Consider the following 63,656-nt stretch of genomic DNA (forward strand, 5'->3'; position numbering starts at 1 on the left):
CCTGTACTGTGAGATAAAGAAACTTCCTGGGGAAAGAACAGAAAACGTAAGGAAGAAAGCAATAAGATGCACAAAGCAAATGTCTGTTACTTCACTGTACAGCACGCAGTCTGGGTCATCTCAGACTGAAACTTGGCCTCAGGACCCAAAAGTAGTTACAGTTATTGCCCGGACTCAGATCTGTTAGGTAAGATCCTGCCGTGCACTTGTAAGGCTTTTTGCGGAGAGAAGCACCAGGAAAAGGCAGGAGGAACTCTGGTTCTCTGGGAAAGTATTTGGGTTTTGCAGCACCAGGAGCTTCCGATACCTTTAGCACTTCTGAAAATTTCTACCTGCTTTTTTTCCCGTTGCGTTGTCTCGGGAAGCCAGGCATGGAGGTTACTCACTGCTGCACAGGCTGGGGATATTTCAGCTGTGCAACATAAGGGTGATTTGCTGCTGTGCTGGCTGGCGGTATTTTAACTGCTTTGCTCCTCATTTGCAGAAATGCAGACAACTCCACTGGCAGAAGGTCAAGGGAGAAACCAGGCTCGGGAAGGTCTCCTGCAAGCTCTGTGTGTGGATACAACTATGTTGAGCTCTGGAGCCACTGCAGAAGCAGTGCTCAGATCTGGTCATCTCTCAGCTTTGGGACATCTGAGATTTCATCCAAGACCTGCAATATTGACCAAAGTGTTAATCAGGACCAGATCTGCTACCTAAAAATTACTGCCAGCAATTCCACCTTCCCAATGCCATCCCCTCGTACCCTGCGAAGATTCCTGCTGTCTCTTCCTTGCACCAGAATGCTGTCTTGCTCATCATCAGCTGCTGGGCTGAGGAAGCTGGGAGTACCAAGGATCTCATTTCTGCCACTGAGTGCAGTACATTCAGCACAGAACGAGTGCACAGAAGGGTGGTAGCAGGGAGGTAATTACCCTCTCATCAAAGCCTTTCCTGCATGAGATTATCAAGCTGCAGAGGGCTGTAGTGGGAGCTAGAGCTAGAAAAGCATTGTTGGGGTTCAGTCAGATGGAGGATGCTCAACGTGAGCATCCAGGAGTGGATGCTACATGCTGATAAGGGTTCAGTCAGATGGAGGATGCTCAACGTGAGCATCCAGGAGTGGATGCTACATGTTGATAAACTGCACACGGAGTTTCCTTAATCCAGGAAATGTTGCTTTGGATGTCACTACTCCACCCACGCTGATGGAGAAGAAGATACTGTAAAGGCTTAGGTAGAGCTGTAACGTTGCCCACATCCCAGCAGTGCAAAGGAGAGATCTCCTGGTGTTAGAAAGGGACATGGCTCTGTGTTTGGGTTGCCTCATAGGAGTCCTTCAAAAGGCTTTCAGGAGACAAAGGCAAGCTTAGAGAACACCAAAAAAGGGGCCAAGCACAGTCTTGGATAAGTAACAACTTCCATGCTCAGCAAGCTTAAATCTGCAAGGACACATAACTGTGGGAGAGATACAAATGAGGGTTATACAACAGGAGCACAAAGTCATGCACGTTACAGGGAAGGTAACTAGGGAATGAGTCACCGTGCCGCACACGGGACTTGTGCTTTCTCCTGACCCAGGCCCCCAGCTCCTGCGGTGGAGATGCCTTGGGGTGTGGGCGCACAAGTGCTGTGGGGGCTATGGGCTGCAGGTGCCATGCATGTGGTGAAGCTCTTCTGCATATGCCTTGCTTTTATGGGGCAGGGCTTTCTGGAATGGGCTGCCACCAGTCCTCCAGCAGTGTGCCATGTGGGACCATGGCACTCCTAAGGTGTCTGTGGGGCTTGGGATGCCACAGCAGTGCCTCTGCTTGGGGTGAGCTCACCCAGCGTGTGGGAAACTGAGATAGAGGAACTTTGCTGAGTGAGTATGTCCCAGCAGGAGATGTTGGTACTGTGGGGTCGTTGATGCTGTTGCGGTATGTGGCTTGGGCTTGGCGTTTCCTAGAGATGCCCTGCTCAGTGCAATGTGGTCTCTGTGCCGTGAAACTGGGAACTGATCTTGGCTGGGAAGTGATGATCCTCTGGGGTGTGGCCTGGGGAAGTCAGGTATTTCTGGGGATGCCTGGGATCTGTGGGGAAGGTATCCCATGGAGCTGAAAATGGGGAGTGGGGTCTGCTCTGAAAGCAAAAGGGACTCAAAAGTTGCACTGTGGGATGGGAGAGGGGGTTATACTGGGGGCTGCTTTGCTGGTGGGATAAGGCTTTTCTGGTGGAGTCCCATGCATTATTTGAGAGCTGTTAGGACCTGTTTCCTAATGGATTTCCAATGACTTACTGCTTGCTCTGGTTTGGAGGAGTGCACCCTACAGCACCCATTTTTCTTCCCTTGAATCCTGCTGCAATACCGATGCATTTGAGCTAAATCAGTGCATCCATGACTATCTGCTCTCACAGAAGTCTCCGATCTCTGACCCAGCCTCTAGAGGTGATGCATTTTTCATCACATCTAAATCACACAAGGAGCACCTCAGTTGTCTTTTCCTTGCAAGCTGCCCTGTGGTCTTTGTGTGTGTCTACAGACTGCCTTGTCCAAAAATGGACTTTTCTTATGTGTTCCTACATAGGATATGGATCTCAAAATAAAAAGACCTACCGGTTTCTTGGTATTCATTTTACATCCTGCAAATGGATCCAAGCATGTAGTCATGTATTGGCCCTATTGCTGAGCAACCCTTAGTTTCCAAATTGGAGGCATGTGCTGAGAGCTACCGTGACACATCCCGTCCTTCTTCAGTGTCCAGAGAGCCTGCTCAAGAATATAGAGGTAGGACTCATCTGCATTAATTTTAGATACTCTGCATCTATGCTAAACTCAGTAAAACACAATTTCCTCTTCTAACCTATAATTTATACGACTTTTCTTAGATGTGCCTTCAGATGTGATTTGTGCCTTCAGAAGCTGCAGAATGGGCATCACCAGAATGTATGTGATATCAATATTTAATCCTCCCAAGACATTCTGGATACACTGCTCCTTAATGGACTTTTATAAGACAATTACTTAGGTACTGCATTCAAAACCAGTTGCAAATATGCCTGCTGCACTGTGACCTAGAAGCAGCTGAAGTAAGGACTGATCACGGTTGCCAAAGCAATTTAGGTTTTGAAGTGCTGCTGTATAAGTTCTACCCAAAACTGCTTAAGACGTTTGGGTTTGGGTGCTTTGTCTTTGTGCTTAATCCTTTAGTGCTTGCCCACCTTTCAAAAATCTCAACAGAGCAGCAGAGGACGCTCCTGGAAAGGAGCTCTGAGAAATATGACATGGAGCGACGCCTGTCCCTTTCCCATGTACAGATTCACAGGCTGTGCCAAGCCTGTCTGATAGGCTGTGAATCCTCTTTCCATAAGATACCTGTAGAGGTAAGGATTATTTCTCAGCCTTGCCTTGTGTAAACACCGCGTAGCTGAGATCACATTGCCCTTTGCCAGGTTTCTTCTTTGAAGAGCCTTCTTCTGAAGGAGATCAAGAAGATGCTGTTTCCTTATTTCTTTTGTAAGTCTGCCACCAGTGTTTGTACTCTGCAGTGTTCCCCAGTACTGGAAGTACAAAGTCTTTTGTACATCCTGCACTTCAGCTATCCTTGTGTAGGCTGGGCTTAAGTTACTGCAGGGTGTGATGCAGAGACCAAATTCTTAGATGCTGTCAACAATTTCATGGAGCAGGCTGGGAAGTCCCCAAAGCAGATGCAGCCTTAAATTTGATCCTGATTAGCATGAAAAGTTTGGCCTCAAATCTTATATTTATAGAGCTTCTCCGTACCATCAACATCTGCATCAACAAGAAAGATACTTTGGGAAGAACATCTTCAGTCATAGACTTGACAAGCTGGTGAAGAGGCCTTTAAACTAAAGTTGCCAGGGGAGAGGAGCCTCAATCCATCCCACTCCTACCATCTTGATGTTAGTGCCAGCAATAGATGCCCACAGTCTGGAGGGGGATCACAGGTCAGCAGAAGAGCAACTGAAGAGCAGCACAAAGGTGTTCCAGCCACTTCAGCCATTAAGTCACCTTCAGCAGTGGTCCAGCTTAAATGTCTCTATGCAAACGCACATAGCATGGGGCATAAACAAGAGGAGTTAGAGGCTTGCACACACCTGCAGGGCTACAATCTTATTGGCATGGAGACGTGGTGGGATGGCTCCTATGACTGGAGTGTTGCAATGGAAGGATACAGGCTCTTTAGGGATGACATGCAGGGGACATGAGGAGTGGTGGGGTCACCCCCTATGTCAATGAGCAGCTAGAGTGTATGGAGCTCTACCTCGGGATGGGTGAGGAGCCGACCGAGAGCTTATGGGTCAGGATTAAAAGGAGGGCAGGGACAGGAGATGTTACAGTGGGGGTCTGCTATAGGCCATCTGACCAGGAAGACTGAGCAGATGAGGCCATCTATAGACAGATAGGAGCAGCCTCACGTTCACAAGCTCTGGTCCTCATGGGGAACTTCAACCACCCTGATATCTGTTGGAGGGACAACGCAGCAGGGAACAAGCAATCCAGGAGGTTCCTGGAATGTCTTGCTGATAATTTCCTTCTCCAAGTGATAGAGGAGCCAACAAGGAGGGGACCTTGTTCTCACCAACAAGGAGGGGTTGATGGGGAGTGTGAAGCTCAAGGGCAGCCTTGGCTGCAGTGACCATGAAATGGTGGAGTTCAAGATCCTTAGTGCAGCAAGGAGGGTGTGCAGCAATCTCGCCACCCTGGACCTCAGGAGAACAGACTTTGGGATCTTCAGGGATCTGCCTGGCAGAGTAACATGGGATAAAGCCCTGGAGGGAAGAGGGGCCCAAGAAAGCTGGTTAATATTCAAGGGTCACCTCCTCCAAGCTCAGGAGTGATGCAACCTGACAAAGAAACAACCAGGCAAAAACACCAGGAGATTTGCATCGATGGACAAGAGCTTCTGGAAAAATTCAAACATAAAAAGGAAGCATACAGAGGGTGGAAGCAAGGACAGGTAGTCGGGAGGAATACATAGAAACTGTCCGAGCAGTCAGGGATCAGGTTCAGAAAGCTAAAGACCTGATAAAATTAAATCTGGTAAGGGACATCAAGGGCAAAAAAAAGCTTCTATAGATATGTCGGTAATAAAAAGAAGACTATGGAAAATGTGGGCCCTCTCTAGAAGGAAACAGGAGACCTGGTCACCTGGGATATGGAAAAGGATGGGTATTCAATAACTTATTTGCCTCAGTCTTCACCAGCAAGTTCTCCAGCCACACCACACAAGTTGCAGAAGACGAAGGCAGGGACTGGGAGAATGAAGAACCCCCCACTGTAGGAGAAGGTCAGGTTCAAGAACATCTAAGGAACCTGAAAGTGTGCAAGTCCATGGGACCTGATGAGATGCATCTGCAGGTCCTGAGGGAACTGACAGATGAAGTGGTTAAGCCACTATCCATCATATTGGAGAAGTTGTGGCAGTCCAGTTCCTACTGACTGGAAAAGGGGAAACAAAACCCCCACTTCTAAAAAGGAAAAAAAAAGAAGAGTCAGGGAACTACAGGCCAATCAGTCTCACCTCTGTGTCTGGCAAGATCATGGAGTGGATCCTCCTAAAAAATCTGCTAGGACACATGGAAAATAAGGAGGGGATTGGTGACAGCCAACATGGCTTCATTAAGGGCAAATCATCCCTGACAAATTTGGTGGCCTTCTACGATTGGGTTACAGTGTTTGTGGATAAGGGAAGAGCAACTGATGTCATTTACCTGGACTTATGCAAAGCATTTGACACTGTCCCGCACAACATCCTTGTCTCTAAATTGGAGAGACGTGGATTTGACAGATGGACCATTCGGTGGATGAGGAATTGGCTGGATGGTCACACTCAGAGTTGCAGTCAATGGTTTGATGTCCGAGTGGAGAGCGGTGATGAGTGGCATCCTCAGGGGTTGGTGTTGGAAGCGGTGCTGTTCAACATCTTTGTTGGTGATGCAGACAGTGGGATTGAGGCACCCTCAGCAAGTTTTCCAACAGCACCGAGCTGTGTGGTGCGGTTGACACGCTGGAGGGAAGGGATGTCATCCAGAGGGACCTGGACAGGCTGGAGAGGTGGGGCTGTGTGAACCTCATGAAGTTGAACAAAGCCAAGTGCAAGGTCCTGCCCATGGGTTGGGACAATCCCAAGCACAAATACAGGCTGGGCGATGAGTGGATGGAGAGCAGTCCAGTGGAGAAAGACTTAGGGGTAGATGAAAAACTGACTGTGAGCCAGCAATATGCGCTCACAGCCCAGAAAGCCAACTGTATGCTGGGCTGCATAAGAAATGTGGCCAGCAGGTCAAGGGAGGGGATTCTCCCCCTCTGCTCCGCTCTTGTGAGACCCTCCTGGAGTGCTGTGTCCAGCTCTGGGCCCCCCAACATCAGAATGACATGGATCTGCTCAAGCAGGGCCAGAGGAAGCCACGAAGATGATCAGGGGGCTGGAGCACCCCCCTGTGAGGACAGGCTGAGAGAGTCTGGGGGGTTCAGCTGGAGAAGAGAAGACTCCAGGGAGACCTTAGAGCGGCCTCCCAGGACTTAAAGGGGCTACAGGAAAGTTGGGGAGGGACTTTTTACAAGGGCAAGTAGTAGGAGGATGAGGGTTGATGGCTTTAAACTGACAGAGGGCAGATTTAGATTAGATCTAAGGAAGAAATTCTTCCCTGTGAGGGTGGTGAGGCCCTGGCACAGGTTGCCCAGAGAAGCTGTGTCTGCCCCCTCCCTGGAAGGGTTCAAGGCCAAGTTGGACGGGGCTTTGGGCAACCTGGGCTAGTGGAAGGTGTCCCTGCCCGTGGCAGGGGGGTTGGAACCAGATGGTCTATAAAGTCCCAAACCAGTGGTTTGGTTTTCTAATCCAAACCATTCTATGATTCTATGATTCTAATGAAAGCCTAAATATCCTCCACCATGTACTTATCTTCCGACAGGGGAACTTAAAGGATGATGCCTGTTAAGGGAAAATGAAAGGGAGAATTAAACTTTCCAGGCAATGTGGGCTGTTCTTATCATATTGAAGCAGAATCCCAGCACATCCCACCAGTTAAGAAATCCTTGAGGAAGGGCAGAAGGGAGCTGGCCTGGTTAGGAAGCAGAAGAGGGAGGTTATCAGATGGTGTCTTTTAAATAGCTGAAGACCAAAATAGTAAAGACTTCATAACCTCTGCCAGGTTCAACATAAACCATACTAAATTTGCCAAAAAGGAGATGAAGGAACAACTAGCTGAAGTCAGGAGAATAAGCCATAAATAGCAAGAGCATCTTCAAATATATGAGTGCCTGCCATGGAGTCTGGAGGGCCGATAAGTATCAGGGGTGAAAGGAGTACTCAGAAAGGAGAGCAACAGGAAAGATCACGTATTTACTTTTTCTGTGATGCCTGTGAGAAATGTGAGAAGATTTCTACAACATTCTATACCTGATACAGGGAAACCCACATCGTTGCATACCTGAGGACTGAAGGTTATGTCTGTATATGAAATTTTGGGGGACTATAAACCAGTAAGGAAAAGGTGATAAATGACAGACAAACATTAGCATAGAGAAATGTTAAGTGATACACACGGGGTGAAATAATCTTATCTTCACATATAAATGATGGTCTTGGAGATGACCATGACCACTTGAAGGGAACTCTATGATGGACAGCCCATCTCAGTGACAGCTCAACACACAACAGAGCTGCAGAAACCAAGGGGAACGTCAGGAATCGTTAGGGAAGGAGAAGAGAACAGAAAGGTGGCTGTGCTATCCCTACATGAACCCATGGTTTACTCACCCTTTGCATACAGTATGTTGTTCCGGTCTCCTTGTCTCAGAAAGGAAACAGTTTAATTGGAAAAGGTTCAGAGGTTAATGCATGTGACAAGCTGATGGGTCTGTCTGAGGAACTGGTCTGTGAGCTGGGACTTTCCAGCCTGGACCAAAGAAACTGGGAGGATCAACTTGTTACACGTTTTAAATATAAGACCTAAGGAGCTTCAAACACAGCTCATATGAGCCGGGTTCAGAAGAAACTAAGGTGTGGGGTTTTTTCCTACAACAGGCTTTGGATCCATACAGCAGTGACACAAACGATGATATTGATAATTAAATTTTTCATGGACTGCAGTGGTGCCTGTAGAAGCTCATGGGAGAGAAACCCACTGAGGCTTGCCAAGGATGTAATGGTGGAGGAAATGGGATTTACAACTTCATTACTCATATTGGCATAAGGCAGAGCAGTCCAGACTAGTCACTGCTGCAGGGTAACAGGCTTCTACAAACCTTTCAAACAGATGCTCTATTCTTTCCTAACACTGGCTAGTCAGCCAAAATAAAACCATCCAGAATGGGAAGCTTGAAGAAATTCCAGCAATTTTTATTGATTTCAGCTTTTCCAATGAAGCAAATACATACAGTACAGCCAAAACAAAACTCTGATACATTATTCTCACATACCTATATCTTACAGAATACACTGTATAGCTATGGACTGGTAGGCTAAGTTGGTCTCAAACTGGTGTGTGGTCAGAAAGGAATAAAACTGCCTACTGCCTTCTACTCGTCCATGAGGCTTCTGAAATGCTGGGGTGGGTTGGATTGTACATACACAAAACAAACAAAGCATTTATGAGAAAATAGACCAAAAAGCTCTGCTAAGCCCAGGACAAACAAATATGGTATTTATTTACATGGTTGTGTGTCCTGCGCACAAATCAGGCCCCAACTGCTCTTATTTCTGCTCCAGCAGAGCTAAAGGTGCTGCTAACTATGGTCCTTCCCTTCTCAGTAGTTCTCCATCACTACGACTCAGGGCACGTGTTACGTGCTGTAGACCTGCCCTTGTCCCTGTCATTGGGGGTACACCCTACCTTGGCTCTTAAAGAAGACAGAAACAGGAAAACAGCTCATCAAACAGGATATCACAGTTAAACCCATGTCTTTAAGAAACAATACCTCCCTAGAATTAAAAAAAAAAAAAAGTGTTGGAGGTGAAAACAGCATCCATGATGGAGAGAACCTCACTGAGCTCCTGAAACTGGTGGTTATGAGCAACACCGGTTACTCTGATAAGTCTGATTTTCCTTTCTCTTCTCACAACTGAGCATCAGTGTCACTTCACTGACTTGGATTGAGTCTGTAGTCCAGATTTTAAAAAAAGAGACTGAGAGGAAAATAGAGTTGAGTGTCAGAGAATTTCCTGGGGAAGAAATAGCTGCAAAATAGCCCTGGGGTGGCAGAGTGGTTACAATTCACACAGCCCACTGCTCTCTTGAGTTAGCTATTTTTGAGGTATGAAAGCAGTAACATATAGCATCATAAAAAGAATTATATTGGAAGGAACCTCTCTGGTCTGCCCAGCTGAAAGCAGGGATAGTGTCAAAGCCAGATGAGATTGCTCAGGGCTGTGCCCAGTCATGTTTTGAAGATTTCTGAGGATGGAGATAGATTTTATTTTTATCATTTTATTAGCTTTGGAAAAACAACTTTTGTACTCAACAAAATTTATGTGAATGTTGTATCTGTCTCTTTGAGTCTAATACTTACTAATGAAAACTCCAGTACTTGTAAATTTAATTGTGAGATAATGATTATATAGCTACAGCTCTTTGTGCCATATACAATGATTCAGTAAACTGCATTACCAGTGAAAGCAGCAGAGTGTTTTAAAATAAAGCCTAAATAACAGCCAATTAGAATGAATTTCCTCAATATTCCATCATTACATTTTGTAGTTAGGTTTCCCCAATTAATTTTACAGAGAAAAACATTAGCTCCCAGGACTTCTGTCTAACGTGTAATTACAGGAACAAATCTGAATGCAAAATTGCAGGCAACATACTTTCACACCAAAACTGTAACAATCCTGCCTGTGGATGCTGCAACCATTTTGGACAATCATGGTCTTGGGTCCTGCCAAAAACACTTTGAACCATGCATCTGAGAATATAGATCCAGCTAGGGAACAGCTGGCAGGTATGACAAGGGCATGCCCATGGGCTGGGGCTCCTTTGCTGCTGTTCAAATACTCCTGAAACTGTCCTACTGGATTCTCCTGGTTCTAGCTCTCCACTTCAAAGGTGCTTTTTTTCTCCCTCATTTGGCTGGGAGCTCAGTGCAGAAAGCTCTCGACTGAACGTGGGTGAAGGCAAGCAAATAGTTGCTGCTCATTAAAGTGCACAAGATTAAGTCACCCTTTGTAGTCCAAGAGAAAAAACAGCTGGAAAATGATCTCCCTCTGTGGACACACGCTCCCTATAGTCTAAACGGGGGATGAACAAGTGCCGCCGTGTTTCTTAGCTGTAGAGATATGTTAGAGAGAATCTGAACTTCATGGACGGTTCTTTAGTGGGCATGAATCACCCCATTTCTGTGAAGTGAATGGGGACACGCTGATTTCCACCAATTTAGGAGTCGTGACACTTGCAAAAAATGAGACTGTTTTTCCCTTTCCTGACTCATCATTTGTCCTTCCCAAGCACCTCCTGCACCCCTGGTATTTGCAAAATGGGGTCCTGTGCCCCTGCACTGTTTGAAGAAGCAATAACCATGTGTGTGGGATAGCCAGCAAATGCATCCTCAGCTGGTCCTTTCCCTGTGGATCTGAGCCGCATCCCCTTGGGGGACAGGTAGAAGATATTTTTCTTCTGGAGAGAGGAGATCAGCCTCTTTCATTACACAGTTACTGTTGTAAAAAGTGGGTTGCCCTAAAATGATCTCAGCAGCCTTAGCATCACGGGGTGATTCATATAATTAAAGATCCCGAGAAATAAAGTATTTCCAAACCTGACTTCACACAAGTGCTTACATTCCTTTGCATGTTAATACTATTTCTTTACATTGATCAATAAAAACAAAATGTGATTAAAAAAGGCCACATCCCTCACTTTTTCAGTCCTGTGTGGCAGTCAGTGATCCCAGGGGAAAAACACTTTGCCTGTCTCCAGCTCAGCTTCTCAAATGCCACATTTGTCCAGGTACAGTCACGAGATTGAGTTGTTCTGGCGCTCAGAATGGTTTGGGATCCGGTAATATTCTTGCTCTGCAGATGTGTTGCAATTGTCCCCTCACATATAGCTTCAGAGAAGGGTTACTGAGACCCGGGAGACAGTTTGCAGACGTCAATTTGCTTCTTGAGATAAAGAGTTCACGTGACAGGAAAGAAAATACTAATAACTATAAGAACTCATTGGAGAAAAATTCCTAAGCAGAAAAGAAGCCCGTGTTTATAAACATTAGGAATAACCAGCCTTTGTAAAGAAGAGTATTGTGGTGTGTATCTGTTTATAATGGCCATGTGCAATGGGGGGACTCAACCTAAAATTGGCAATTTTTATACTTGTGGGTAAAAATACGTTGTGACAAGTTTTTAGTGTGGCAGTATTTGGTGCATGGATCAGGTGGAATTGGACAAAACTCTGCAAGGGGGTTAAACTGCACAACTCACACCGACTTTTGGTGGAAGGCAGGGGACTAAGCCTGTAGGAAGATCCTACTCACCACGTGTGCGTGCGCACGTATGTTGCCCGCATGCACACATACACAGTGACACATACATAGTTACACAGACACACTCTTTGCAAAAAAAAATAATTATTGACATCAAGAAAGTATAACCTCAATAAAAGTCCCTTCTCCCCCTAAAAAGAAGAAAATGCTTAAAAATATCAATATCATCCACATGAAATCCATATGTTAAGTTTGCTTTACAGTTGAGTTAAACTCAGAAACACTCTACATCTTTAACATCTTAAGTAATTGTGAAAGGGTTGTCTTCCTGGACATGAACCAGTTCCAAATTCTGAAATGGAGAAAAACAAAGGAAAACCAAATCCCCAGGTAATTAAAGCATTCAAGAAATCTTTTCATTACATTCAAAACCAACTTTTAATCTTTTTTCTTGGCCTGTTCCAGGTTTCTGTACTGCCCATAGCTTTCTCACCTAGAATTCCATGCTCCTCTAAGTCTCGGTGGAAACATCCCAACAGACCAAAAAGTAAAATCTGCAACTGGGCAGAGGAAAGAAATGGGCTTTGGTACCATTTTCTCTTACATCAGGGCTGTGCTTAGTTTGATGTTGGGGAAGCGAGCAAATTATTAATTCTGGATAATCTCAATCCCCATCAGACATCTGATATTTGAAAAGTGCTTAAAGCTTTTCCCTTCAGTGGGAATTATAAATCAAAAGTACCTCACAGAGTCAATCCTCATTTCACACTGAATAAAAAGCCATAACAATGCCCTGAAAATTCTGCCAATGATTTCTCTAACCTGGTTTCTCTATTGGGATTTTTCAGAGGAGAGCATGTAGTTCCAAATTATGACATGAGGCTTACAGGTGGATTGTTAAGTGCTCAGAAAATCCCTAGGGGTGATGGTTAATGCCATAGCACGTGCTGGAATTAATTGCATGTTACTGACACTGATCTGGATAACATTATTCAAAATTCAGGAATGAAAGTATTGTCAGAGAGATGCCTGTGAAAAGCCCGACCTGAGAGAATTTGGCAAAATGCAATTAATCAGTTGTTGTTCGGCAAAGTAAGTAAGAAAGACACATGAGGCATAGTCAAGTCCAGCAGCTTTGCCTGTCCAGCTGTGCTGAGCATGTCTAAAATGCACAGCTGTGTATGTGGGCAACATCTGCACCCAGGAACCGCAAAGCTTCTGACCTTTCATCAAAACAAATGCTTTGCCGTTTGGTCTAAGTTCTGTGATGAAAATCTCACAAACCAAGTTTAGGGGAGATTAAAAATAGCAAAAGCTCGTGGGGCTCACACACCACTCCTTTGTCCCCAAAACCACCCCTTCCCCACACACGAGGGCCCCGTTCTCACCTGCAGCCTGAATGTGCATGGAGAGGCTCCTAAAATCTGGAGGAGAGGGTCCTGAAGGTCGTTCCAGCTAAAGATCCCATCATGTTCTTATCAAATCCTTGCTGAAAAAGCATATCAATTTCAAAACTGATAGCAATCTATTACCATGAGAGAGCCTCCTGCTCCACTTAAGAAGTGTGCTTCATTTTCAGACAACCTCCTCTGTCCTCCCTTTGTGTGCCTTCGATACCTCACCCTTACTGATGGACTTCATCCTCTTTGCATTGCTTTCCATTTGCCAAGAGCTGGACTTCTCCAGCTTTACTGGAGGAAACCTTTACTTAATCCTTCAATGAATATTATTTCATCTTATTCCTCATCCTGGAAAAATCCTTCAATGAATATTATTTCATCTTATATCTCATCCTGGACTTCTCCAGCTTTACTGGAGGAAACCTTTACTTAATCCTTCAATGAATATTATTTCATCGTATTCCTCATCCTGGAAAAAACAGCAAAGATATGTGCATGATGCATATATCCTTGCAGACTCCCAACCTTCTGGTCTGCTGTATACCTATGCAATGAACATCTGTGTGAACACAGCAGTGACTCAGTCACATCAAAATGAGTTGGCACAGGCTCCTGAGCAGAACCTGGCGCAAAGCTACACAAGCTCCTATGGAGAAAGTCCCTAACCGTTAATATGAGAACAATATTTAGGTACTCTCTACCTTCCTGCCCCCAGGGTAATCCCCTTTGTGGATGTTACTCCTTCTCTTTAATTTGGCCCTTTACTCTCTGCAGGTGCTGCTGCTGTTGAGTTGGAAAAACCCAGCTTGTTCAAAGAAAGCCACTGGGAGCTGGAAGCTGGCTCAGCGCCCTGTCTGGCTTTGCACTTTCGCAGTTTCTGTTGCAGGGAGCAAAACAAATCCTAGATACTCCTCTTCTTGGTTTAAAAGATTACCCCAACTGTAGGGGTGATGTAACCGCAGGGTAGGTTTATGGACACAGAAGAAAATGGGGGGAAAGAGAAGAGGAACCTTGCCAGGGATCTGTTGGGACATGCTGATCCTACACGATGGACTGGAATCTCCCAAGCTAGTGTGAAATGTCCAGGTCTGTTCCCAGCACAGAGCAGTGCTGGGCACACACAACAGCGTCAACCCCAGGAGTGAGGTGGCTGTGTCATGGAAGAGCCCACCTGAGTTAGCATCATCCTCAGGGTGCAAGCTGCCCAACGCAGACATGCCGCCATCCGCTTAGTCCCTAAAGTCAGTCCCAGCAGTTGTGGTTCCGACTTGCTGCCTCCTGCTCGGATCTTAGGCGGGTGCCCGTGTGCTGGGGAGCACTGTGGTCCTCCCAGCGCCCCAGGCTTCTCCCAACCGCTGCCCGTACTCACTGCTGAGTCATGGCCTTTGCAAACTCACCAACTGCAGCGAGTGAGTCAAGACCAGGGTTGTTTTTGTCAGCCATAAAGCAGAAGCATTTTCCTTACCTGCTTGAGCACACTCTGGAGCTCCCTGTTCGACCAAAGATCTGTCAGGAGGAGGCGAGCAGCTTCAGCTGCTTTTGGACAGGAGCTGGGAAGATGAAAGCAACCCTGGTGAATTATGGCAGGTCACAGAGCAGCAACTCACATGCGTTACCGACAGCCTTTAAATAAGCCCATCTCCAGCTGGGAGGCTGGCTAGACTTGATGGAGGACTGTGAATAAAACCTTCTTTACTCTCTCAGCAATGTTATGTTACAACCTCTGGGACCAGAACACGACAAATGAAAAAGAGGGGAGGATTTGAGTGGAAAAAAAGGATTTGAGTGGAAAAAAGAGCACTAAACTGAGCTGAAGGAGTGTTTCTGGAGTGTGAAATTTGGGAGAGTGAAAGAGAAAGGAAATGGTGGAGTCTGTAGGGACAGTGTGGGCAAACCTCTCAGGAGGGCAGCAGAGGAACAGGCTCCGTGCTGCCCGGTGAGGATGGAGATGGGAGCATTTGTAATAACAACATCTGCAACCATAAGTCCTTACTCAGCACAAGTTAATAGATACTTGCTCACGTAACAGCTCCGAAACCATGAGTCATAGCAGTACCTTTTATAATTTTGGAACATTTCATACAACAACCTAGATATAAGCCTCCTTGCTGGTTCTTATCACTGCCTCTGATCTTCTGGACCTCGTCCTGTCTGTGGGCGACTCCTGACCTGGGCTCAGTGCAACAGCCCCAGCCTGTCTCAGCCAGGGTGATGGAGAGGTATGAGACCAGACTCAGGACCCTCCCTGTATGACACGGTTTCACAAAACATTGTGTCCTCAAAATAGTCCTCATCAGACTATGAGAAATGGGTCTGACAGTGAGGGGTCATCAGGAATCTGAGACCTGCAAGCACTGTACTCTGAGTGTGAAAGGACAGGAATGTAACTGCATTCAGTAAATTTTGGGGCATTTCTCTAGCATATACAGCAGTGGTTACCAAAGAAGCTAGCAAGTTTAAATTGGTCATAAACTCCAAAAGGCTTGTGCAGCTCATACACGTTGGTATTGTGTGGAGGACTGGGGGACCTGCAGACAATCAGATATTCTGGAGCAATGTTTTGGGACAGAAGAACGAGGTGTTATTGCAAAATCACTTCTCTGATTATAACCATCCTATGTCCTGTCACCAGAACGCCTATGTTTAAAATCATTTTGTAGCTGAAATCTTGTTTGTAGCTGAAAAGCCATTAAAAAAAAGTAAATCCAAAAGTATCTATGATTAGATGGTCAGTGCATGTCCTGGACACTCTCTTTCATGGATATGTTGTTTCATGCTGTTTTTCTCTTTCTAAGCTACAGTAATTGTCTTTTTTTTTTTTTTTTTTTTTTTATAATTTGCTTCTAATGATGACAAATACAGACTTTTTGCCATTATGTCTTCAGAGCACACCTCAAAAGATTTTTTTCTTTTCAAACAAAAATTACCAGCATCTGGTCTCTGAGCCATTTGCAAATAAGGAAAAAAGAATTTCTTCACTCTTAATTTGAAGGATTGATACTGACTCTGTTTCATACAGCATCTACTGCTACTATTTAGGTATAAAAAGGTCAAGCATGAACTGATGGAGCTGTGATGACAACTTCAATATGTAAAGTATCGTATCCTATACAAAAATGCTGGGAATAGTGTGACTATAGAAGTGTATAACATGGAGTAGAATATCAAGGACAGTTGATTTGGGGAAAAATTTTCTTTAAAATAAATCAAAGTTGATTTTAAGGACAGTCTGTTTTTCACAAATAGAAGTATTTGTAAAAAGTTGTGGAAAGACAACGAAGAAAATGTCCACTGGTGGTTGTGGCAGCAGTCATTCAAAAAACTATTTACTCAACAAAACACAAACAAGAACCTCATCAGAAGGAGATGGTGGGGCAGGGGGAGAAGCACAAGGGCATCAAAAAAGACAAGGATTTTGTACATGCATATCAAATATTGGGGAAAAACAGTGTTTCCTCAAAGGACAAAAATATCAAGAACCTGACGTATGTCACAGGACTGGTCAAGGAATTCCTGGAAGAAGGATTTCTTCAGGATGTCATAAGGTGCAATCTTTGGAAGAAATCAGAAATTGGGAGTGTGTGGATGAGAAGAACTCTCTTCCACAGAAAAGAATCATGGAAAGACCTGAGTTTTTTAAAGATTAATTTTGGTAAAATGTTATGATAGAATTAAACTGCAAAATTAAATTGTACAATAGAAAAGATGTGAAAAGTGAATGAACAAAGAGAATCTGAAATAAATCAGTAATAAAGGAATTTTGAGTTGAACTGCAAATCTGATGCTCTAAAGTACAGAAAGAGATCTTGGACAAAAGCTTTTAGTGCAGCCAGTAGAATTATTGAGAAAAATGATAATTTTATTAGTGAAATAATGTAATTTGAAATTGAGCAGAAGAATATTTTTCAGATAGTTGAAGAAGAAAGATGAAAAGGACATCAGACATCACAATAAATCAGTAACAGTAGCTTGACTTTCAGAATCACCAACAAAAAAAGAAGGTAATACTCAATATTTTGATAACTTGGAATAAAAACAACAAAGAGTGAATGAACACCATCATCACTATAAAGCCTGTGTCATAGATGAGGATATATGCAGGAGATGGGGACAATTATTTAACTGGGATGCTCCAGGAAGGAGAAGAAACCACAGCTATCAGATAAACTGCTAAACCATTTATGCCTTTCACTCAGAATACAGCTACAAGAAACATCAAGAAAAAGAAACCACAGATTTGAGGAGTGTTGGTTGGCATGTGAGAAGAACATGGGTAAGGAAAAGATCCATAACTTACTTGTCTGTAACCTGCAAGCCCATTCTGAAATACGAATACAAAATGGTTTGAGCATGTTAAACTAATGATTTGCAATGAGAGACCAGTTCAGAAAAATGGGTGAAGATTTGTTGGGTGGCAGAAGAAACATGTGCCAGGGAGGCACTATGCAGACACAGCAACCAAACCAGCACCAATGCTGGAGGTGAGGGAAGTGTGTCCACAGGGAAACTGAGGCAGATTAACAGAGAAAACTCTGCAAAATACTAACAAGGTGCAGCACGGCATGGTGTTCTCCATAGAATCACAGAATCGTCTAGGTTGGAAAAGACCTTGAAGATCATCCAGTCCAACCATTATCCCAACATTGACAGTTCTCAACTCCACCAGATCCCTCAGTGCTATGTCAACCCGACTCTTAAATACCTCCAGGGATGGGGACTCCACCACCTCCCTGGGCAGCCCATTCCAACGCCTGACTACCCGTTCTGGAAAGAAATACTTCCTAATATCCAGTCTAAACCCTCCCTGGCGCAACTTGAGGCCATTCCCTCTTGTCCTATCACTCATTACTTGGTTGAAGAGACTCATCCCCCCTCTCTGCACCCTTCTTTCAGGGAGTTGGAGAGGGCCAGGAGGTCTCCCCTCAGCCTCCTCTTCTCCACACTAAACCCCCCCAGTTCCCTCAGCCGCTCCCCATCAGACCTGTGCTCCAGACCCTGCACCAGCTCCGTTGCCCTTCTCTGGACACGCTCGAGTCATTCAATGGCCTTTTTGGAGTGAGGGGCCCAAAACTGAACACAGTAATTGAGGTGCAGCCTCACCAGTGCCGAGTCCAGGGGTCAGATCCCTTCCCTGTCCCTGCTGGCCACGCTAGTGCTGATACAAGCCAGGATGCCATTGGCCTTCTTGGTCACCTGGGCACACTGCTGGCTCATGTTTAGCCGGCTGTCAATCAACACCCCCAGGTCCCTCTCTGACTGGCAGCTCTCCATGGTGATTTGGTCACCACTGAGACCTCCTCTGTTCTCTGTTTCTGCTGGCTGTGGTGCTGGGAAGGAGGAGGTTGATAGTGTGGGCCTCACCACAGTCAGCATCAGTGTGGGGAGCATGGGATCTGCATCCAACCTAGGCAACAGCCCCCAGTACAGGGGATGGATCTGTTACCACCAGGGAGTGGTGTAGGATGCACCAATTTCTGATGTAGGACCGGACAAATCCCACCCTAAAATTTCTTGTTGATTTTCACAGGCTACACGGGAATGTGGAAAAAGTTAGCTAATTTGTGGCTTAGCAAGTGTCCTATTCACTAGAGGGGAGATTTAACATCTGCTCTATGGGAACAGTCTGAAATGATATGGCTTGAATAAGTAAGATTAGTGCTGAGAGTAAATTGTCATGTTTTCATAAGAATTGAACAGCACAAAAATCTTTGGGGACAGAAATACATAATGGAGGAAAAGGAACATTCAAGTTTTGGACATTGTAAGAACTGGGGAGTTTCTCAGAAGGAATCTGTGATACAGACAGGAGGAACACACTGCAGACATCTCCAGAGTTTCTCCTCACAGTTTAGTGAGTCATTGCAAACAAAGCTCATCACAAAAAGCAGTCAAGACAATTAAGGTACGCACTACCCCAGTTGTGCAACACTTTGCTGAAGTAGTAAATTAGCTGACGACCAGTCTGAGTGATCCAAAGCGGGATTTTAGGCAGAAGTAAATACCATTCAATACAATGAAGAGGGCTGGGTTTCATGTTAATTGGGCTTGTTGTAGAGTGAAAGCATATAAAAGCAGCAGACTGACCGATGTTCATTGGCTGAGGCCCAAACTAAACAAGGAGGCTCCTTCTGATGACTGAGAGTCTCTGCTGCCATGAAACAAGTGGTAGATTGTAAGTGGCTTATCAAAGGATGATGAAGGAAGCATGGGAATGTCTTTTCACAACAGAAAGCAACAGGTTACTTGTATAAGGTATTTTAAAACAAGGACAGGTGGTAGGAGAGATGAAAGTCTAGGAAGGAGAATACATGATCAAAGATCATGTAAGTTTAATGCCAGTTTGGTCAGAAATGAACATAAATGAACATGGCAAGGGTTGACAAGCTTTTGCACAGGGCTGTAGGGAGTGTGGATAACAAACAGAACAGAATTACTACCACCAAACCTCAGACCAAAATATGGTGAAATTGCTCAGTTGTTGTAAAATATATGTGAGTAGACCAGGGGAGGTGCTTATAATACATATATATATGTGTCATCAGAGCTGCATCTTTGCCACTTGAGGTGAATGTTTCAACAGAAAGATGAACAAATCTGAACATTAAAGCGAAGCACAATCCCAGTATATCAGGAGTCTTGAATCTCAGACCTGACCTTCATGTTTGCAGGAAGCTGTGAGTGGGAAGCCCAAGTGCTAAGCAGTCAGGACGTGTACTGACATCCCCTGTTTTGAGGGCTGAAATTTTTGAAAGGATTTAAGGTGTTGGCACTTCAGTTCTTTTCAGAATCTCTTAAAATTCCTGAGGCCCCTTTACATATCTCACCCTGCATGGCTCACGGCTGTTTCCAAGAAACCAGAACTGAGGATTTCTGTCTACCAACATGTTTGAACTTTTTTGGCTCTCAAATTACAAGCACAGGGAAAGAATAATGCTTTACTATAGCTCTGAAGGGTGTTGGGAAGTCTCTGGGTTTAATCTGGCTTTGCACAGAGTGTATGGACTCAAAAATGTCTGCACATGACCCTCTCCATGCCTTCTGCCCCAAACTCACCCATTTCGGCACAGGCTTACTACATTATTTAGCATGTTGCTTGTCAAGTAAGACTTTCCCAGGTGTGGGTTGGACATGATGAGGTTCCTCAGAGTGTAACAAGCTGATGTCATGATCTCGCCATAGCTGTTGGTATTTCCAGACTGGAATGACAGGAGACGTGATACATCTGGGAGCACCTGGTGAGCTAAAGAGGTGGAATGTTCCAATCAACATTTAAATAAAACCTAACACAAGTGAATGATACTATATGTGTTAGCACTGTTCAATGCAAGAATGTGGTGTTATCTTTGGAAAGAGGCACTAATAATGTTGGGCAGTAATGGCATAATAGTCATCGCTTGATTTTCAGAGACAAAATGAGTGCTGCAGGCCTCTGGAAGGGCAACGATATTGGTCATGGGTAGTCAGGTCTAACTCAGTTCCCAAACACTATCATCCTCATGATCCTGCAGATTTGTCATTGTCTATAAATCATACCACATGCTTGTAGAGACTTTGAGATAGCACACATTTTGTTAATTAAGCCTGCAGATACCACCTGCCATTGTCCTTTTGGCCAGAAGAAATTACATTGTTTTGCCCAATTTCAGAGCTTCTCTAAGTGCTGTTATGGGGTTTACAAAGCACAACGGGCAGATATTAGAGTTAGAAACTAGACATTGTTCTGAAATCCACTGTGGTGGAAATCACTTACCCATGGTTTTGTGGAGAACAGGATGCCGGGACATGTTGCTCAGCAAAGAAGCCCCAGACCGGACAACTTCAGAGCTGTTGGACTGGAGGAGCCTTGCTATGCGCGGCAAACCTTTTTCCTTCAAACCAATCAATTGGCTCATTGCGTTGGACATCTAGGAGACAGAACAGAGATGTCTCATGACTTCTAATGCCAGGAGGACACAAGTGGAATGACGTACAGGGCCAGACAAACATGACTACACTATAAAATAAGCATCCGTATAATAACTTCTTCTGCTACCATAATCCCACTTGTCATTTACCCCTCTTCTCCACAGACATTTGTAAAGTCAGCCTCTCATCTTCTGTGATATGACTGATACTTCTGTCCTCTTTCTGGAGCCTGAGTGGGGACAGTTGCTCACCCAACTGATATTCCCAAAATCTGGAGAAGTTTTACCTTCATGTCCACATTGCTCTTGCCCTTCACAATGCCCTTGCATGTCCCTGCCATGCCACAAGTAATAGACTGTGGTGGAATAGGAACAGCTAATGGATATCTTTAAACAACGATCTGAAGACCAAAAATACTCATTGTAAATGATCTTGTGTTTGTTTATGCGAATCTAGAAGATCTGAGGATGTAGCCAATGCAGAAGAGTGTTCATGGACACTGAAGCACAAACCCTTGATAAATGACCTCCTACTGTTAGAGTTTAAACTGAACTTCTCAGCTAATGCCCCACCAGAAAGGCTGCTGGAGATTGTCGTACCATCAGTGACTCATGCCCATCAACAGTGACACGGGAATGGAGGGAACAGGCTGGAAGGCAACCCTCTTCCAGTGAGCTGAGACCCAATTTCCCTCCCATGCTCCAGGAGGCACACATGTCACATTACAGATTCAACCAGCAGGACTGGGATGTGTAAAGTGTAGTCTGAGAAGAGATTTGGAGCCATCCTCTGTGAACTAAAGGATCATAGAAAGCTTTGTAAACTTGTCCCCAGTTTCCCTTTCCTCCAGGTGACAACAAACTCAGCAACCCACCCCAAATCCAGCTCTGAGCTGGAATAAGACCCTTGAAAGTAGAAGTCAATTGTACACATCCAGTCAAATTCCAACCATTCCGTTCCAGAAGGCTGAAATAAATTGCTTCAGCACTGTCAGAGCTGGTTCTTGTTTGTTTGTTTGCTTTCTTCCCCCCTGCCCAAAAGACATTCTTGTGTAATGATGTTGATTGCTGAAAGGCTCTTCATTTCCATGGAACACATGGCTCCAGCCGCATTTCTCTGATCAGTTCTACCCATACTCTACCCATACTGTCTATATGACAGCCTCTCTCCACCTTATTAGTGGCACTGCTTAGTTAAACTGAAAAAAAAAGAAGTTCCCAAAGCATTTCACATTGAAAGACTTGTAACAAAAGCTCCCAGGAGATGAGAGCTGGCAGGGTAATGCTGTCCTAGCAGAGAAGACTCCTTTAGTGAGTCACTTCGTGTTTCTGGGTGGAACGCTTCACACACGTGACACGCCTTTCCTACGTATGAAATAATTATCTCTTTATCTCCCTAGCCATCTTATTTAAATTGGAATTGATGAAGTTCGACACAAACAGACAAGTCGAGGTTTGTTCACGTGAATGCAGCCTGCGAGGACATGCCCATGGCAGCAATACTGGACACAGCAGAGCTGCTGTCGTGACATGTCCTTCGCCGTGCCCTAGCTGCTGTAATACCCACGGTGTCCCACAGCTGTGTCACCTCCACACTGCCATACCTATGGGTTAGGACATCTGTCAGAGCTATTTTACAAGCAGCTCTGATGTGAGGACGAGCCACAATCCACAGCAGAACCCACCCTGTTATTAGAGCCACCTCCCACTTAACACACACAGGCGGTGGCACACACACATCCTTTCTCTCTCCTTTAATGACATCTGTCCACATGTGCACATCTGGGCACATCCTTACTGGTGTCCTGGGGGAAGGGTGACAATACCAGCAGATGCTGGTAGTATGACCAAGTGACTGGGGAAACCTGGAAACCCAGTCTATGGATCTGGGATAGACCATTGGGATACTGATTATAGCCCCCCATGAGGCCTTATTTTTGTCATTAATAAATACCTCTGCTGGAGCATCCACCATGGAAAGACTTGCAATAGTGCCCTGAGGTTTAAGGAGGACATTTTCCTTTCTGATTACTGTAAAGTACTGACACGTTTGGCTGCGTGCATGCGGAGAGAGGAGCACTTACCAGTCCTCGGCTCGCAGTGAGGTTCTGCAGAGCTCCAGCACAAGCTTCCAGGGTGGCATCCTTCTTGCTCTGATCCATCAGGGACAGGTAGGTGCGGATGGCATCAGAGTGGTAGAGCCAGCTGGGTCCTTTGGGTTTAAAATCCTCCTCAGGAAGAGGGACGCCATACTCATCATTCTACAAAGAGATGAGAAACTGGCAGCTCAGATCCTGCTCTCCGCTTGTCGCGCCTGCCTGGGGCTGAATATAACATTTCCAAGCCCTCTGTGGCACATCTTACCTCCATTTTACCACTCCTGCTGTTGAAACAGCCTGTGAGAGTTTTGTCCATATAAACGCTCCGGGCCATGTGGTTGAGCTGGGTGTATCTGTTGGGAACTTCAGCATCCAGGCGGTAGGAGAGGTTGTGCAGGATGCAGATACAATTCTCCACAGACTGAAATCACCCCCAGAATAAAAATGCAAGAATCACATTAGGCAGAAAAATATGGAGCAGCATCTGCTATAGCTACAGAGAGGACATATACCATGCCATAATTAGCTTTTTTAGTAGTTACACCACATAAGCTCCTGACCCTGCTTAAGGTAGCAATGGATGGGAAGGAAGATAAGGAGGTAGAGCAGACTGAAGGCCACATAGCCCAAATGCTCTATTGTAGATGTCAGTGAGCTAACGGACTCAGTGAACCTTGTTAGGTGCCACTGCCAGAGAAAACTTAACAAACAAGAAAAGAGAGTGAAGAGGGTGGTTATATCAAACTGACCACTATGAAATGCCAAATCTTGAAATTCTTCCTCCTGCCATAGTCAACTTTCAATGACTTTATCCAAATCACAGATACAGATTAGGGGACACTTTTTACCAAGAACAGGTTTTTAAGCCTCTTTTACCTGGATGTCAGTGTCCAATGTAAAGAGCAAGGAAGAATTTTCACTAAATAGATACCTGTAACCAACCCCAAAACACGTGATTATATTTCCAAACAGTTGTGTTCAGCATGTGCTGCTGAAACTGGTCTTCTTGCAAAAGCTGTCCCCAAAAGAGGATTTTCTCAGTCCTGAGCTCATTCGAAATAATTTTGGTACTTTGATGAGCACTGAGGATTTCAGGGTGTCTGGCTAGTATCACAGGTGTTGAACTCCTGAAAATGTGGCTATAAACACTATTTTGTCCAAGGTAAGTGCCGTTTACACATAGCAATCAGAGTCATGGTTAGGGGACAGGCAGAAAGATGCCAGCCCCTTGGCTTCTTGTTGAATGTCATGACTTATGTGCTTGAGTCTTGCTGGATGAAGAGATGTGGTGGTGGGAAGAGCAAGAGATGGAGGTTAAGATGCTAGAAGATTCCCAAGGTGGGAGGGGGAGGGAGGAAAGCATATTGGAGGCTCAGGAGCCAAAATATTTTGCTCTGTCTCTGTATTTGGTAAAGGGAAATTGTAAAACCCACCTCTAATTCAGGCCCAGAGCACAGAGGACTTGCAATCCTACAACAGATCGCACTGGGATTTGGGAGCCACAAAGAGTCCAATCTCCTCTTGTGCTTGTTTGAAAGGGATTTAGAGATATTCCCAAAGTTGAAATTATTAACTACAGGGCTGAACTCTAGCAAACAGCTTGTGGTGAGCATCTGGTACCTTATCATCAGGTCGGTTAGAAGCCACGCAGTTCTGGGCGTAAGTCATGACTGAATCAATCAAGCCAGGGTAATTCCTCATGGTCTGGCGCCCCATGTCTGCAGAACTCAAGTTTCTGAAGAAAGATGTAGCAGAGCATGTCAGGAGAGAAATAAGAAGGAGGATTAGTTGGGTTCACTTACTAGTCTCTAAGGGCTTTGTTCTGGCTACAGCTGTAATTGAATTTAAGGATATTTTTGTAGGTTCAGCAAGGCTGGTGTACTGCTCTCATTTTGGAGGCCTTCTGTAGGGCTGCACTGGTGCGTAGCTCTCTTGTTGATCTTTAGGACTGATTTCATCTAGGAAAATGCCCTGTTAAGGAGCTCTGCGTAGAAGACATCCTCGTAGTGGGACTAACTATGAGCAATATTTTGCCTTAGAGGCTATGCATGTGACACTACACACACTCATCGCCTCCTTGGAGGCTTTTCCAAAGAGAAGACTGAAAAAAGACCACCTGGGTTTATTGTGAAGATCAGGAAGATGCATATGGTTGTAAGCATGGAGCTACACAGGCTCGACAACAATATTTGTGTGTGAAATGGGCAGAGATGCTGAAGAGCAGCAATCGCTCTGACCAGAGGGATTGACCAGTTTGTAATGTTGTAACTTATTCCTGAGCACTGGTTGCTGCCAGGACAGAGAAGTTTTTCCAGTAACAGGAAATGTTTTTTGTTGTTTTGTTGGGTTTTTTTTCTTCCCTGTTTTATTGCCTTGTAGCTTGCAAATGAAAAACAAAGAGAGGTTGGCAGTCGTTGTGAGATATTCACTCCAGGCGTTCCAGAACTGGATTTGATGTTCACTGTGATTTGCAGCCTCCTCATTAACATGAATTCATCTGCAATCCAGAAATGCTTGAGCAGCAATGGCTCGAGCCCAGGGCAAACCCAAGGCTGTTCTCATCTCTGCGTTATGGTGTGGCAGGGCAGTGAGTCAGAGCAATCCTGGCTCACCCCTCAGAGCAGGGGCTCTGGACCCAACCACCCTGCTTTCCTTACTCGGCTTGCTCCCCAGTACTGATCCCCCCCAGCCTTTGGAGCTCCTCACTGACCTGCATCTGGCAGTCTTCACCGGTGTTTAATATTACTGACACAGACTGTGGTAAGTCTCAGGAGGCAGAGCCTGCCTTGAGTTAAACTCCATGGAGAGCTCCTTCCACATGCTTATACAAATCATCATACTCTTTCCTTCATTTTAATTGGATATTTTGTGGCATCGGTGGGTTGAGATGGTCTTAAAAGTGAAGCACCCCACATGCAATGTACACCACACATCTTGACGTGCAACAGTACAGGGAAGGTGCCTTCCAAGACAGGGAAGGGAGCAGCACTCACTATCTTTCAGACACGGTTCCCAGCCACAGAAGATGATAGCATCACGTCTCAAAAGGCCCCTACCGTATTCACCCATTTCGTTTCATAAGCAGATACAGCTCCTACTAGCTGCATGTCTGGTAAGGGTGTGGTCAGTGCTGCACTCCCTCGGGGAGAGCTTCAGTTGATGAAAGTACCTAATTATACAGGGTATTTTTTTTTTTCCCCACTTGTTCCCAGTAAGACAAGGAGCTTGCATCCAAGTGGAGGAGGGTGGTAGGAGAAACAGCAAGTCAGGGCGAAGATCCTCTACAAAAGGGCTCTGGCATTCCCGTGAAAAAAATAAACTACTCTGGGCTCAATCTGCACCTCCTGTTTTGTAGCTGACCCGCCTGATGAAATGAGCCAGGAAAAGTCCAGGGCAATGGGACTGCTCTGTATTAAAACAGTTATTAAAATCAGTGGGAAAATGCTTGTTTTCCCTATATAGAGAATTCTTTTTGTCACCTAAAACCCAAACCAGTTTGTTTTCTAGACACTCTGGAAGCCTCAAAAATCTAAGGGCAAAAAGTGTCAAGTTTCCTGGTCTGAGCTGAATACTGTCAGGTTTCAGTATTGCAGCTCTCCTGTGACAACACAACTTACATTTTTTAGGCAGAGACTTAGCAAGAACAGACTTATTTAAAAAAAAGAAAAAAAGCTACTGGGAAAAAAATTTTAGATGTAATTTTTTCTGCACCTTCTCTTAGTCAGGAAAACTTTCTCAAGGAGGTTTTTTTTAATACAGTTGCAATGAGCTTGTCTTTAGCTTATTGTAGGAGGATTTAGACAGCTTCAGCTTTTGAAAACAGACACAAGCTACGGTAAGTTCCTGTTTGATGACTCACCTCAAACACCCTGTAGCATTGAAGAATACTTCTGGGTCAATAATTGTCCTATTGCAGCTGCCATCAGACCAGCCAGAGAAAGGGATGATAACACAATCTGTCAAGACGGGGAGGGCCTCCTGTATCAACTCTTCTTTTAATTCATCAGTGGAGGAGAGGTTCCAAAGCAGTCCTAGGAAGGAGGTGGGAGACAAGCTCAAGCAGAGGGTCACCACACATTAGAAACTTTCTTTAGGTCTGACTGAACTCCAGCAACAAAGTCCTTTTTCACTCCATCCCTCTTTGACCTAAGGGTGCAGAGTCTGCTCTAAACCCCAGACTCTGTCTATCCATATGGGATACAGGCAGGATGGGCACCAGGAGCATGGTATCATGTGGAGGTGGGCATATAAGCATCCTTCCTCCTCCCAGAATTGGTGTTTATTGCCATTAGGCTGCAGGGGGAAGGCATCTCTCCAGGGATCTTGTAAAGGCTTGCACACAAGACCTCAGTCACAGCTGGGGGTGACCTGCACCAACAAACTCGTGTCAATCCTTCAAGAAATGGTGAGATACCAATGAGATAACCCGCCCAACCATATTGGGGTTGCCAGCATCCTTGGCCTTCCCTGGGAACAGCACGGGGGCCAGGGGTGCAGGAAGGCATGGGAATGGCAGGGTGACCTCAACTGTGAGGGGAAACCTGGGGCAGGTGCTTCCCCAGTGGGCACTCTGATATGAGGAATCCTTATGGGAGGAACATCAAAGTGCCAGGACCTCCTCTACCTTCTGTTTTAGGTTGCCATTTGGTGCAACAGGAGCATAAAACATCCTCTTTGTGGTATAGCAGCACCATGGCTGCTGGACCTTTGCGTGCTGGAGCAACATGGACAACAGACAGGGAGGAGCATGGTCCTTGTTGAGGCCTGAGCAGTCTGCAGTGTACCTGTCAGTTGTTTCTGAATTTCAGTGTTCCCTGTCCTCCGTAGGAGGCTCACGCACTCCCTTATCCCATTCTGCCGCCGCGTTTCTATCTTGTTGGTTGGATTCTTGAAGACCAAATTTCGGAGGGCTCCAGCTGCCGCCCGCTGTACGTTCTGGTTTGTGCTGCGGAGCAGCTCGACGAGCTTGGCGATTCCCCCCAGCCGATAGACCTGTACCAGGAAAGACGTGCCACCATCAGCATGGTGTGCTGAGCATCGCTGGGACAGGGACAACTAGAACTCATGGCCATGCAAGAAGTCAACACGGTACATACTCAGGGGAGCTGGAAAAGCAGACCTGGCAGTAAAGGATGGCTAGAGCTTGCAAATGGTACATCTAGTTCAGGCCGTAGATAATGAGCACAAAGGTGCTGGCCTTGAGCTTGGAGCTTATACTCTTGAAGTGGATGTCTATGAGTAATGGCCATGGACCGAATCCTTTGCTGATGTAAATGTGCTTGCTCCCACAAACTTTCACCTGCCTCCATCAGTTTGCATCAGGTGAAAATGTTGCTCTGCCTATCTGTAGAGGCCATTTATAGCAATACAAATGACATGATGTGGTAATTTATCTGTATCCTGAAATCACAGGCTGAGCTTAGAGGGATAGTCATGGTACAGTGTAAACACCCTCGAGGTCAGCCAGCAGCAGTACTGGGCCATACTCCAGCACTCAACAGGGGCAGCATCAGAAAGGGGTGTGAACCCCAACCTGCAGGACACCACACACATGCCGGGAAGGTTTGAAGGCAAATTCCTCCAGCTGAGCTCTCCAAAATGATGAGGGCTCCTGCTGTAGGATGTCCTCTGTACCAGGTCTCCCAGGGATATGATCCCGCGTGGAACCCCTCCTGGCACAAACCAACCCATCAGCTGCAGATTTGCTGACAATAGAAAATGAATGAACACCTTTTAGAGAGGAAAGAAAACAAGGGTGCGCTCGAATGACTCACATACCTGCTCTGACACATCTTTCTGGGAAGCGATGGGACAGTGCTCACAGAGTGTTTTCAACGGTAACGAAGGGTGTGGCCACCCCACAATTAGTGACTGTAAATTGGGCTGGGGTACCTGCACTCAGTTCAGCCCCAGCAAGGACACAGAGGTGGAGCCCCACACTGTGCCCGTATGTCCAGCTCCACTATTGTGCCAGGAAATGGAAAGCCACCTCTATAGGGATGGAATCTTGATAAACCCATGTTGGCATGACTGCAAACACGCCAGGGCGAGGATAAACTGTGACAGTCTTGCTACATCCTTGAGACTGCCTCCTTTGCTGCATGTTGGCATAAATTTAGTAATCGGAAAACAAGAGCATAAGAAAAAGAAGCTGGCTTCTGTTTGATCAAATATCTTTGTGCATGATCACTAATTATCCCATTGGCTTAGATGGCTGAAAATGGCTGAAAACGGCTAAAATGTCACTGAACAATGCACAGTGAAGATCACAGTGGGATTTAGGGCAATTTTGTGTGGCTCTGACACTTCAGCTCTGAGATAGTAAAGGATTCATGTGTAATGGGATGCAACTGCATCCAGGAGAGGACCCTGCATCTGGCTGGTTGCTCCCAAAACTCATCAATCTGTGTCACAGCAGCTTATGGTGATAATGTGGAGTCTCCTCTGCTGCCTGGTAACTATTCCCCTGTGTTAAAATCCTGACTGACTCTTATTAAGAGAAAGTGGCCACTAATAGTTGAAAAATCTACTTAATTAATTTCTGAGTGTGACTAATGAGGTATAAGGCTCCACCATGAAAATCAAGGGAACCTATGGATCCTTGGTACTGAGGAAAATCAGTTTCATGCCCCTCAGTTGCCATCACATCCAGCATGACAGCAGATCTGTGAAGGAGTTTGCTCACCTCTTGCTTGGCAGACTCATCCTGGAAGCAGGTGTGCTGGAGGTAGTAAGCACCCATGGCCTGGTATTTGTCATCAGAGGAACACAGAAGTTGTATGGCTTTCTGGATGGTCATTGTACCGCCGTCTATCTCATCACCACATATTCTGTGTTAAAGAGAAATACAGCACTGGTTGAGTACTCAGCCAAAAGTCATTACCGGAATTATTAGGAAGGAATCAATTAAAAACCATAAAATATTATCACATTGCTGCATAATCCACAGGGTGCACCCCTAGTGCATTTCTCTGTCTCAATAAAAGAGATGATAAATGTGGAAAATATACAATGGAAGACACTAAGATTAATAAATTATGGATCCAGTTTATCCAGAAACAAATGAGACGACAGAAGATAAAAGCTCAGTTGAGGTGCTAGACGGCTACTCGTGTCTAAAGTGAAAGGTTTAATGAACAGAGAACCATATTCACTGTTGATCAAATAAAAGAATTAGTGGACAAGAGTGAAACCATCCATCAGGTTATTAGGGCAATCTAAAGTAGACAGATGCTTTTCCCACAGCATGTAATCCTTTGATGTGAGATGTGGTGGAAGCAAAAACATGAGAGCAGTTGATGGTCTCAGAAGGCTAGAGCAGATCCCTTAGGAAAAGGCAACAGGCATGTCTGGAGTGATGAGATGGAGAAATATTGAGTTTATTAAATACTAATAATAGCACTGAGACAACCTGCTCCCAGGGTATGTTTACATTGGTTGTATTCAAGCTGTTCATAAAAGTTGGTCACTGTCATCATCCCCTGTTATAGGTAAAGAATGTGCCTACAGACTCCAGAGGAAGGATATGAATACCTCTGGAGCAGGACTGAAATCTTGGGAAAAATACAAACACCTGAAGATTTGTCCACTAGTTTAGAAATATGAAGGTCCTGCTCTCTTTAGCTTGTACTTATTTAGCATCATGTGTGATGTTTTACCCACATAAAATTAGAAAAGGGTACAAACTTTCAGACTGATGAAGGGGCTCTGAACTGCAAAGCTTGTCTGTGTTTCCAATTATATCAGTTAGTCTAATGAAAGTTACTACCTCATCTTAGCATCCTTGCACCTTAGGCCTGCAGCTGGTTGCAGCAGGATCTCTGCTCACGGCAGCAATGTCTCTGTTAATTTGCATCAGAGTAAATGACCACGCAAGTTCAGGACTGAGAAGAGTCAAAACCCAAACTCTTGTTTGGTTATTACTATTTCAGCAGTGACGGGATACAAATGGGAAATGCTTTGTTAACAGTGGATGAAATCAAAAAGTGTGGGGGATTTGCTAGGACAGCTAGGTCGCTGTTGTGCCTGACTGGTGTTATTCCCTGTTCAGGATCCAGCTGTGACTGATGGGGAGTTTTACCTGGAGATCGGGGAGATCAATTCCCATTTGAACCACATTAATTTGTAGACAAGCTCTTGCTCCATGTCATACTAGTGACTGACTATGTAGAGGGGCTGACCATCTTCAGACAATCCAATACACTAACCAATCAGAGTGGTTTTTAATAAGTTCTTTAAATGAACCTGTTACATTTGAAGTATTAAATATTACTACAAGGGAGTGGCTTCTTCTAGGCACAGGATACGCAGACTCATTTTGATTGTGCCAAGAAAGGACACCCGAATGTGGTCACCACCACCAGCAGCTTACAATAAGATAACATATTTTGTCCTTAAGCATCCAGAGGCTCACCTCCACACAGCACAGGCCAGTGAATAATATCCACAATTCTATGGCAAATTTCATACAAAATGTCAAAAGCCAACAATTATGCTGTGACACTGGAAGATAGAATGAAAGACTGTTTTATCTCCCCTTACCCTCATTGCCATAAAGTTGCAGTCAGTTTAAATTACTCATTTCAACACCCATGTAGTCAATGGAGAGGAATAGGTGCTTCCAAATGTCTTAGACATTCTTCCTAAGACAGGAAGACCTGCCCTCTGGAGATACCTCTGCCTCTGTTGGTATACAGGAATGATAAACAGTCTTGGACTGGATCTTAAGCATTCAATGTCTTAGGTTAGATGAACCTCATTCCACTAACAACAAAACATAGGATTTTTCACCAGTTTGAACCTCTCAAAACTCGGCTCCAAGAAACTTCCATTACACTTGCAGCAAAGAAACACTGAACTGAGAAGACAAAGTTTAAACTAGAAACTATGGAGCCTCAGTAATCGTTGGTTTGAATCCAGGACTTTTTCTTAGTCTTTTTCATGTTCCTGAGACACACAATAGAGCTGAGGCACCAATGGATCCGACATGAGTAGCATCAGAGGAACTTCTCCTTTGGGAATTCAGACCTGGGCTGGTAGTGTGGGGAGGGAGGCATAGTAATAAAAACACTAGGTCAGTGGCCATGAAGCATATGTAATCATGGTGAATTTTACTTTTTTCTTTTTAATTTACCAAATTGAGAAAACCCCTAGATCAGGTGCACTTTTTATGAGAAAGAAGGATGTCTGCTTGGTCCAGCTACTCAAGGAAGGCAATTTTCCACACATCTACTCCATAAGAGGACCAAACGCTCCTTCAGCAGGGGAAAACTAGGCATCCAGGTCCACTTCTGTGTAGGAAAAGATGGGAAAGGTTCCATTTCCCCTGCTGGCTCACCAACAGAAGTTCACAGGATGAACAGCTGGGCTCAGTCATGCCGCCCAAGAAGAAGCAACGACTTCTCCTAGCTGAGAATATAATCACCCTGGCAAAGCCCATGCTAATGGGAGATTGTTCATCAGCCAGTCATGGATATTCCTAACCAGATCTACACTATGAGAACAACAACCTGCTCCAAGACAAATTCTTGGACTGTGGCCATCCCTAACCTGGGCCAATGTGCCTGGTAGGAAGAGCTCCAAAGGTTGTTCTTCTTCCACAAGAAAGAAGCAATCAGAATAGGGAGAGACCTCAATTAGAAATGATTCAACAGAGACAAATTAGATGATCAGATTCAGGTGTGGAAGGGAAACAAATACTTAAGAGGATCAGTATCATAGAAAGGCAAATTCCCTCATTTGATACTAATGCCTTTCGTTCACTTTGTATTAGCAGATTGTTTTGCATTGATCAGATCTAAGTCTCCATCCTGGCTGCCAGGGCTACAAGTTCCAGGACAGAAGGAAGCCAGAAAACTCTAACAAATTCCACTGTTCCTTAAAAACAGAGTGTCTAGCACATCCAAGCCTTCCAGAGTCAGGCCGCAGTGAAGCAAACCCAATAGCAATGCTCCATGCCAAGCAGCCACTTCTACTACCTCTGGGACATGGCACCAAGGTTTTGATGCCACTGAAAGCTCAGCTGGAGCTTCCCCTCAGGCTTTGCTTGGTGGGTTGATACCACGGAATATGGGCACAGACTGGCACTGATTGACACTGAGCTAGGGAAGAGGGGATCCTCATCATGTGCAACCTCACCATGTGAACTCTGCCAGGACAGCATCAACAGCAACCCTGCCAAGAGTGCTCCACAACAATTGATTTGGATGCAAATGCACAGTGCAGGCAAGTTCAAATCACAAGGAGCCAGCACTGTGAAATAGTCATTTTAGAGGCAGTTTATCCCAAATAAGAACAAACCAAAATGAAGGTGGCTGTCATTGTACTGGTTTCATTGTGTGACATAACCCTGGAGAATTTATGTTTCGATACTGATCACCTTTATTTATACAAAAAAGAGAGAGAAAACACCCTCAGTACCTTTTCTGACTCTTTCAATAACTTTTGGATGTTTTGACTGTTTATAGTATTTCCAGAGAGACTGAGCTTCTGCCTAGGAATGAATGGTCACAGGACACAAACTTACTGTCCCTGAACTTTAGCCACAGCTCAGAGGGGCTGACTGCAGCTCAGCTGGGCCCAAGCCAGCATCAGACAAATATGACTGTATGGAAAATTCAGAGGGTTGCCCCAGCTTCTACTGCCTCCTCCATAGCTGCCAGCCAGGGTATTCAAGGCCTTTAACAGAGTAGCACCATATTTCCAGATGCCTTGAGAGACACTTGCTTTCACATGATCTCTAATGAAGTGTTTTCGTCTCTTTCTCCCATATTCAGAGAACACCAAAGGGAAATTCATCCATACCTTAAAATGAGGCCAAAGGTGCATGTGGTATTATGGAAGACAACGCATATTGTAAATGGCTCCTGATCTATATCAGTAACCCTTAAGCTGGGGAATGTCTGCAGACACCCCAGCTCACCTCTTCATCTTCACAAATCAGAATACCCTGAATCCTTCACAGGGGGTGAGATTAGGCTGGTCTCTCAGTAATGTCTCCAGCTAAGACACCTGGGTTTCCCCTGAAGTCAACCAATGGGCACTGACTTTGTTAGAGGGTAACTCACTGACCTGCCTTAGATTTCACCTCCATTGGCCACTGACTGCATCTCTGCAAGGGCAACAGCGGCACCCAGCACAGATGCAGGTGCCTCCTGAAGAAGTGACATGCACGAAACCAGCTGACGATTGCACAGACTATTGCAGAGCCACAACCACCACATATCATGATCTAGCCTGGCCCTGGGCTGTCAGTCCCATGTGTGTGTGGTATCTGAAGCACTACGAGCAACACATCTACAAGCAGAACTAATACAGTGCCAGCTGGCGGTAACCACAGCTTTCTGTACCTCAAGTTCCAGCTGGGGAAGACACAAAGACTCAAAGTTTTCTAGTCTGCATTAACATCACATTCTTTATCACTACCTGATGAGCAAGGAGGATGTAGAAACTTTTTTCCTGACTGGGCTGAATTGCAACATGTTATTTAACTAAAAGCTGGCTAGCTCAACATGACACACTGTCATTTGGAGCCTGTTGCAAGTACCACCCATGAGAGGAAATGGTTAAAAGCAGGCAAATATGCATAGTCTTTACCAATTGCTGAAACCCCTGTTGCTGACAGATTCCAGGATGAAAGGCTGCAGATCTGTGGGATGTCACAAGAGCCAAAAAACGAGAAGAGTTCTGGGGAGAAGAGGAAACCCTTGGACACCAAGAAGGCTCTCTCCAGCTCTATCAGATAGAAGAACTCACTCCAGAGAACTGTATTGTGGCAAAATATGAGTACTGCTCTTTGAGAACTGCCTTTGGGCAGGAGCCAGCAGAGTAGCCCATGAACTTCTGAACCCAGGACAGATATACTGAGCTTGGAAATGTTGTTCCAGATATGACATAATGCTTATAAAGGCTTAAGCCCCTGAGTGGTAATAGAGAAGCATGTCTGGAAGGGACATCAGAAGGTCCCATTCTGCTCACTGAGGCAGGATCATAACAACTGAGGTGGTGGAAGTGAATATACTTTAGGAGGAGGGTTCTCAAAGCCAGTCAGTACCATTTAACCTCCTGATCTGAACAAACAGTGCAAAACTCAGATTTCATCACCAGAACCGATACTATGGGCTGAGTAAAACCCTACATCATAGTTTACTTTGTCATAGAATGACACTGTCCACAGTCACTGCATTACAGAGCAGTTTTGTATCACAAACAGACCCAGTGGATCACAGGTCCCACTGTCATCATTCTCACAGCAATGGAAATCACCCCACTGGATCACCTCTGAAAGTGTGGAAAATATCTAGCCCTTCCCTTCCTCATAGAGACGGTTTGCTAATCTGCAGACAAGATACCCACCTACACAGGAGATTTGCAGCATGAAAACTGAACACAAAATTATCCTTGTTATAAAGGCAAAAACTCTACCTGAAAAACTACTAGAATAGGAAGAACAGAGCCCCAAACAGGGAACTACCAGCAGCTATTACCCAGCTAAGCCCTCTTCCTGCATGTGGAGGTTAATAATGGGATGCCTACAAGCAAACCTCTCCCTTCTCAAAGATCAGGCTACCCAAATGAAGATCGACCTCTCCAAGTGCAGAATCCTCCAATCAGAAACAGTCCTACACAGCAAAGAGAGCCCATATACGGTCCTAACCCATCTCTGAAGGCCCCTTCCCAACAAAAGCACACTACAGACCAAGGCTAAGAGTGGGGCCTTATACAGTCAGATACTTTATAAGGGCTAATGGCCTTCCAAATAAGTAATGTTTTCAAAGAGGACAACTCCTTGGTACGTTTCCAAAACTTCAAGGACAACTGCTGCCAACCTCATCTCCTTTGAGTCAAGAGCAGAAGCGTTTGTACAAACTGCTCTCCGAACTAATCCAGCTCTGCAGTGAGTTTCATGCCAAGCAGGGGGGCGTGCACCAGCCAAATCAGATTTACTCAGGGGACACAGCCCCAGCTGAGCCTACGACTTGCAGCCCAACGTTTCCACATCAGAACCAGTTCTGCCAGATGAGCCATGCCCCAAGCCAGGAGAAATGTATAAATGCAGCCACTCCCTAACCAAAGGGCATCCAGGGCTGGAGAGTATTCCTCTCACAACAGCAGTTCTTCTCTTCAGAAAATGCCATTATTCTTCAAGTGATCTTTCCAAAGCAATGACCAAACCTACAACCATGAGCTCTGTGCAGTGCAGAGCAGAGCTTGCTTTGGAGAGAGCCTGCCTGCCTGCAACTAGCTTCTCAAAAGCAGTATTTTCCCTGGGCAGAAGCCAGCTGCAGTCCCATGCCATCCCTCCCACTACACTTTTATGCTCTTTAGTCAGAAATTCCCTAGAACAAGTTACTTCCAGTTTATGTAATATCTCTGGTTCCTATTTCAGAGTAATTACAAAGCTTCTGAAAGTAGCAAGCCAATGCCACCAGTGCTCCAGGTTGGCCAGGTTAATTTTACGTGCGTTAAACATGAAGTAACTGGGCACATGGGAAGCTGAGGTTTCATGACAACATGCTAACGGGCGAGTGGCATTTCTTGGCATGCACACTCTGGGACATACTTCTCCTACTCAATACAAAACTGAGGAAGCTGAGACAGAGAAGAATTAGCCAGAGAAATCTGGAAATCAACATTCAGATGTAAAAAAAAGCATGATTTGGCTCACACTGCTGACTGTGAGAGGGGATTTTCTCAATGTCTACATCACGCCTTGGGTCAACAGCTCAACAATCTCAGGCCTTCGGTGTGAGTTACAACAAAGGTTATGAGCCCTGTTAATTAGTCTCACACTTAAGCTGCAGTGTGCAAATTCTCTTTTGGACCAGGGACCACTAGGAATGAGCTTGGGATCTTCTACGGCCTGTCTGACAAGCTGCCATGTCTCTCTGGGAGTTGTGATAACTTCTGGGTTGGTGCAGAGCAGGCCCTGTATGACAGTGATTCAACAACGGTAGTGCAGTAGCCCCTGGGAACACTTGTGGAAGACACAGACCCTCCTTCTCCAGCCCAATAAAACATTGCAACCCTGAACTGCAACACATCACAGCTCAAAACATGACTATGGTTTGTGCAGACTAAATCTCTTCCAAGACTATGGCAGAATATGGTCGGTGCTCCAGAGCTGGAGGCAGTGTAGCCATCAGCATCAGGGCAGCTTTGAATCAACATCACCGTAATGTCATCAAAACCCCACAAGGTTTTATTTTAGTGAGAGTTCTGCTGCATTGCACGGATATATCAGCTTGGGAGTGTCTGAGCTCACTGGTGTGTTTTACATGCCCTATTGTTGTAGGCAACATTTACAAGAAGGGACCTGATGCTAACTGAGACATGAAGGGGACATCCTCCACCCTTGCATAATTGGGACTGCATGCTCTGGACAGGAAGGAATTGAACAGCTTCCGTCCCCTCCTCTTTCCTGGCTAGGTAAATCATTCCAATGAAGCTATTTATTTCAATTTCTACCTCAATTTTTTCTGGAACCCAAATCAAACCTTTTGGGCAAATGAAGCAAGGGCTGGGTGGAAAGACAGGGGTAAATATGACCACTCAACAGGTTCTCAGCTCTGCTCTGAGTCAGACCCTCAGGAATCAACTCCTTCAAAGTTAGTTGATTTTTTAGGTTTGTTTTCTGCCAAATCAAAGCAGTGTGACAGCCAGGAGAGGCACCCAAACTGTACACCAGGCTTTCAGTTCTTCACCTCCCCACCTTCATCTTGCAAAGGAGCTGTCGGCTAATAGCACCACAGAGACTGGGGGATCATCTTGCCCAACATCACACAGCTGCAGCAGAGATATATACACTGAGCCAGATATGGGTTTCTCTCCATAGCCCATGGAAAGAAGTAAGCCCTTTAAGAGCGTGACTCATCTGACCCACTTTAGACTTTACTGCAGGATGTGATTAAGCGCGGTGTGCACTGGTGAGCAGATCTCCAGTGGCTACAAAGCAGCTCAGGTGTCTAGCTCTGATGGACAGACCTCCACAGCAGATGTCTACATTTACTCAGATTCAGCCCACTGCAGCAGACTTACTTGGAGCTGGACTGAGCCTGTCCATAAACCACGTCCTGCTTGCAGCTCATCATGGGCTGGGCATAGACCACATCAGGCTTGTTGCTTGAGGGGCAGGAGAGGGCCCGTGCTGGCATTTTTTTACTTGTCCTGGTAGTTCCTTGCTGGGTGCTACAGCTGCTGTAGATGCTCTGGCGGTTCAAGGTTGCCTTGTGCTCTGCCCGGCCCCCCACCTGACTCTTCCTCAGCGTGCCCCGGGGTGGTTCGCAGTAGAGGTCAGGCTCACTCCTGCTGCTCTTGATGTTCTGCACAAAGCAGTAGTCGCTGCCAGCCCTGGCAGGGCTGCAGACAGCCTTGCTGTAGTGCTTGCTGCCCCAGCCCTCCATCTGGCTGTACGAGCTGTAGCGCCTGTTCTCCATGTCCCGCTTCAGGGTTCCGTTGTACAGCTGGTCAAAGAGAAAAGACAAGACAAAATATTAGGAAAGGGTTGAGCTACAGATCGACATTTCCAAGCCTACTCCTGCGTGGGTGTCATGGCTACCAAATTCCTACGTCTCAGGTATTTTTGTGGCCCCAAATTTACAGGAGGTTAACCCACCTGCAGCCCTTACAAAGGTGCCAAACCCTCCCTTGAAATCTGAGGACACTTAGCGATCACGATATAGCATCCAGGAGCTTGAAAGCAGAATTGAAAGCTCAAACATGACCCTGGCATTAGAGAAAATGCCTTATTTCCAACACATGGGATCTAACACAACCTGTAATTAGAGAAGTTCACATCGCATCTCTTGCCATCACAGAGAATGATGTCCCATTCTGACCTTCCAGCAATGCTTGCATTTATTTTTAATTTCCTATGCTATTTTGTTCCCCTTCCATTTGTAAGTTGCTTAGGGAGGGAGTAAAGGGAGTGAAAAATAAGTAAGAAGGGATTCTTGAATCTCATTGTGCCAGGAAACAAGTGGAGACAATGAATATCTGCTTATGAGTTACAAGGTGTGTAGTATCAGCTCATATAATGGGATGTTCTCAGAACAATGAGGGATGTGCAATAAGACTTGAGATGACTAAGCCAGGAAGGAAAAAAGAAGAATAAAAGACAGTAAAAGAACTACCTACAATTAATCAAACAAAAAAATGGCTTTATCTGGCCTGCTGTCAGTTCAAAATGTCTTCACCACTTCACCAAAAGTCCTCCAGATTTGCCCCAAGTACACCAGAATTGAATCCAAAATTCTTTTGTAATATTAAACCTTTTGGATGTCAACGATGGCACTTGGAAGCCTGCAGCGTTGTATCCAAGTGAGAGACGAGTCACTAAGGCGTGTACTCCAGAAAGGAAAATAAATAAAAGCATTTTAGTGTTGTTTGCCCCATGATACTGATTTTTTTTCCCCACTGCATCCCCCTCGGCACACTGGCAAGCAGATCTCCAAGACATAGAGCAAACAGGCACGAAAAGAAGTAAAGAATAAAACTACCTGCCCCATCCCGCTTTGGTTTATCCTAGGAAAGCTCATCTGTGGTCTCTTGGTCTCTTTCTGGGCCAAGGTTTTTTTTCTCACCTAATTTTAAGCAGCGGTACTTTGGATGCCTCTTTCTGCAAAAGCCACCCTTGGGCTGGGAGAGAAAAGTCAGCACTGGCACCTTATTATTTCCATGAAGGTTCAAGGCACAAGGTGTGAAAAGCCTGTGCCTGGTGCAATAGTTCAAGTCACTGAAAAAAATCCGTATTTCCTAACCTAGAAACACCATGTGAATGAGAAATCAGCATCCTCTGCAGGCTCACCCTGAATCCCACTGCTCTGCCCCAACTTCATCCCAGCCCTGAGCACACTCAGCATCATTCCTGTCTCCAACACTCTGCAGAATTGTCATTATGTTAATTAATTAAGCCAAATATTTTCATTAACAAACTGATCTTCAGGAATGCAGTGAATCCTCTCTGCTGAGAGCTGCACAGGTAACGGCTGAAAACTTTTAAAAGGGGTTACCTAGCAGGCATGCCATCTGGGTAAGAAGAAACCCTTTAGTCCCGCTGCTCTGATACCCAGACTGCTCTGTCATTTTCAGCACCAGTCTGAAGTAGTTTTCATACTTTCATTCTGCAGGTTTGCATCTAAACAGGTGAATAGCTGGAAGGGGAGAAAAGGGGAGCAAATTTTCATTGCATTTACTCCAGAGGACACAGAAAAAACCTGTTAGTACTGCAGCACAGCAGGTAACAGGTTTGGTGCATACTGCAGAGCTCCCAGGGATTTGGAAGAAGAATTTGCATGTGATAAGAAGAGCAAGGACAAGGTATGTGGGTAAGTGCAATGAGTCTCGGGGGCTCTCCTGGCAGTGGGACAAGCCCGGTGAAATTTCCAGGATGGCCGTGCACAGAGGTTCTCTCCACCCTAGTTTTGCTTTGGATGCAGCACACACACAGCAACAGCCAAGTGACCTTTCATGAAGTCATGCTCTACCCCACTGTGGATGAGTATGTCCTTCTAAGGCTGATATCATCGTCAGTTTTTCTCCATTTTCCTGGGTTCAGAAACCCTTGGGACAGTGAGGGACAGGACAGGGCTGTGGCAGGAAGGTGCAGGGAGGACTTTGCTGCTCAGTGGAGTGGGGAACCCACTCCCAGGGCTCACTGCTGGCAGCAGTGAGCTGGAGGACAGAGCAACAGCTTGTTAGCTGTGAACCCTGTCGTTTTTCTTTATGAGTCAGTATAAACTGGTATTATTTTGTAGGGCTGTCAGAAGCTTGGCAGAGCCGTGGAGCCCCTGGGCATTTGCTGAAACCAATTCAGCTAACCATGGAAGAGCTAGCTTGTTATTTATCTAAAGCTATTGTTTGCTCTACAGTGTACTCACATGGGCTCCCTGCCAGCAGAACAGGCGAGGGAAGGTGTGAGTGTGTCTGTGTTTATAGATATAGAATTATCAATTCTGTATTTCCTGCTGTGTCTTATAGTGGCATATAGCACTGTCCTCTTTCCTGCCAGCCCTGAGATGAGTGAAGCAAAGCGACTGCCTGTTTGGAAAGACACCTTTCTGCAACACAGGGAGCCCTGAACGGCAAGTCAGTGCAGGTCCTGGCAGGGCGGGGAAGCCTTTTGCAAACTCATGGGAAAATAGTTCCCGTGTGATGTGAAGCTCATTACCAAAGTCAGTGCATGACTTTTATTGCTGATTCTACCAGATGCTTGGCTGAGCCCATTTTAATCTCTTTCAAGTGGCACGGACCTAATTGGTATCTTAGAATTCCTCTTTGCAGCAGGAGCCTGATCCAAAGCCTCCAAATCGATGAGGAGTCTCCTGACAGCTTCCGCGGATTTCAGACCTGCTTACCAAATAGCCTTTGTGAATCCTTGCACAGACATAGTTGACCTGATCACTTCTTGGACTCAACAAAGTGCTGTGTCTGTGCCTTAAGAGCATCTTTCTCAGACTAAAACCTATGTCCCCAACTCAGATGTTCACCAAGACCTTCACTTCTAACACTGGAGCAAACATGGCCAAGGGAATGGAGTTCCCCATGTTTTTAGCTCTTTGCTGGATGCAGCGATCAGTGAGATAGGAGGCACAGCAAGGTAGAAGCGAGGCACTCTGCTGTCTGGAGAAGAGATGCCACCTCTGAAGGTGAAGGTGATGCTATTACATAGTCTGTGGTTTAAAGAGCCACCTGACAACAATCTTGTAACTTTTGCTGATGCCATTATGTGTGTAGAGTGAGCTCTCCCTGTGCAGAATAGCATTAGTGAAAGGAAATAATCAATCTCTCACCTTCAAACCTCATAAACCACCCAGATTTCCTAACACTCTGAATTGCATCTGTCCACTGCTTGTGGGTGTTTGCATGGGGGAGGTGGGCCAGGTCCACACCTTTAGGAGTGTGAAGAAATGCTGGAAAAGACAGGGAAGTCCCTCAAAGAGGGATTGGAGACAAGAAGTAGTGATTCCCTCTGCACTGCAAGATCTGGAAACCATTTTAGAAGAGCACAGGCTGTCACCAAGACTTCTCCCCATGGGACCTGAGACGTTCAGGCAGCTTGGTACCTCTCTCCTTTCAGCCAGACACCATCGTGCACTGGCAGTCCCTGGCACTCATAGGATGCAGGAGGATGATCACGTGCAGCTGGGCAACTCTGACATCCTGAATTTTAGGTTGAACTTCTCCTCCCTACTGTGAAATGAGCATGTATGTTTGAGGCCAAGACTTGGGAGCCATTCATTCATATTAAAACAAGGAGGGGAGGCATGGGGAGGAAAGGCAGCGAAGATGAGCACTGATAGCGTGCAGGTTCTCTTATCAAGCTCAAGGAGTAAGTGCTTTCCTTCACTGAAAGCAGCAAAGACCTGCCTTTAAATTAATAAGCATTTGTGGATCACCAGTTCTCAGCCTGTGACATGGGACCATTTTAGGAACATCACCTGGAATATCCAACAGTCGCACAGGACAGGTAAATACATATCTTTAACCTCTTACTTTAACTGGTATAAAACTGCTGCTAGAGAGAAAGTCAAAATGGCATTATCCCAGTCATTGATGATGAGTCCTTTACAGTCTTTTTCTTCCATAAACCCTTTTGCTTAACGGGAAAAGTCCCTCTCCTCCTCCCACTTTCCAGAGAAGAAGAAGCATAGAGCAAGGTGCACCAGCCCCAGGAATCACACTTGGATCTCAGCACTGCCTTTCCACGTCGGAGGCCCTCCCAGATAACTGGGTGTTTCTGACTTCTGCATCTAAGGACGCGATCAGTTCATTACCTAGCTCTAATTTTTTCCCTTGCAATTTGTTTGTTTCTAGAGCAGCAGACAGAGAGAAGTAAAGGACTCCGTATAAACACGTCAGGAGCAGGTTTCTCCCAGGCTGGAGGGCAAAGCACAGGCAATGCAACATGACAGAGTCCCACCCTGAGTGATGGGTGGGGAAAACTCTTGATGCTACTTGCGAAATGCTTTAGCTGCTACCTGCTACACACTCCATTGCAGGGAGAAAAATTGCAAAACCAGCAAATAAATTGTTTATCTATTTCTGAAACGTTCTTTCCCACCTCTCCTGGGTGCTGCCTTTCCATACACTTTTTCATCTGTTTTTTTATGCAGCTGAGATTTAGGTCTTGATGGCTCAGGCTGTTCTGGCCAGGGAAGGTAATGTCCAACTTGCTACTCCAAAGCATAAAGCCTCTTGCAAAACCTCACAGGGAGACCAGGGACGAGCAATGATGTGCAACAATTATAAATCTTTGTTTTCTTTGATAAGGTTGTCCAAACCACTCTACTTTTGGTGTTCTTTTAAACTTCAAAGTGTCATCACAGCAAATGACAAATCTTGTCCTGAAATCCTTGTGGGACAAAGCTCCCGTTGATGATGAGAGATTTTTGTCCACAGAGGCAAAGCCAGCCAGGGATAGCAGGGAGTGTTCTTGTCTCGTGGCGAGCATCTCTCATGCAGATAATGCATTTGGGAGAGAAAGCTCTGCAACTTTCTCCCACAGAGAACATTTGTTTAAAAATCTACATACGGTCTCTAGTGCAGAAGGATCACCAAAGTGCATGTTTCTCATTAGTGCCATAACGGACATAATTGCTACAGAAACCAAGCTGGGTGGGCCAGTGCAGCACAGAGCCTGAGGCCCCAGCAGTGGCACCTGAGGAAAGCAGTGGTGGGCACTGGTGGCCCAGTAGCCACTGGTCCCAATTGTTATGTGCCAGGATCCAACTCAGTTAAGTGTTTTAATCAGAGCAGCCTCAGACATGCCAAATATTCCTTGGTCTGGGAGCAGGGCTGTTTTCAGAAGCGTTATTCACTACAAGCCCCAGGCTGAGGTCAGCTCTGTGGGGATGATGATCTGGTCCCCTTGTTGGAGGCAGAGCACCCTAACATCCTTCCCTACCCAGCACACCAGGGGCTTGTTTGCCCCTCATTCTGGGCAGTGCCGGGGGGAGCATCCTGCAGCTTACACCCACATCATGGTGGTGTAGTTCCTTCTTGTGGAAGCAGCAGCATGGGGAGGTTGGGTGTGTTTCTGCACCTTGTCTTGATACTGCCTCATCTTGACAGTGCCAAAAGAGACATGGGACCTGGAACCCCCCCGAATCTCTAGGAGGATGGACCTGCCAACCTAGCAGAGCCAGACACGAGCAGTATTGCTGCAGGTGGGAATTAAGCCTCAGAGAGTCTTTGCTGATGGCATGCACCCCGGCTCCACATGCTGCTGACCCCTTGGTGATTAGGATCTGAGAGTGCATCTCCAAAGCTGTGCCTGCAGTTGGGGTGAACAGCACACTCGCTGCAATCCACGGGCCACCAGACAGCAACAGTGGTTTTGAGCCCAGTGCTGAACGGATCCCATTTTTGGGGTGGTCTGAGGTGTCAGAGTCAAGAGTACAGCTCATGCTGAGACTTCTCCCACCATGACTGCACTGCTTTAGGTGTCCAGTTTGGCTTAAAGCTCCCTCAGGTTTGTCTGTGTAAACTGTGGTCAGCACTGTACTTCTGTGGGACCTCAGGCAATGCTCAGGCCTTACATCAGGGCATGGCATAGCCAGCTCCTACAGTCAGAAGGCTTTGGGAACTGGTGGCCACTCATAACTCACATTGTCAGTAGGGTGACAAATGTCTCTAATGGTCTTCCGAGCTCAACAGCACCTGGATTGAAAGATCACCTAACACAGAGAGGTTTGCAGTCACTAACGCCCCCATTACTGCATTCCACCATGGTCACTGTGAAAATGGAACCAGGGACTTCATCCCTGAAGGCTGAGCCAACTCTGACATGTGAGCCAAGGAACCACTGCAGCCAAGTGCAAACCTGCTGCCCTCAGAGTCCTGTTTCTGGAGTGGTCCCACTGATTTCAGTGTTACCTACAACAATAATGAATAGAAACTCATTGCATTGCTAGTTACAGTGATGGTACAAACAAGGCACCCCACAAGAGGAATGTTGAGAAAATGGTCTTTAATAATGGGTAAATCAAAGGTTTTAGTCAGAAGTGTTGACTGATCCAGAGAGAGCTATTCCTCCAGATCTATCATTTCTTTTGCTCTAATATTTGAACATCAATAACATAAGGTTGAGAAGAGAAGTCAGAAGCAAAAACCTTGAAATTTCCAAACACAAAACAAGACAAAAGGAGGAAGTCAGGAACAGTAGTTTTAAGAGCTGTGGGTGAGACAGAATACCTCCTGCCATTTAGAGTCACCATCTAAGGCAATGCCTAAGAGTAAGGCAATCTAAGAGCAGTGTCTAAGTTGCAGGTGCTGTGGAGCAACAACATGGACATGGATTGCCTGTTACACCTTTTTTTAACTCCAGAGGTATTAAGAGTAAGTAATTTTCCTGAATACTATACCTGCTCATTTCCCTGCAATATCTGAATTTGACTGTGCAGCTCAAAGGACTTTGCAACTTCTCAGAAACATTCACAGCACCAGCTCCAGCTGGAAAGAAGTCCAGCAATTCTGTCTTCAAAACCAGGTTTGCTTTATCTTTCTTTTCATGTCTTACAACCCAGGAATTACAAACAGGAAACATTTTTTAGAATGCCTAGAACCTGCGCAGACATCAAACAGGTCCGTAGACAAAAGTTAAAGTTAACCCAAGCTGGAGGCTGGTTGTGGATGTGCGTAAACATTTAATACTTTTCTGGATGAAGCAAAATGGAGGAGGTTCCTCGGTGTGGTTGGGAGTATGGTGTCTGTTAAGCTTGTTAAGCAAAATTAGGCTTGAGGTTATATGTTCCAATGTGCCAATGGCACTTGGGACTCATCGCCCCTAACTGCAGTCATCTACCTGTTAGGTGACTGCTCCGATCCAGCTGCCAGTGGAAGGAGATAGGCATCCAGAGGGGCTGATTCATCCTGACCTGACAGATCTCCAAGATAGAGGAGATGAATCACCTCCTCGTACCTCTCTCTTTGTTGGCTATGGGAGGAGTCTAGACGACTTGTTAAGACTAAATGACTGATTTTCAGATAGACACAGTTAGGTAAGACAAATTTTACTGTGAATCCTTCACAAGTCCCAGTCCTTTTTTCTAAAGTAGCCCAGGTCCTGAAGATCTTTACCAAAAATTTCTAGAATGAAAGGCTTGTAAGATACTTAGGTTTGGAGAGAAGCTTTCCCTCATCAGTAAATGCAGAAGAGCCCTTCAGAGAAAAGCCATGAGCTGCATAAGTCCATGGTGAACCAGAAGTGACTGAACTACTGTGTCCACAGTACTCTGTGGTGTCTAATGGAGGCCTTGATCTTTGTAATCTTCTTGCAAGCTGTTCACCAGAACACCAGCATTGCTGGACTGAAACCCCCAGCAGCCAGTGGCATTTCTAACTGCCTAACATTTGTCCAGCTGTCATAATGACTGGGAAGAAGATCAGGAATTAACAAAATTAGACAATAATCCTCACACCAGCAACACTAGCTACAGTATCACCTTGCCAGCATGAGCATGAGATGGAGGGGCAGCTGCAGAGCCGGGGCTTTGCTTCCTTTCTTTTTAACAAAAACCACCTCAAACAACAAGAAACTACTGGAATGGCTGGAGCAGAGCAGTTTTTCTTAGACAAAGCATAAGAAACTCCATTCAGGAATCACGCTAGACAAACAGCAATATATCATTGAAAAAAACCATCACCATTATTTGACTTACAAAGCCACCTGTGGCTCAGGAGGTCCCTCAGCTGCAAATTTCTGGTGGCCACAAAACCACTCCGGGATGCATCACTGCCTACTTACCATGCTTAGACCCTCTGCAGAGGCCCATCACTGCCTCAGTGATGGAGACAGGATGCTTGGCTGGGTGGACCTCTGCTCTGACCCATCACAGTCACCCTTCTGGTCTTAGACCAGGCAGAAACATCACTGTCTGGGATTTAACCAGCTCAGCAAAGGACAATGAAACAAGTGTTCCCAGTCCTTCCTACTGAACCCGTAGTAGGCAGCAAACACAATGATGCAAACTTAGCAAGTGACATTGCTGCCTTGAAGCAAGCATGCTACACCAAGGCCATTAAAAAAGACAACAGATAAATCCTTCTGAAGCTGAGGAATGCTGATGCTATGAACAGGCAGAGGATCTCGCGACTACCAGGAAAAGCTTCAACCCTCTGTCTGTGTGCTTGAAGCCAACATAAGTACCTTTCCTGGTTCAACCCTTTGATGGTTGACAGGGACTGGTTTACAGTCCCAGAGTTGTTGAAAGGAGCCCTTTCTTTTTCTCATATTCAAATCCCAGATCTGTGAATTGCTGCCTTCTACTTTATAGCTGATGAAAACCCAAGGAAGAACAGACTACAGGTCTGAGCTGGAGGGGCAACACGAGCACAAGTTGTCCCAGTAGATGATGGAGTGGTTCAGAGTGATTCCCAAGAGTCTGTCACCAAGGACAAGACCAGGACCTCTGTGGAATGTATAAATTCAGGTTGCACAAAGATAAGTACTATCTCACCTGTGTTTTTTCTGGAAACCTGTAATATTTTCTTTGGAAATCACTATGGGAGAAGTGGACCACCTCTTTTCCAAGCTCAGAGAATATCTGAAAAAAGTCTGCACTAGCACTGAGATTGGGAATAGCAACACAGTTATAATGCACATACCCTGATAATCACCCGTCAACCACATTAATGTTGTTCAAGAGAAGTTTTGGTACATGGAAACAAAAATGGAAACTGTTCCAGGTGAACAGTGGATGTGCTCCAAACTTGAACTGAGTTGTAAGAGTCTGAACCCATGACTGATCCTTCAGACCTCTTGTGCCGTGTGGATATTAATCCACAAAACCAAACTAAATCTTGTCCACACTAAAATCCCCAACCACATACAACATAGATATAGCGTCCTCGACCACCCTCTTCCATTGCACTGAATTACTTTCTAAGATAGCCGTAGCCATGCATAATCTCTCTCAGGCAAGTTTCTGAAGTGCTACGACCTTGCTACATGACTGCTCCTGCTAGAGGGTGCTTTCTTTACAGGTTACCTCAGGAGTACGCCACAGTTCCCAGATAAAAGAGTATCTTACCGGATATCCCCAGCTGCTGTTTCCTGTTTGGGTTTTGGCGTAATAGCTGCCCCGGGATGTCCCGTAGCCATAACCATCAGCTAAACCATCGTACATGGAACCTGTAAATGGAAAAGCATGGTCAGCAGGAGAAAGTGAGAAACTGGTCCCAGCAGGCACCCCTTCAGGGTATAGCACTCTTTTTTCCAATGATCTTAGTTACTGAAGAATAACAGAGTTAGAAACCTTAGCATAGGAAAGACAGGCAGCAAATTGAGCCCTTGCCATTGCAGGTAACTCACAGAAGGTATTTGTTTCAGAAGAGCTCTTGGAAACTCCAGACCTCAGACCACAAGCAACAGCCTAAGGTTTTCAGCACAAAATACCAAGTGCCATAAAATATACAGTGGACAAGAGCAGACAGGGTCAGAGGCCAGGCCAATATCTTAGGTCTTTGCTGTGTGAGAGGAACTGGATGCTATTTTGTGCTATGTATCCTGGAAGGTCTGAACCTGGAACATGCTTCCCTTATTCTGACTTAGAGGTAAATTAAATTTACCTCTTCTCTGAAGGCAAAACCCACTCCCGATCCTTTTGCCAGTCTGGCTTTCCTGGTCTGAACACTAACAATCACATCAACACAGGCAGCCTGAGCAAGGCTTGATAAATTCAATAAATAGCAAATAACAAACATGATGGGGATCTGAAATAGTCAACCACTAAAAAATTTCGACCTCCAGTCTCTGAAGATCACTCTGTGTATTTGTACTTTCTTTTCCTGAAAATTATTTCTGCAGTGCTGTGGGGATATGTGAGACTAGATCTTGGATATGTTTTGTAAAGATGCAAATATCTCAGATCAGGAGGAACCCATCAGCCATTTCTACTATTTCTCAGTGCTTTTTTTTCAAAGTGTTTGGATTTACTTATCCTAGCCCTACTGAAAGCTCTTCCAGCTGTCTCTCACCAGTAGTCCTTGGCAGTGCAATCTTTGGATCCCTCCTAAAAGTATTTTACTCAATGTTACATTCATCACTACAAGAAAAAATTAAGTGAGTCATTCTCTTTCCACAATGGAATTCCCTTAATCCCCTTCAGATGGTCCAGAAGAGTTTAAGGTAATTTGTTTCATTTTCAAAAGTGCTCAATAATTGTGGCATTCCAAGTCCCGTTATCAGGAAGCGCAAACCCTATACTCCAATTAACTTCCAGGGGAAGCTCTGAATGTCTAATGAAGTACAAAATCAGGACTTACCTGTCTTAAATTATGCACCTAAACTGGTGGGTAATGTCAGAAATATCCTAATCTCTCTGATTGTTTGATAAGACTCATCTCTTAGATAAACTGGATAAGCTTGACCACAAAGGCCCTGAAGCCACTCAGGTCTTCTACAGCCACTGATCCTTGGAATAAATCTAGTTTATTGCTTTGCCTGAGGCATCCAGAACCTGTTATGGTGATCTGGTTCATGGCTAAAAAATTCTTGCATTTTCTCAGGAAGATGATTTCCGTAGATGTGGTATAAATAATAAGATTTGCTTTCTATTGTCAATAAGAGAGGAGAAAGACTGCATGGATGGCAACATCTGAAGAACATCACTGAATGCAGAATAAGTAACAGCAGAGCAGTGTCACAGACATACACTTGTGCAGAAAACCACAGGATCTCGTTTTCCATAGACTTGGTGGGCATTGTTCCCTATTAATTGTTCCCTATTAACAGATCTCTCCAGCTCTGATGGTTTGGATACAGTAAGTTGCACAGAACTTGCTGATAAGGCAAGGAAATGGCTATCGACATGCAACAGGAGATACAATTCAGCTGTGCCCTTCACCTTGTGCTTCCCTCCCCACCCTGGGATCTCCCGGAAACTCCAGATCAGGACATTAGTGCTGGGCTTCAGCAGAAGGAAAACAAGGCTTGAAATGGTAAATCTGGGCCAGGTGACAGAGTTAGCTAGTAACAATAGTTCTGAGCACAAAGATAAGATAATCCCATGATAACAGTTTCCTGGAAATTTCTTCTTACAATCAATCTCTTGTTCTGTGCAAACATCATGCAGCTGTAGGCAGGAACACCTGGGAGCATTTTCCTGACATTGTGAGTGAGCAGTTGAAAGAAAGGATTTCTGAGCATGACTCACAGGTTAATTTGACCAATCCTCCCTGGAGACCATGCTTTTCCTTTCAGGATCCATTCTTGCCATGCACTGCACTAAAGACTCTGGGGTTGAGCAAGGAGACACCAAAAATAAGCCAATTTAAGCACATCTCTAATTTTCTTTTATAAATTCACCACTACATGGCCAAATTCAAGAGATCAGGCAGTTCCTGCAAGTTTATGTTCTTCAGTTGTTGAAGAGTTGCCTTCACCTCCAAGAACTGGTATATAAGAGCTTATAAAGATATAATTACATATAACCTCAAATGTTCAAGGCATTTTGAAGCTGCCTTGCTGGTTGGAGAAGGTGATTCTCCTGCCACCACACAACTGTGATTTATTGCTTGGAGAGCTCAGACTGAAGGCCAGGAAGAACCTGGGGATTTTCTGATGAAGGTGGCTAAAGAAAATGTAATCTTTGTTTAGTCCTGCAAGTTTAGACACTTCTCTGCCTGGTTCATCTTGAGAACCAGCTTGGAGGTGTATCACCAGCCCTCAGGGAGAGGAAGGATATTCCTCTTTTCAGCCACCACAAGGGTAATGACCATAAAAGCTGGTCACAGATCCTGAGAATCTATCTCCTGAAAAAACATTTTGGCAGGGAGTGGAAATGCTCTTTGGGGAAGCTGCCTCCCTGGGGCTTTTTTCTAGCTATGTCCATATGTCCGTGTCCCATTTGTTGTCATCCAAGCAGCTCTTTAGGTCTCTGAAGTGCCCACTTGCACTTGGACAGGACAGAGCCAGTTAAACCCACTGTATTAGTAGTAGATAACAGATGGGACAGAGGCAGAAAAGGCATGGATGAGAATCACTCAGATGAAGCACAGTCTCCCAGGGACCGTGGTTGTGGGCAGAAAATACCCCTGAGGGCTGCTCAGGTGCTGGCTGGGCTGCCATAGAGACCCCTCTCTCACAGCCTCAAATTGTCATTCCCCAAAGGCATTTCCCTCAAAACTTGGTCCATCTAAAATCTCATTTAACTGCAATGGGACAGCTCATGAGAGTAAAAACTAACTACAACAGGTAAGGATTGCAAGATCTTGCACTTAATCACTGTGAGTCCCGCTACATACTCACCTTGCCCTCATCCTCCTCTCTATAGCTGTTATCGATCATTGCAGAGAAAACTGAGTCTTCCATCTAACCAAATATGCCTGTGCTTGATGAGTTACTTTCTTCAAAGGCAACATTACACCCCTTGAAGCTAAGAGACTGATGGCAGGGAGAAGAATTGTGTGAAAAGGGTGATTTTTCAAACACAACAGTGAAAGTCTTCGGCCAGGCACATAAATCTAACATTGTGGAAATGGATGAATGTTAATAAATATTAATCTGTGGCAGGGAAAGGCAAGACAAGGACCAGTCACTGGTAGTGCAGGCTAGACAAGTTAAATAAACTATGCATGGCTTTAAAACAATAAGGATGATTAAACATAGGAAAAACGTAGTAAGAGAAGAGGGCCTGTGGGAGGCACAAAGCAAAGCCTGAATGCCTCCTAGGAGAGAAGTGTTAGTGAAATCCCAGAAGTTGAGATTCTTGCAGGAATGGCCAAACTTCATTTCTGCCCTCTGGCCTATGAGCTAAAGGGTTTTGGTATTTTTTTCTATACCAGTAAGCTAAGGTTTGTGGAGGAGTGGATGGCTTTCACAGAATCATCTCATGCTGGGGAAAGGTCACAGAAGTCTTCAAAACACATGCTATCCCCAAAATTTCCTCTTCCCTTCACATCAGAGCAATGATGCCCATTAGAGCTAGGTGGAACCCCATTAGAGCTAGGTGGGATTTCTCCCCTGTCAGCCACAGTCAGCATAGCAAACCTCTAAATCACAGCTCAGCTGCGAGTCAGTTGGCTACAGCACTCCTCAGTCGGGTTTCCTCAGATCTTTGCTCCCTGCTATACCCTGTCAGCCAGTGACAAGTCACTGGCAAAACTTTTCTTTAGCCAGAGGACTTTGAAGACTGGTGCTGTTGGCTACGAGGAGCTGGTTCGGCTTGGCCTGGCCTTTTCTCGTGCCATGCCACTGAAATTCATTTTCCCTGGAAATTCGCATGACTTGTAAATTCAGAGGTAGACACCCAGTTAGTTATTCCCATGATGAGAAGGGCAGGTATGCCCTAGGGCAGACCCCACAGACCCTAAACCCAAGGAGGACAGACTCCACAGACCCCAAATTCTGCAGCCATCCTTGGCAACACCCATAGCTACCGTGCTGAGAAAAGGCCCCGCTGTGGGTGCAGGATTATGTTGCTTGCAACTGGTTTCTGCTCACTGCCCTACCCCAGTGCACTCCAGTTTGAGACCAGATGGATTATCTTGCCCTGCTGTGACTTGTGCACACACTGGGTGACACCAGATCTTCAGAGAGAGGCCACCATGCCTTGACTTGCTGACTCCCAATAACCAACTAATTTTATGTATCCATCAATTATCAAGACCCTCTAAAGAAACTCCAGTTATGGGTTACAACAACGTCTATCCCTGGTACATGCAAAAGGGGTCCATGTACATGCTCCCTATCCTACATACAGAGGCACAAGCATTCCTGAAGCTGGGAGAAGCTCTGTATTGTGCTTCAGCTCCTGCTTAAATCACAGATCAAAATGTAGCAACAGATGTCTGGACCTGGACCAATACCTGACCAGACACGCGCAGAAAACTGTCTGGGTGCAGAGGGAACAAAGCACTCAAACTTTATCAAGGGGCTTTGTGAATTCCCGAGCTTGTGCTGCTTTTGAGGAGCATCTCTGAGAAATCATGGGGGCATGCGGGTAGCTGATGTTGGAGGAGCGTTTGAACAGGCAGACATCCACACCTGACAGACCCACGTAGCCTGTTTGTAGGAAACATTAATGCATCTCATGAAGTTTGCTCAGCTAACCTTGGGACAAACAGCAGTAAAAATCAATAGTTGAAAGTTTAGCCTGACCCTCTCAGGCTTCAGGGCAGCAGAAAACCCCAAGAATAAATGGCAATTTCTTGCCCTTCTGGAATTCTGTCCAGAAATGCCCCGAGAGAAGCTGCTGGTGTGAATCAGCCATCAGGACCTTCCTGCTGGCCAACCTCCCTGTGGTGGGAACAGGACAGCCTCAGCCCCGTGTTTGGAGGCAGCTCCTGGGAGCTGGATGTGACTCAGCTTCCCTGGGATACAGAAACCAGAGCTGCACATTTCCACGCAATTCCCATTCCCAGACTTTTCCAAAAGTGTCTGGAGGAGGGGTTTAGCTTCAGCCTGTTGAGCAGAGATGGGCAGCTTGGGAAATTTTTTTTCTTTTTCTTTTTTTTCCCCCAGAGGTTTCACCTGGGCTCCTCTCCAAGTGGAATAATTCCCTTCTGCCTCCCTTCCTTCCTGTCTATGGGCAGTAGTGGGAGACATCTCTGCCCCATTCCCCTTGAAATACCCCTGCACTGGAAAGGGAGGCTGGCAGTGCTCCAGTCCTCATCCAGACCCTCTTGTCTCATCTGGGTTTGTATTTTATTTTGTCAGGTCTGACACCAGAACACCTTAAGCAATAAACCCTCTTGAGGTAGGAGGAGATTTGCATCTTCCATTTTGGTGCCAGAAGGAAGGTCTCCTTGCCCTGTCCTCCACCCACCCATTGGAGTTTATGTCCACAAACACACAAAAAAAGAGAAAGCATAGATTTGTTTCTGGAGGTGCCCATCATGGATCACTACACACATGCCATCCACCATGTAGCTGCTCTATTTCCTCCATCACAGCAATTGCAATGCACACAGCCAGGATGGCTCCTGTGGGAGCACCACCTCCACTCATCACCCAGTAGCCTAGTGCAACACAGCTTCTCTTGGTAAACCAGCCCAAAGTGTATGTCTGGACCATGACACCTCATCAGCACTGGATTCAGCCTCATGATCCAGTTTGGAAAAGCCGCTGGGCAAACCATAGTCCTCAAAAGAGGTGGCAGAGACTGGCCCAGCTCACCCATCTTTCCAGCGAACACACCTCTACATGCTGCTCACTCTGGACGCAGCTGAGTCCCAGCCCCTCTCTCCCCCAAAGTCCTAGGCTTCCCGCTTCCCCATGAACTCATCCAGGCCAGTGAGCTCGCTGCAGCTGCTGGCAAAAGCACCTCTGAGAGCCAGGAGGTTTTGCACTGTGGCTGTCGCAACCCTCTGGGTTTGCAGCTCCTGGCTGGGGAAAGCTGGGGTTTACCTCCAAATCAGCTTTCTCCAGATGCAAGGATGGTGAATAAAACCATTTGCCAAGTCTTCACCCAAAGAGGAAGGTATTCCAGTACAAAACTTGGCTCCAGGACTCAAGGGACTACTTGCTTTCTACGGCACAGACTAAATGCACGAAGGTGGACTGGCTGCCCAGACCCCTACACCCCTTTCTACCCATCTGCAAAAGGTGGGAGAGGGGGCTGCAAAGCATCCCCACTGAACACAGGCCACTGTGGTAACAAAAGGACGTGGCTCCTCCTAACTTATCTCCTTCCTACCCTTCACACTGGTGTGTCCCTGAGGCTCCCACACTTCTCAGCCTGCAAATGGGAGAAATGTTAGGAGCTTCAGAGACGAGTCCCGAGCTCAGATTTACATCCTATGAGCAGGCAGAGCTGCCTGCTCTCCACCTGCCACAGTGCTCAGGAGACAGCCGAGCCCCAGCCTGTGGCCAGCTCCTGGCCCCATGGCAAGGTGGAAGAGCAATGCTGTTAGCTTTGGCCGTCCACAGGAGGGGACGGGTCTGGTGGCGGATACCAACCTTGGGGGCACTCACAGAGGAAGGATTCACAAAGGTTAGGCAGCTACTCCAGCTTTACAGCCAGGGAACAAATGGTTAATAACACCACACTGAAATGTCCGAGTGCCTCGGGGAAGTGGAGCAGTGCAACACTCCCGGGAGATCAGCTCCAGCTGGGAGGTCCACACATCCAGCTCCGTTTCGTGTCCTAACTCTTCCATCCAGTGCAAGAGACCTCGGCATGCCCTGCCCAGGGTAACCCGTGAGAGACACAAACCAGTCTGTCCCCCACAAACAAAACCCCGCAAAAACACCCCACAACATCTGCTCTGTCCCCAGAGGAGACTCCCTTGCTGTCCAGAGTGCAGTGGGATTTTACCTCGATTGGAGTGGCCCACACTCGACGACACAGATGACTTCTGCTTCTGCCGCTTGACCGTCATCATCACTTGCTCTTGGACCCGCTGTTTTCCTGTGCCCTTAGTCTTCAGCTTGTGGTCCGAGGGCAGGGCCAGAGTGGAGCTGGCCTGGTCTTGGAAACACTCATATGCCAACGCTGTTTTCAGTGGAGAGTGAAGCATGGCTGCAAGCAGACCGTGGGGCTTGGGGGGAGAGGGGACTGCACTTCACCTGACCGTGCACGACACAAGGCGACAGCAAATGCGTCTCGTGCTGAGGTTAATCTCCCAAACCCCTCCTTGCCATACGTCCCCCGACCGAGGGTGTCTCAGGGCTCCTGCTCCCGGCTCAGCTCCCCGGCGTGTGAGCAGGCACACCCTCTGCCAGACTGGATATACAGCCCTGCCTGCACACACCCACGCGCTCCCCGCTGCAGCTCGCTTGCAGCCCCCGCGCCGCCGCTGCAGGGCACGAGGCTCCTTGCTGCCCTTGCCCCAAATCTGCCTCCCCCAGCCTGTGCCAAAATGGACTGATTGAGGTGGGCGTGTGGGTGCCAATGGGGAGCAGGCAAGGCTGGGATGCATGAAGGTTGGGGATGGACATCACTGTCCCCTTCACTGTGAAGGGCTCACAAGTGAGGCTTTGTGGGTCTGGGTAGGAAACAGTGCTCTTCAGCAGCCGGAGGGCTGGAGGATCTCCCACACAGCCTGCTCGTCTTGTATTTTACTATTTCCCTTAGTCTAAACTGGATCAAAATGGTATCTCAGTGCCAAGAGCCTGGGGACGCCCCTGCTAGTAAGAGGCAGCATTGCACATGCCATGGGTCAGAGGAGCAACGCTGCCCTCAGTGCCCGTTCCTGCCTGGGGGTCCAGCCTCTGTCTTGCCGAGATGCTCCCAGGTCAATGTGTCCAGCTCCCCATCTGCAAAAAAGCTTCCTCTGCCTGCAGAAGTGGCAAAGCCACCCCGCTGAGCCCAGGACTGCAGGGTCGCCTGCAGAGCGCCTGAAGTGGGGGTCATGGAGGGTCCTGCTGGCTTCAGGGTGCTGTTGTGTTCATGGAGGTGAGATGTCTTCCTAAAGGGGGTCCCACTTTTTGCAGGGACAGCCCTATGGAGAAATCAGGGGACCTGCCAGGCAAAGAGTTGGGGCAATCTTTGCAAGTAACTTGGGGTAGCATGGAGAAAAATAGGACTTTTAGCAAGCAGAATAGAAGATAAAATGGCTGTGCAAGAAATGACATGCCAGGTTATGAATTTAAGCAGAGAATTTTCTCTCTGCCAAGCCACACTGCAGCAACTCGTTTGCAGAGAACCGAACACCTCGGTGCTGGTGTGACCAGTTTCAGGTCACAGCAAGTGCTGACAAAGCTCCTGCCAAGCCACAAGAGGTTGATACAGGAGAAGAGGCACAAACCCCATCAGGAGAGAGGCCGAGGGGAGGGTGCTCAGGGCAGAGGTTTCCTGGGGCCCCCAGGACTGGGGTCAGCACACAGCCCAGAGAAGGGCTGGGAGGAGCAGACTCCTCTGTGCTGCTGGATGGAGGGTGCTGTAGTGGAGAGGACTTGTGGGGTTTCTCTCTGGTGGGATTCATCAGTGCCCAGGGTCTGGCTGCCTGCAGGCCTGGTGCTTTCAGCACACAGATGCTGGGTCCCTCCATGAAAGCAGCGGGAAAGCACTTTATTTCATTCTTGTTCATCAGATTTTGTGTTTCCCTCATGGCTTGTGAGCACGCAGGTGCCGTCTTTCATATTTCATAGGAACAAGAGCAGTATCAGAAATCACAGGGAATGCTCCTGGGGAAGATGAACATTGTGCACCTTCCTCTTCCGATGCTCCAGGATGCTCCTCCAATGAAACCCGACAGTAGCAACCCAAGCTTTGTCAATGAGACACAGGACTAGAGCAACTAGAGGGTAATTACCTTTGGTTCCCTCTCCCCATGTTTCCTGACACCTCACCCAAGGGATGCAATGGTTTCACTCTGCTCCATCACCCAACCAGCCTGGACATTTAGCCCATGCCCAAGCAAGGCCAGCTGGGATGAGGGGTAAGTGCTGCCGAAGACCGGGTGGCCAATGCCCAGTGAGATGGAGGAGGATTTTCTGTTGCCCCTGTGCATTTCACAGAGTGGGGATAAGTCTGTGTGCATCCAGTCCAGGCAGAGAACAGCGAAGCAATACCTGGGTGTTGTTTTCCTCTGTCCTACTTGTTTCTCCTGAAAGCTTGTTATCGATGCCAAACGATGTTTTCGCAAATCAATGACAGGCTGTCAGCGTCAGATGGCTTCTGCACAACAAAGTGCCCAGCTCTTGCAAACCTGTAATGTCATTTCCCCCACGGCAAGGAACAGCCCTCACCCTGTCCCTGCACGGGAGAGCCAAGTGTTTATCACATCCCGTCATTTGCTGGCGGATAATACAAATGCTACGCTCTGGCATCTGCCCTGTTTCATAACTCACCCAAAATGCTGAGCTGGGCTGTGGAGCTGGGGACAAGCAGCTTACAGAGGCTTTCAAGAAACAACAGTTTCTTCAGGCGAGTTTGCACGGTCTAGCCCAAGGGAGGGAATCTCCTGGGTTTTTGCAAGACTCCAAACCCATCTCTAAAAGAGCAAAAGGGACTTAAATAAAGGAGTTTATTGCACTTCTATGCAAACTGTTGTTTCTGCTCTGAATCACAGGCTGGCGATGCTTACTGAGCAGGGCATGGTGAGTGTCATCCCCAGCAAGCCCAGCGCAGCACCGGCGCAGCAGCAGAGCTTGCATCTACCAGCGCCTGAAGCAAATTCCCTGTCTGCCTTTCTGTCTGGAGCTCGCAGGCAGCAGCGGGGGAAGGCTGAAAGGGAAACAAAACCTGTGCCGAATTTGGGGCGCAATTGGCAAAAGATTGGAGAGTTAAAAAAAAATTAAAGTAAAGAGGCAACCAGTGATTTGAAGGAGACAGGGGCCTTCGCTGCGGTCCGATGGCTGCATGTGCGCGCACCAAGCATCGCATGGCGATGCCGTGAATCACTGCTCCGCACCCCACACAGGGACACGCCTTGTGCATCTGGCCTCTTCAAAGCATTTTTGTATGAGTTCCTAGGATTCCTGCCAACTTGCTGATTGCAATCAAAGGGCTCGCTGGCCCAATACTGCTCCCAGAGCCGTGCAGGGTTTGCTGTTCAAACTTGTCAGGCGCTCCTGAGCTGAAAGTGTCTACGGATTGCTGCAAAATCTGCCGGGGGAAAATAGTTGGCCCCCAAAATTGGTGATAGGAAGTCCTGCTGTGTTGGGGTTTTTTTAGCACCTAGTGTTGCTTCTTCCTCAGGGTGGATAGTCACCAGGAGGGACAGAGATAAAGGTGCTGCGAATTTCCTGCATTTCCCAGGATAATGCCATTTTCTGAGCAGTGACTCAGCCTCTCCCCAGCACAGCTGAGACTGCCCAGAGCCTGGCAAGGTTTCTCCAGGAGGAAACCTGCTCTTCAGATTTGCAAAGCCTTAGTTTCACTCTGCCTCTCATGAAAGGCTCTCTTTCTTCTGTGGGACCAGAAAGCATCACAGGAACGGGGCAGATGGAGAGCTCAGATCCAACAGGGTAACCAGGATCCAGCTGAAAGTGAGCATGGAGCTGCCAAGTTGAGGAAAGCCACACAGGAGCCTGCTGAGACACGCAGAAAGGTTGTTCTTGAGCAAAACCTTCCCTTCACTTCTCGCACTGAGATGTTGTGGGAGGACAAGAAGGCGACAGGGCCAGGCAGATCATGTACTGGCCCCTGGCAAAGCAGGTAGACTTTACCAAGCCCCAGAGATCTCCCATTGTGGGCAGGAGCTTAGGTGAGGAAAGTAAGGAAATCCCTGATTTGTCCACAAAAAGGAAGGATGGCTCTGGTAGAGCAGCTGCAAGGCTACATGCAGCAAGATGAAAGCCTTGCGTAATGGAGATAAAGTACCTGGGAACAAAGTTAATGCATCATTAAGGTGTGCCCTAACAGAAACATGGAATAATGTAGCTAGAAAGGGACTGACCCTCTGCCCAAAGGAGGGCCAACTTTGCTGAACCAGGTCGGGACTCGGTTGCTCCAGACCTTGTCCAGTTGAGGTTTGATGGAGATCCCACAGTCTCTCTGGCCTCTCTCCCAGTATTTGACTATTCTCATGGTGAATTTTTTTCCAGTATCTGAGAGGAATTTCCCATGTCCCAGCTTGTTCTGCTTGCCTGTCTTCCTCTCCCCATGCACCTCAGAAGATCTGGCTCCATCTCTGCATCCTTCAGTTAATTAGCTGCAGAGAGCTGTAAGATCCCTCCAAACTTTCCCCTTTTCAGTCCGAACCAATGCAGCTCTCCCAGCCTTTCCTTATGTGTCCTGTGCTTCACTCCTGACCATCTTGGGGCTGGAGAGCAGGCCAAGCCCTTGCCAATGCCAACTGGACCTCCATGGGCTCAGGTTCCTGGTTCCCTGCTTTTGTTGCCCCTGTTTGTGGCAGATGGCAAATGTAACGCACACAAGGGGACATGAAGTTGGGCAGGACATCTGTGGGCTGGAGACCACCCTTAAAGCTCCGTGCAGGAACCTGCAGGTGCCTGACAGCAGGTGCAGACTGGGCGTTACCAAGGCTGAGGATACAGGTTGTCCCTTGTGCCCTTCCCTACACTCGGACATCCCCTGACAAAGAGTCACATCTCAGGTCCCACCTTTGATGAGCAACACCATCACGACTCTGAACTGCTTACAGTTCAGTGGGCTGTGCAGGTTTGTCAGCAGCTAAAAAGGGACATGCCTTGGTCAGCAGGTCACTCTGGAAACAAGCACCAGGAGTGGCCATGCGGCTGCCAGGGAAGGGCAGGCACCAGGGAGGTGCCCTGGGAGGGGAGGATGGTGATGGAGAAGGAAGGAGCACTGCTTCCCCTCCAGGTGGAGGTCATCAGTTTGGCCAATCCACCCAGGTTTCATTTCCTTGGGTCCCCATCTCACTCGAGGAGCCTCTACAAAATCAGTCAAGCAGTTGCTGATCTCCTCCCATCTCTACCCAGTACTCTCTGCCAGGGAAATGTCCAGTTCAGGGTGAGTTCAGCCCGTAGTGGTCTCTTCACCCATCTCTGTGAAGCAGATGCACTGCGAGGGAAGAGCTTCACACCAAGACTAACCATGTGGGACCTTGCTGGCAAAGCCCCTCCTTGCTATAGTCCTTGCCCAGCAGCCCAAGGGCAGAGCTTGTGACAGTGTTCGAGTGAGTCTGGGGTAATGAACTCCTTTGTAGACTGAGTCCCAGGAGGCTGCATGAAGATCCCAGTTCAGGATTGCTGGGGCTCGCCCTCTCCCAAGGACTTCCCTGGTGCTGGTACACGTCAGTGACAGGTTGTTACATCTGCAGGAGAGGACATGTGGGAGGGTGTGGGTGCAATGAGGGACTCCTTGTGCTCATGGCACTTACCTTTGGTGGGGTTTCTGCCTGTTCTCAGGGACCAATTAATTACCTGGGGTTGCAGCAAGAGGCTTCCCTTGGAAGTGGACAATGCTGCTGAGATAAGCATGGGAGGTTGGTCTACATGTCAGTGTCATGCTACTGCCCACCACGTCCAGCCACGTGCACTCGGGGCTGTGGTCTCGTGCCTGCCTGTGAGGACGTGCCAGCCCCTCAGCAAGGTTGTCTTCCCACTACAGGCTACCAAGTGACAGGGAATCCTGCTTGACCATGCCCAGAAGACCTGATAGGCCTCTGTTGTAGAGACCTTCTCCCCAGATTCAGCTACCTGCTCTGTTTCTCTAGGTCTTGAGGACTACCCAAGGACCTGGCCAGAGCCTCTCTTGCTACTAGATGTTTAATGGGTTGAAGAGTCCTCCATCTCCATGCCATGCCATGTCTGGCAAGTCCAGAGGGAGCTGTCTGTCAATGGAGGCAGTGCTTGAGGGTGTCTGGGGTTGGAATAACCATGTGGGAGAAGACCCCACATGGCCATGAAAAACCCCAGAGATAACATAAATGTGTTTCGGAGGCCCCATGGGGTGCATGAGCATTACCTGGGTGGTGCCCTCTAAATGCAGTCAAGTCAGGTCCTGCCAGGTGCATCTGCTGCTTCCAGGAGTGGTTGGAGGGAGGGCAGGGGTGTGGGGCACCATCCCCAGGGGTCATGCTGCCAGACCCAGGAGCATATGAACGCACTTCACAAAAAGTCAAGGAGAGGACTTGAGCCCATGTCCACAGTAAGTCAAGACACAGTCCAGGGATGTGACTACAACCAAATAGATGTAAATGGTCCCCTGCGGTTGGGGACCCAGGTGGAGAAGAGCAGATATACAGACACCTCAACCAGGATGGTACCTGGACTCCTCGCCTCCCCATGCCTGTTGCAATCTGGACCCTGCAAGGAAGGGAGAGCTTGTTCCCACCAAGACAGGACAAAATTTAGAAAGAGAGCGAACGTGTAAATGGTGTGAGGATGCCCTCGATTCCACAGCATTATGAAATCCCCCGCACGGCTGGTGGGGGAGGAAACCTCGCGGACCAGCTTATGTAATGATTTAGCAACATATCCTTGTGTGACCTGATTCATTAAAGCAGCCTCTGGTGAGGGGAATGGGGAGAGGGAGGCAATCATGCCATAGTCCCCTGGACAGATGGGGAACATGAGGTGCAGCCAGGAGCGGAGGAGGGCTGCAAGTGCCGCGTGGCCCATGAACTACGCCACAGTAAATGCCAGCTGCTCCACCAGATTATGTGTGGCCGCGTGCCCACACCATGTCTGGCAGCACTATCGCTCCATCACCATGTGCTCTGCAGGGAGGTGCAGAGGCATCAGGGGAACCTCCAGAGCACCATTTCAGTGCACGGCTTTGGGACGGGGTTTTATTTCTCCCCACAGCCTGCAATTGGGAGTCCCATCAGAGTTTCATCCTAGTTTAAGCACAAAGATACTTTTTGACACTGGCATGGTTCCCTCTCATGGGGAGGATCAGAGCTGCCTGAGCATTGGGATCACCAGTTTGTGGTGACGCCATCTCAATACCTGTCCTCCAGGCCTGGCCTCTTGCCTACCCAAACTACAGGAGGGTTTGTCTGCAACTGCCAACGTAGGCGAGTCCTCTCCAGGTTAAAACATTGGGCTGACCCTGTGCACACAGTGTCCTGCAGCATTAATCCCATCGACATCTGACACCAGCACCACTTGGCACTGCTGCCCACGGGCATCTGTGGTGGGTGATGATGTCCTTCATCAGTCACATTGAAGACATGCTCCTCCCCTCTGGAAAAACAGCTGCTGGAGAACTTTGCCTCCCCATCCTCCTTACTGTGCTGCATTTGGGAAGGCTCTGATGCCTGTGCAGCACCTAATTCCTCCCTGGTGTGAGATGCACTGGGCCATGCTGATGGAGACCCTCTTCCATGTATGTGCAGGGCTGTGGCATTTCCCCTGCAATCCTTGGAGGAGACTCAGCTGCTACAATGAAGAACCCCCCACTGTAGGAGAAGGTCAGGTTCAAGAACATCTAAGGAACCTGAAGGTGCACAAGTCCATGGGACCTGATGAGATGCATCTGCAGCTCCTGAGGGAACTGACAGATGAAGTGATTAAGCCACTATCCATCATATTGGAGAAGTTGTGGCAGTCCAGTGAAGTTCCCACTGACTGGAAAAGAGGGAACCCCCACTTTTAAAAAGGAAAAAAAGGAAGAGTCAGGGAACTACAGGCCAGACAGTCTCACCTCTGTGCCTGGCAAGATCATGGAGTGGATCCTCCTAGAAACTCTGCTAGGGCACATGGAAAATAAGGAGGGGATTGGTGACAGCCAACATGGCTTCACTAAGGGCAAATCATCCCTGACAAATTTGGTGGCCTTCTACGATTGAGTTACAGTGTTTGTGGATAAGGGAAGAGCAACTGATGTCATCTACCTGGACTTATGCAAAGCATTTGACACTGTCCCGCACAACATCCTTGTCTCTAAATTGGAGAGACGTGGATTTGACAGATGGACCATTCGGTGGATGAGGAATTGGCTGGATGGTCACACTCAGAGTTGCAGTCAATGGTTCGATGTCCAAGTGGAGAGTGGTGACGAGTGGCATCCTCAGGGGTTGGTGTTGGGACCAACGCTGTTCAACATCTTTGTTGGTGACATGGACAGTGGAATCGAGACACCCTCAGTAAGTTTGCTGACAACACCGAGCTGTGTGGTGCAGTCAATACGCTGGAGGGAAGGGATCCATCATCCAGAGGGACCTGGACAGGCTGGAGAGGTGGGATGTGCAAACCTCATGGAGTTCAACAAGGACAAGTGCAAGGTCCTGCCCATGGGTCAGGACAATCCCAAGCACAAACACAGGATGGGTGAGGAGTGGATGGAGAGCAGCCCCAAGGAGAAGGATTTGGGGGTATTAGTGGATGGAAAACTGACTGTGAGCCAGCAACGTGAGCTCGCAGCCCAGAAAGCCAACGGTGTCCTGGGCTGCATCCAGAGCAGTGTGACCAGCAGGTCAAGGGAGGGGATTCTCCCCCTCTGCTCCACTCTCGTGAGACACCCCTGCAGTGCTGGGTCCACCTCTGGGGGCACCAACATCAGCAGGACACGGACCTGCTTAAGTGGGGCCAGAGGAGGCC

General features: G+C 46.8%; 1 protein-coding gene across 1 annotated transcript; it reads right to left on the reverse strand.

Annotated features, from left to right (window-relative positions):
- Window positions 1-12,815: 12,815 nt before the first annotated feature.
- On the reverse strand, window positions 12,816-55,258 carry PKP1 (plakophilin 1). Its single transcript, XM_074893994.1, has 13 exons — window positions 55,057-55,258; window positions 47,830-47,930; window positions 37,838-38,262; window positions 29,487-29,631; window positions 27,586-27,793; window positions 26,661-26,832; window positions 24,422-24,536; window positions 23,067-23,222; window positions 22,787-22,963; window positions 20,549-20,702; window positions 19,852-20,038; window positions 14,264-14,348; window positions 12,816-12,887 (listed from the first exon to the last, which is right to left on the reverse strand). Exons 1-13 carry the CDS (start codon window positions 55,256-55,258, stop codon window positions 12,816-12,818), a joined length of 2,199 nt encoding a protein of 732 aa, XP_074750095.1.
- Window positions 55,259-63,656: the final 8,398 nt, after the last annotated feature.

Source organism: Strix uralensis, chromosome 24 (assembly GCF_047716275.1).
Source record: "Strix uralensis isolate ZFMK-TIS-50842 chromosome 24, bStrUra1, whole genome shotgun sequence".
Taxonomy (NCBI): domain Eukaryota; kingdom Metazoa; phylum Chordata; class Aves; order Strigiformes; family Strigidae; genus Strix; species Strix uralensis.

Bases quoted from the DNA above. Each gene is read 5' to 3' on its own strand.
- PKP1 (XM_074893994.1), bottom strand. From the start codon at position 55,258: ATGCTTCACTCTCCACTGAAAACAGCGTTGGCATATGAGTGTTTCCAA. The intron at 29,632-37,837 runs GTAAGTCTGCTG...TCTTTAACACAG, and splicing joins CAGGCTCAGTCCAGCTCCAA to AATATGTGGTGATGAGATAG. The intron at 26,833-27,585 runs GTACACTGCAGA...CCTCCTTCCTAG, and splicing joins AATTCAGAAACAACTGACAG to GACTGCTTTGGAACCTCTCC.